The sequence below is a fragment of the Budorcas taxicolor genome, chromosome 8 (genome assembly GCF_023091745.1).
Source record: "Budorcas taxicolor isolate Tak-1 chromosome 8, Takin1.1, whole genome shotgun sequence".
NCBI classification, from domain to species: domain Eukaryota; kingdom Metazoa; phylum Chordata; class Mammalia; order Artiodactyla; family Bovidae; genus Budorcas; species Budorcas taxicolor.
In genome coordinates this window covers 104,596,112-104,668,200 of record NC_068917.1, presented here as the reverse complement: position 1 = coordinate 104,668,200, position 72,089 = coordinate 104,596,112, and the positions used below count along the sequence as shown (strand labels likewise).

The 72,089-nt window shown below is 40.3% G+C and overlaps 2 protein-coding genes across 2 annotated transcripts; one reads left to right on the top strand and one right to left on the bottom strand.

Moving 5' to 3' along the window:
• Window positions 1–22,100: 22,100 nt before the first annotated feature.
• Window positions 22,101–59,371, bottom strand: UGCG (UDP-glucose ceramide glucosyltransferase). The gene is made up of 9 exons (XM_052644787.1): window positions 59,213–59,371; window positions 39,769–39,910; window positions 31,894–31,996; window positions 31,092–31,193; window positions 29,467–29,579; window positions 26,253–26,431; window positions 23,784–23,870; window positions 23,103–23,292; window positions 22,101–22,271 (listed from the first exon to the last, which is right to left on the bottom strand). Exons 1-9 carry the CDS (start codon window positions 59,308–59,310, stop codon window positions 22,101–22,103), a joined length of 1,185 nt encoding a protein of 394 aa, XP_052500747.1. The 5' UTR covers window positions 59,311–59,371.
• On the top strand, window positions 42,863–44,296 carry LOC128052285 (actin-related protein 2/3 complex subunit 1A-like). Its single transcript, XM_052644788.1, has one exon. The coding sequence runs from the start codon at window positions 42,984–42,986 to the stop codon at window positions 44,094–44,096; it is 1,113 nt and encodes a 370-aa protein (XP_052500748.1). The 5' UTR covers window positions 42,863–42,983; the 3' UTR covers window positions 44,097–44,296.
• Window positions 59,372–72,089: the final 12,718 nt, after the last annotated feature.

The following is a 72,089-nucleotide window of genomic DNA, read 5'->3' as shown; positions in this document are numbered from 1 at the left end:
TGGTGACTTAGCAGCAACAACTACAGATAGGTACTAGTCAAAGTATCTAAAGCATCTGCTACATCCTGGCTTCCAAGTCCTGTTAGTTTGATGTCATCAACATAAGAAGTCAACATCATGTCATGTGAAATAGGGAGTAAGTCAAGCATGGACTAAATTGTGGCCCAGATGCAGAGTACACATAATCCCAAGGCAAGACAGTGGAGACGGACAGCTCTTCCTGCCATGTGAAAACAAATTGCAGCTAACACTTTCTTCCTGTTTGAATAGACAGAATAGTTACTACGTCCAGTGTTGAAAGTGAAAGTCTCTCAGTTGTGTCCGACTCTTTGAGACCCCATGGACTGTCCATGGAATTCTCTAGGCCAGAATACTAGAGAGGGTGGCCTTTCCCTTCTCCAGGGGATTTTCCCAACACAGGGATCAAACCCAGGTCTCCCGCATTGCAGGTGGATTCTTTACCAGCTGAGCCACAAGAGAAGCCCAAGAATACTGGAGTGGGTAGCTTATCCCATCTCCAGGGGATCTTCCTGGAATCAAACTGGGGTCTCCTATATTGCAGGCAGATTCTTTACCAACTGAGCTATCAGGGAAGTCCCAAAGTTGCATACCAGATGTTAGGAACTATACTGGTTTACTCTAGTAAAGAGGCCACATCTGGGACAGCAGATGCAATTTGAGTCACTAGCTAATTAAGGTTTTAATAATCCTCTGTCACCAAGGTTATTTTGTAACAGTTGTACTGCTGGAGAAGACTCTTGAGAGTCCCTTGGACAACAAGGAGATCAAACCAGTCAATTCTAAAGGAAATCAACCCTGAAGATTCACTGGAAGAACTGGGGCTGAAGCTGAAGCTCCAGTACTTTGGCTAACTGATGTGAAGAACCAACTCATTGGAAAAGACCCTGATGCTGGAAAAGATTGAGGGCAGAAGAAAAGGGTGACAGAGGATGAGAGGGTTGGGTAGCATCAATGACTTAATGGATATGAGTTTGAGCAAACTCTGGGAGATAGTGAAGGACAGGGAAGCCTGGTGTGCTGTAGTCCATGGGGCAAAGAGTTGCACACAACCGAGCGACTGAATAAGAGGAAAGAAACTGAAAAAACTAGATATTTATGTATTCCCTGATAGCTCAATCAGCAAAGAACCTGCCTGCAATGCAGGAGACCCTGGTTCAATTCCTGGGTCAGGAAGATCTGCTAGAGAAGGGATAGGCTACCCACTTCAGTATTCTTGGGCTTCCCTTGTGGCTCAGCTGGTAAAGAATCCACCTGCAATGCGGGAGACCGGGGTTCGATCCCTGGGTTGGGAAGATCCCCTGGAGAAGGGAAAGGCTACCCACTCCAGTATTCTGGCCTGGAGAATTCCATGGACTCTATAGTCCATAGCATCACAAAGAGTTGGACACGACTGAGCAACTTGCACTTGCATAATTGAGTCACTTTGCTGTGCACCTGAAACTCACACATTTTAAATCAACTAGACTTCAATTTTAAACAAGTCACAATAAAAAAAAATCCTCTGTATTTCTTCAAGATCTATCTGATATTTGCATAGACAAAATAGATATGTTAAAAGGGATATGATAAAAACCATAATCCCCACAACTCTAAGTCCTTTTTTGATTTCATTGTACATGCATTTCTGAGACTCTTCCAGGAATGAGGCACTGTTTTGGGGTTATTCTTGCCGTGGGGAGGGGAAGTTCTGAAGCTGTGCTAACACCATAGCTACTAGCCACATGAGCACTTGAAATGTGGTTAGTCTGTAATGAAGTATTCTGTAAGCGTAAAAAAATATATACATCACATTTTGAAGACTGGTTGAGGTCCTTTAATGGACCGGAACCTGGTGGTCCAGAGTCGACCAATAAGAAAGTAAAGGAGAGAGAAAGAGGCTGATATTCCTTGGTTTATGCAGAAAACCAATAAAGCCCCTGGCACAGGGCTTGCTCTGTTCATGGAGGCCTCAGGCGCCCACTCGATGGGGTGAAAGTGCTGAGCGCCTTCTCGAGAGGGTCTTAGAAGCCCAGGCAGGAAAGTGAACTCAGAGAGCCTCTGCGCTCCAGGGGATCAGCCTGAAAAAGAGAGAGAGAGAGAGAGAAAGAAAGCAAGATAGGGGGACCAAAGCTCTGATGGAGCAAAGGTGTTTTATTCAACATTGTGTAGGTATTTATACTGTCTTACAAGATAGCTATTTTCAGCAGAGATAAAATCAAAACTTACAAGGAAACATGAGGTCATCCATGAAAGAGAGAGGGTGGTAAATAATCACTTTTACCATATGGTTTATAAAAAGGATGAAGGTACTTATCACCATATTGAAAAACTAATGAAGAAAATGCCTGGATTCCTGCCTCCAGGAGAGGCTTGCCTCTCCTCTTAATTCCTGAATATTCATAAGGAACAGAAAATTTCTGACAGATCCAAAACAGCACACAGGACACCTCCTGTTAAATGCTTCCTGACAAAGACTTAGTACAAAAACAGGTATATTAAGGAGTTTTGTATTAATTGTATATTGCAATGATAGTATTTTGGATATATCATGTGAAATAAAATATCCTATTAAAGTTAATGTCATGTCATTCATTTCTTCTTGTCTTTTAAAAATATGGCCACTAGAAAAGTAAAAATTAGATTTATGTCTCACTTTATATGTCCATGTAGCAACTACCTGAAGGCTTCAGTTGCTTTTCTTACCATAATAGCTTTCATGACAGAGGAAATTGGAAATTAGGCCAGTGATCGAATTTATCTGTTCCAGCTACATGTATAACCTCAGGATGAGTTTGGGATCTCATAGTGTCCATGGTAAGACTGATTAAAACTAATGCATTTATAATTCAAACACCATAGCCTGCAACTGACTTGTAAGCCATAGTGACATTCTAGTTTACCTTTATTTCAAAGCTGAAGGTTGAGGTTTTTTTCCCTAAATGTACATTTACCCTGATAAATAGCTGTCTCTTTGGAGAAGGGGAAGAGTAAGAGGCACAGTACAAACTTGTCATGTTATCAGAGTCTTTTGTCAGGGGTATGCAACCTTCCTTTCATTTAAGGGGTTCAGAGTTTCTGAAATAAATCAGGCTTGGGGATTGAGGAAGGAAGTGGCATTCTGTATAGTAGTAGCCCAAGTAAGGTCTCTTTTCCAGCAGACTGCTTTTTTTCTTTCCCCAGGGACTTGTGATGGTGGTGGTTCATAAATCAAGTAAAACCTTGTGGTTGGCTATCTTTCTTTCACTTCTGGATCTTCTGTTTAGATAATTGGATACAATCCAAAAGTCAGACCATTCAGATTACCACCATAGTACCTTTGCCAATTATGATAATTATCCGTACCATAACTTAGAGGGTTAAGTCTGATGCTTGGCCTTGCTTAAGTGTCCTGCCCTTATCTTATTATCATTGTTGGAAATCAAGAAGATGAATTCAGGACAGCTAGTTCCTCCCATCTGCATTCCTGGCCTGAATGTGCTTTTCAAAGTTTCTAGCTCTTCTAAACTGATGTATTTTTGAATGGTATTGTGATATGAGCACAGTGGGCTACATATATGGGTTCAGCATCCAGGGATACAGAGGGCCAACAGTGTTCTATGCCATTTTATATAAGAAATTTGAGCATCTGTGGATTTTGGTATCACCAAGGCCTGGGGAGTGAGGATGGGGGTGTCCTGGAACCAGTTCCCTGCAGATCCTGAGGAATGGCTATATCCTTGATCTCTACTGGGAAGGAGACTGAATCACCTATGATAAAGCCACTCCTAAATCCCTACCTTCCTAAGTTTTTCTATTTGTTCCTCTCTATTAAACCCTGGAATTTCTGACTTCTTGGCTTATTTGATGTGGTCCATCTTTGAGTCAATTCACAGTCTGCCAGCTGAGAAAAACAATTAGATTCACTCCAGCTGCTGGAACTATCTTTTCATCCAACATCTCTGGAAAGAATACCAGATTGAAAAATAGAGTCTAATCTTTATTTATGTCTTTCTTTCCTTAGCCAAGCCCTTAATCTCACATATATTCTCCAAGGTTTTGCTGATAAATTAGGAAAGACTTAAAGTCTTTTTATATCTTAAACTTATTCCTGGTTCTGGGTCCCTGGGGACATGCTAGGCTATAATTCTCATTATAAGTCTGAAGTCAATCAGAGATGATAAGGATCTGGAGAGAACTGGCTCCCTCTTGCAAAGTAAGTATCTATAGCAAGATCACTGTGGGTTCCCAGACAGGAGAGGAGGAGAAAGAGGAGAGGGAGGAGGGAGAAGGGAGGGGAAGGTATTAGGGGAAAGGAGGAGCTGAATCTGCTGCCAAGAGAGGCTCAGTGGGGATTTGGGATACTCTGAGTCACATGAATTCCCCCAAGTCAGTTCTTGGCACCCGCTTCTTTCTGGTCAATGCCATAACTTTTGCAATAGACTTGATGAAGCTCTGAATTTAACTAAGGTTTGAATTTAATATGCTGCAGAATCAAACTTTGAATGTTAGGAAGCATCAGGGAATGCAAGCTGGCCATCACATGCAAGAGTGTGAAAGAGACCAGACAGGAAGATAAAGTCAGTAGCGCTGAGAGCAGCCAGTCATACAATGGAAGCAACTAGAGAGTGATGCCCTGGATTGCTCTGGTAAAGCTGGGGAATCAGATGAAGTGGCTGTGATCCTGATATGGACTTTTCTTGGGTGTCAGCCTTCTGGGATCTTAGGGGGTCAGTCCCTCTAAAGGCAGACTTGGGGGGACTTCCCTGGTGGTCCAGTGGTTAAGCATCTGCTTTGCAATGCAGGGGACACAAGTTCAATCCCTGAATGGGGGACTAAGACCCCACATGCTGGGGTCTATGGAGCCCAAGCACCACTACGAAAGATACCACCTCACACAAGGAAGAGCTCACGTGACACAACCAGGACCCAATGCAGCCAAAGAAGTGAAATAAAGGGCCAAAAAAAAAAAAAAAAAGGGGGGGCAGACTGGGTTTTTATGACACAAAAAAGCATTCTCGTTGTAGAAAGTTAGCAGCTCATAAGTGATACATTCCCATCTGACCCGTACAAAAGGAAAAAAAGAAAAGCTTCTATCCACACTTGGGTCACAGGGCTGTATAGAGTTTCTGTAAATAAACAGAATTCCTCACTGGGATTAGAGAAGCAACTTCCCTGCTGGCTTCTCTGCCTTCAAGTTCATCCTGTCTACAAGCTCATTCATCTCCAGACAGCAGCCAGGGATATCCTTCAAACACATGAAACCTATTAGCTCCCCATCGCCTTCAGAATAAAGCCCAAACTCTTTAACCAGCCTCTCAAACCTCTGCACACTCCACTCTGCCAACATCTCCAGCCTCATCTCATTGTCCCCACCTCCATGCTTATCCCTGTTCTCAACCCTACAGCTTTTCACTGAAAGATGCACAGGTCTTTTTTTTTTTTTTTAATAATTAATTAATTAATTTGGGGGTCTTTGTTGCTGTGTGCAGGCTTTCTCTAGCTGCAAAGAGATGGGGCTACTCTTCATTGCGGTGCACAGGCTTCTCATTGCAGTGACTGCTCTTGTGGATCACAGACTCTATTAGGTCCACGGGCTTCGGTAGTTGTGGTGCACTGGCTTGGTTGCCTGTTGACGTGTGGAATCTTCCCCAACCAGGGATCAAACCCATGTCCCCTACAGTGGCAGGTGGATGCTTATCCACTGTACAACCAGGGAAGTCCCTGATACAATTTCTTACAGGACTCTGGAGCAGATGGGGAGAAATGTTCTTGAAAGAGGCACGGCCTTCTAATGAGGGTGGATGCTGTCCAAAGGAAGACCATAATCACAAATTTTCTGCTAGTCTTTTTTATGACTAAAGGATAAATTGTTCCTTTTGTTCAGCTGAACATCCTGGTGGACTTTGGCTGGGCAGAGGTGAGTGTGGAGCTAAGTTTGAAATCTATATTTAATTTGGCTTATGTAAAGACCAGGATGAAGATGGGAAGGGACAAAAAATGATGAGGAGCTCAGAAGGTAAAGAAAAGAGACAGCTAGGTTAAAGAGAGAAAATAGAGAGAGAGAGAGAGAGAGTGAGACTAGTGCCAGTAAGAAATCCTCTGTGAAAGAACAAAGGACTTTTCATGTCTAAGGAGCAAGTTCAGGTTATTTTTTTGTCACTGCAGCCCCTCCTTCAAGACTCAAAAATCTCATCAAAGCTTGGAAAAGCTTTTACATCCCCAATTTCTTCTTTCACGCCCCTACTACTAGGTTTTGAGATAACTTAGAATTTTAGCTAAGGCTATTGAAATTTCTCCTAAAGTAGGTCTTATCTGATTAAAAAATTCTTAGTATTCCACATCAGGCTAGCAATGTCCATTCTGATTATAACCAATACAAGGTTCATTAATCACCATTTTTTTTTTTTTCAGTATTGTTTGTCATTTTCCATGCAGAGATTTTTGTTTGGGATTGTTTTCTTTAGAACTTTGTTAACTACTTTCCTCAGGGTACATGGGTGCAGAATTTCTAAGCCACTATGTGTTTCCAAAATGCCTTTTTTGTGTGTGTCCTTATATAACAATATTTTGACTGGATATAAGATTTTCAGATCATAATCCATTATCCCCTCAATAGCCTATTGATATCATCCTTCTGTCTCTCAAGAGCCTCCAGTATTGGTGATAGTCCAATGATGTCCTCTGTCTCTCTCTTTTTTTTCTAATAACTTGCTCTTTCCAGTTGATCAGAGTTAAAATAATCTTTGGCGCTGAGAACATTCACCAGGATACCCATGACACACTGGAGTGTGTTGTTTCATTAAACATTAAACAATGTTTCATTTCATTGTTATATCGAAACAAGCATTCTTGAAAAACAAATATTATATATTAATGCATATATGTGCAACCTAGAAAAATGGTATTGTTGTTGTTCAGTTGCTAAGTCGTGTCTGACTGTTTGTGACCCCATGGACTGTAGCATACCAGGCTTTGCTGTCCTTCATTGTCTCCCAGAGTTTGCTCAAGTTCATGTCCATTGAGTCGGTGATGCCACCAACTCATCCTCTCTCGCCCTCTTCTCCTTTTTGCCTTCAGTCTTTCCCAGCATCAGGGCCTTTTTCAGTGAGCTGTTTCTTGATATAGATGATCTTACATGCAAAGCAGAAATAGAGACACAGACATAGAGAACAAATGCATGGATATCGAGGGGGAAGAGGTGGTGGGATGAACTGGGAGACGGGGATTGACATATATACCCTATTGATACTATGTATAAAACAGTTAAATAATGAGAGCATGCTGCATAGCACAGGGAACTCTACTCAATTCCCTGTAGTGACCTAAAAGGGAAGGAAATCCACAAAAGAGGGAATATATGTAAACACATAGCAGATTCATTTTTTTGTACAACAGAAAGTAATACAAAATTGTAAAGCAACTATACTCCAATAGAAATAAATCAATAAATAAAATCAAGTTTTCCCTTAATTTTCTTCTCTCTTCTCCTTCTGGAATTCCTGTTATTAGACTACTAAGTCTCCACCTAAGTGGTCCTTTATGTCTTGTATCTGTGCATTTTTCTTAGTAGTTAGTATGCTTTATTTTCTTTTGTATTGGGTTACTGGGACAACCCCTCCCCATCCCCCCACACCAAATACTAATTTAGTTTTCATAAGTTATCATTCTCTTTAACATCTACATGGAAGTTCTCAATTTGGCAATCATGCTGTTTAGTTGCATAATTTCATTTTTTTATGCTCTAATTCTATCTTCTTAAAAGTTCTCATTATGATTCTTCGCTCATTATGTTCTAAATGAATTTGCTTCTGTGTCGCCCGTGAATTTTGCCTCTACTTGTCCCCATCTCCTGGCCGTTCAGTTTGGACTCTTTCCTAAAAATGACATGTTCCCTTTGTCTGTAATCTCCCTCGCTTGATAATTTGGCGACTCAGCTGTTGGAATCTCTCAAGCAGAGTGGATTGATTGCCACTGTAACATGGGCCAGCGTACTGGGACAGGAAGTTGGAAGTCTTCCGTTGAGTAGGTTGTGGCTTGATGTGAGATCATTGTTCTCAGACACAAAAAGCTAGACCTGCTTTCTCGTGTCCTTGGTCTCAGTTTTCCCCAGAGATGATCACAGCAGGGAAGAGGAGGTAAGGCAGACAGATCTGGATCCTTACCCCTAGATGTTGAATAAGGAGCTTTTAGCTCTTTCTGATAGCTCTGGGCTTCCCTGATGGCTCCATTGGTAAAGAATCCTCCTGCAATGCAGGAGTCCTGGGTTCGATCCCTAGGTTGGGAAAATCCTCTGGAGAAAGGAAAGGCTACCCACTCCAGTATTCTGGCCTGGAGAATTCCGTGGACCGTTTAAGTCCATAGGGTCGCAAAGAATTGGACACAACTGAGCGGTTTTCACTTTCACTTTCTTTCTAGCTTTCTCTGGAGGCTTCCCTGGTAGCTCAGCTGGTAAAGAATCCGCCTGAAATGCAGGAGACCCCAGTTCAATTCCTGGGTCAAGAAGATCCCCTGGAGAAGGGATGGGCTATCCGCTTCTGAATTCTTGGGCTTCCCTGGTGGCTCAGACTGTGAAGAATCTGCCTTCAATGTGAGAGACCTAGGTTCAATCCCTGGGTTGGGAAGATTCCCCCAGGAGGAGGGCATGGCAACCCACTCCAGTATTCTTGCCTGAAAAACCCATGGACAGAGAAGCCTGGTGGGCCACAGTCCATGCGGTTGCAAAAAGTTGGGCACCATTTAGCAACTAAACAGCAACAATGGAGCGCCCATGCCCTCTCAGAGCCTGCTGTTCTCCCCAGATCTCTGTGTGTTCATCAACCAGGAAGGCCTTTGAACTCTGTCCCTTTGGCTTTTTATGGAGGCTTCAATACAAAGATACAATCGATTACATCATCATCTATTGGTAACTGATTCAACTTCCAGCCTCTCTCCCTTTCCCTGAAGTCATGGGGGTGGGCCTACAAGTGCCAGCTCTCTCATCACCAGGTTCTCCTGACAACCAGCCCCTAGTATAGCAGTGGTCCAAAAGTCACCTCATTCATATAACAAAAGACACTTTCATGACTCTCATCCTTTAAGGAATGCTTTAGGAGCTCTGTGCCAGGGATGAAGACTGAATATATGGTTTTCATTATCATATTCTTATTATAAATCACAATATCATGGCCACTTCACCTAGAGATCAACAAAATGATGTCCTAAGAGTGGAGTCTCAACCCTCCTGGGCCCAAGGCCACCACCTCTGCTCCAACGTCCTTGACTTCCTTAAAGTACATCCCTCGGTGATAGACCTCCACTGAAATGCCCCTCAAAGTGTACTGGAAGTTGCCTGCATCAGAATCTCAGGAGAGCTTATTGAAGCTGAGCACTCTCAACTTGTGGTTGGCATTTAAAATGAGTCTTACTCATATGACAGTTTGGGAACCATGGAAGCTAGAAGGCCTTGCAGAAGAAAGCTCTTGGTTCTAGAAAGATCTTCATTCCCCACACCCACTCCCACCCCATCCCCCGACCCCTTGCCACACACACACACACACACACACACTCACTGCTCTCAGTGCCCCAAGTCTGAGAATACCTGGGAAACTGCCTTTGAATTATGCAAAATCAGTTGCCTTTTTAAAGAATGATAGCTGGGAACATTCCAGTCAGATAAAATTCCTTGAGTGCTGCCCATCTCAGGGTGCATCTCGTTTCACAGAGCATGTGCAACGCCCTACCATAAACACCAGGTTCTCTCAGCTTTGTGGCTTCATGGGATTATTTTCACAAGAATGCAGGCCTATGTCCTAAGCTCTTGTAACTGCCTGCCGTGCCTTGCAGCTCAGTCCATTGGTGTTCACATTCTGGACAGTACTGTATAGGCTTACAGTAGCACTGTTTATAATAATTCTAGTTAATCTGATAGATTTTTCTCTAGAATATCGACTCTGAACCAGCAAGTGCTGAGGGCATATTGTATAGAGAAGATCATGCTACCCGCCTCCATTGGATTCAGAACCATTCTTTTCCGCAAGCCTTGAAGGAAAGAAGAGCTACTTTGTGGACTTGAGTAACCAAGTTTTCATTCTCACTTAGTGACCACAGCCTGGCACTGGAGATCCTTATCACAGCAACACAACGCTTTTATTGAGAATGTGGCTTTGCCTATGCATTATCTCTAATTGTCAGATCCATCTGAAAAGGAAGTAACACTGGTTTCCGCTGGAGGCACAGAGGTACACAGAGCAAGTGGTGACGCTGGCAAGTGAACCCAAGAAGGCTGGCTCCACAGTCTGCATTCCTAGCTATTGAGTGATTAGCTATAGGCAAAAGAGTCATGATCAAGACTTGCTTATCTGGATTTGTTCATTAATTCCTTCAATACCATGGACTTTGTGTCAGGTCCTAACCTAGGTTCTTAGGACAAAAGTTGGGTACTACTGACTCTTTCTGCCCATGACATTTCCAATCTAAGGATGAACATAAACAGCTAAACAGGCAATTAAAATAATGAATGTTAAGTGAGGGGTGAAGTTATAAAGGTACATGCATGGGGGCACATAACCCATAGTTACATAAAACTTGGAGGAGCTGGCTTCTGAGTAGAGTCCCAGGGTCAAGGTGGGGGTTACTTAGAGGAATTGGGGGACCCAATTAGAGGAAGCAAAGCAGAATGAAGGCTCAGAGGAGGAAAGGGCACATGTCAGGGGAGCTGCAGGGAGTTTACTACCAGGAGAGTTTCTCTGGGTGGGTTAGGGCAAGTGGCAGGGGACAAGGTTGGAGAGGTTGCTGTCACTCAGCTGTATCCAGCTGTTTTGTGACCCCATGAACTATGGCCCACCAGGCTCCTCTGTCCATGGGATTTCCCAGGCAAGAATACTGGACTGGGTTGTCATTTCCTCCTCCAAGGGATCTTCCCAACTCAGGGATCAAACCCAAGTCTCCTGTATTGCAGGAGAATTGTTTATCAGTGAGCCACTGGTGAAGCCCCTGGAGGGATTGGCAGGAGCTTAAATGGCCTCTGAATGAGAAAAGCTGGGCTTTAACCCAAGGTAATGTGAAGCCATTCAAGTATCATAAGAGTAAGGGGGTCAACTTTTCTGTATATTAAGAGGATACTGGTGCCACAGGAAGGGCAGCCTCACATGTCACTCACCTCTAGATCCCAGAGGCCCAAGTTAAATCAGCACAGGGGCTGCAAAGTTCCTGGACAACAGCATATTTGACCAGAGTTTGTAAAGAATTATGAAAATGCTATGTGCACCCCTATGGTGTAAATGACTAAAACTGACTTTTTAAAATAATGTAAAAAATATGAACTGATTATTATCAATGAAATAAACTCAAAATGTCACTCAAGTGCCACATCCCTGAAGTTTTATGGGTAAACTGTTTTAAGCTTTCAAGCAACAGATAATTCCTAGCTAAATAAAAATTTTTTTCTAGAGCATAGATTTTGTTTCCCTATCACTTCATGGAAATAAATGGGGAAACAATGGAAACAGTGACAGACTATTTTCTTGGGCTCCAAAATCACTGCAGATGGTGACTGCAGCCATGAAATTAAGATGATTGCTCCTTGGAAGAAAGCTATAACCAACCTAGACAGTGTATTAAAAGGCAGAGACATTATTTTGCTGACAAAGGCCCATCTAGTCAAAGCTATGGTTTCTCCAGTTGTCATGTATGCATGTGAGAGTTGGACCATAAGGAAAGCTAAGTGTAAAGAATTGATGATTTTGAACTGTGGTACTGGAGAAGACTCTTTCTTGAGAGCCCCTTGGACAGCAAGGAGATCAAACCAATCAATCCTAAAGGAAATCAATCCTGAATATTCATTGGAAGGACTGATGCTGAAGCTCCAATACTTTGGCCACCTGATGTGAAAGCGGACTCATTAGAAAAGACGCTGTTGCTGGGAAAGATTGAAGGCGGAAGGAGAAGGGGATGACAGAGAATGAAATGGCTGGATGGCATCACTGACTCAATGGACGTGAGTTTGAGTAAGCTCCGGGAGATGGTGAAGGACAGGGAAGCCTGGTGTGCTGCAGTTCAAGGGGTCACAAAGAGTCAGATACGACTGAGGGACTGAACGACCAAACAACAAATTGACTCTGTAGCCAGCATAACCTCACTCTATAGCCTTGATAATATGTCAATAAAATATGCGTGTATGCTCAGTCACTCAGTCGTGTCGGACTCTTTGAGACCCCATGGACTGTAGCCCACCAGGCTCCTCTGTTCATGGGATTTTCCCAGCAAGAATACTGGGAATACAAGAATACAAGCAAGAATACATTTCCTCCTCCAGGGTATCTTCCTGATGCAGGGATCAAACCCATATCTCCTGTGTCTCCTGCACTGGCAGGCAGATCCTTTGCCACTGTGCCACTTAGGAAGCCCATTTCATAAAATACGAGCAAATAAAGTTCAGAAATGTATTGAAAAGACAGTACCCCAAAGCTCTAAGTAAACTTTATTTCAGAAATGTGAATATATGTAGACTCTGAAGATAATGTTACTTCAGAGTCAAAAATGGTTTTCTTTTAAAAGAAGAAGAGAAACAATGTTTGGGAAAAATCAAACTTTGATCTGGACACCTGTGCGGCTGACAAATGGATAAACAAAATTTAGTATAGCCATACCATGGAATAGTATTCAGCCCCCAAAAGGAATGAAGTATTGATACATGCTACAACACAACCTTGGAAACATTATGCTACATAAAACAAGTTAGATACAAAAGGCTACATAGTATACGATTCCATCTGTGTGAAATGTCTAGAGTCAGCAAATCTGTGGGGATAGGAAGTAGATCAGCAGTTGCCAGGGGTTGGAGGATGGTAGAAAAAAGGAATGTTAGTTACACATATGCTAATCAATTATTTCCATGCTTACCCCATCTTGACTTGGGGAAATATCCTAAAGGCAAAGATTTTAACAGTGTGTTCCGGTTGGCCTTGCAAATTATTTTATATGGTTTAAAAGGTTAAAAAAAAAAAGAGGTGTGCAATAAACAATAAGAAAGCCTTAAGACTCTCATGTAAGTAAGACTAAGAAATGGAAGAGGGGCTTCCCTGGTGGCTCAGTGGTAAAGAGTCCACATGCTAATGCAGGAGACACAGGTTCAGTCCCTGGTCTGGGAAGATCGTACATATTGTGAAGCAACTAAGCTCGTGTGCCACGACTATCGATCCTGTGCTCTGTGCTCTAGTATCTGGAGCCGCAATTACTGAAGCCCAGGCATCCTAGAGCCTGTGCTCCACAACGAGAAAAACAACCACAACGAGAAGCCCTCACACCACAACTACAGGAAAGCCCGTGCAGCAACAAAGACCCAGCACAGCCAAAAAAAAAAAAAAAAAAGAAATGGAAGAAACTTCAGTGGCTAAAAACCATACATACAAAAATACTCAACCTCAATCAGTCATTTAAAAATCTATAAGCAATATTTTCATCTGTCAAATTTAAAACGACTTAGAAAAAGGCAATTCTGAGTTCTAGCAACCATGCCAAGTAATGAGCAGTTACAAACCTCCCCTCTTGAAACATTTCAGCAATATGTGTCAGAAAGAAACTGGAAAGAAATTATGCATTAACATTTTATTTTCTCTTTATTTAAAAAACTGAGATATAATTCCCATACCATAAAGTCTGCCTTTTGAAGCATGCCATTCAGAGGTGTTGTGTGTGTGTGTATGTTTTAAGTATATTCACAATGTTGTGCGACTGATTACCACTAATTGCAAAGCATTTTCATCATTTCAAAAAGAAAGCCTGTATCTGCCGGAGTTACTCCTCTTTCCTACCATCCTCCAGCCCCTGGCAGCTACTGATCTACTTCCTGTCCCCACAGATTTGCTGACTGTGGACGTTTCATACAGATGGAGTCATATACTGTGTAGCCTTTTGTATCTAACTTGTTTTATGTAGCATAATATTCCCAAGGTTGTGTTGTGGCATGAATCAGTACTTCTTTCCCTTTTGGGACTGAATACTATTCCATGGTATGGATTTACTAAATTTTGTTTATCCATGTGTCAGGTGATGGACATTTGGGTTGTTGTCCACTTTTTGGTTATTATGAACAATGTTGCTATGACCATTCATGTTCAAGTTTTTTGTGGGCACATAGACTCCTTGTTTTCAATTCCCTTGGGTGTATGTCTAGGAGAGCTTTTATTTACGTATGCGTCCGTTCTTCTATAGTAAACGTGTACTGTTTTTTATCACTTGAAAAGCAATATGTTACCTTAAAAAAACTAAAAACACAAGAACCAATAGGCTTATGGGGTGTTGGTGATGCGGTCACCTCTGATTCCTTCCAATAACCACTGGCTTCTCAAATTTAAAACCAAATAACAATAAAACAGAACTAGACAATTCCAGAAGAATGAAACAAAATTTCGGTGTTTTCCTCACATGCAGAGAAATCCTTTTGTCAAGCAGAAGGGGGGTAAGGAAACAGCAAATGCACTGCTAACACAAGCAGGTGAAAAGATGTTAAGTGATATTTGAATTAGTATTAAGGAGTTTCTCCTCGATTACCAATGAAAGCCATTTGTGAAAGTACTGGAGGGAAGAGAAGGTGAGAGAGAAATGGACACAAAAATGACTAGGAAGACATGCCAAGTTCAGGCCATTAAAAAGCTGGAAATAACTCAAGGACACAAAATGAAATGTCTGACAAAACAGATAATAATGTGAGTACTCAGCGCTCTGGAGAGGTCGTGGACTGAATATGAGTTGAGGGTTAAAGGGCAGAGGATCCTAATAGAGAAAATGAAGTTGGAGGGAGAGAGAGGAACTTTCAGACCATGGAAACAGCATGAGAAAAAGGAAGTACTGGCTCAGTTTGAAGAACAGGCGGTGGAGGCGGGGTGCTGGGAGAGAAGGTGGAATGAAGTGAAAAAAGGAAGGACCCTTGAGTGATGCTGAGGAACATGCTGAGGGTCAGAAAGAGAAGCCAGAGTCAATGAGAGGTGAAGCTCTAGGTTAATACAGAAACAGAGCAGGAAGTAAAACAAGCAGAAAAATAAAAAGCAAAATAAGAGCAAAATTAGAAGGTGCAGACTGTGGGCAGATGAGCAGGGCTGGGAAGTCAAAAATGTTTGTTGGATGCTGATCATGGTATAGACAGCATCTGTACTGTCTCAAATTAAGTGAACCGTCTCAAATAGTCACCGGGCTGGAAGACTGGAAGGGACTCTTCATTGCTTGTGTAAGGAATTCAAGTCAGAATTCTTTTTAGCCTAGGATTACTGGGACCTTGGATGAAAAATGCATCACTGTTGCAATTTCCAAGTATCTGTACTCAAAACTTTCATTAATTCCTGGCAAGCTCCTTAAGTCCTAATAATCTGATTTTGGTTCTTTCCACTCTACTGAATGTGAGGAGCAGCCAGCCACTTGTTTTGTGGGGTGTTTTGGCCCTGCTGTGTAGCTTGTGGAACCTTAGTTCCCCAACCCAACCGGAGATTGAACCTGGTCCCACAACAATGAAAGCAGAGAGTTCTAACCACTGGACAACTAGAGAATTCCCAGAGCAGCCTTTCTTAAAACTTTTTTTGGCACAAGAGTCAGATGGTTACTCTCAGGGTCAGAAGCCATTTCTAGCTCTATCAGAACACCTCTCCCTTTTGTCTTTTCCTGAAGAAAATACAATGTAAAACAAGACAGACCATCCATAAAGAAGCTAAGTTCTCATGTTGTTGTTCAGTTGCTAAGTCCTGTCTGACTCTTTGCGACCCCATGGACTGCAGCACGCCAGGCTCCTCTGTCCTTCACTATCTCCCGGAGTTTGCTCAAACTCATGTCCGCTGAGTTGGTAATGCCATACAACCATTTCATCCTGTCACCCGCTTCTCCTCCTGCCTTCAATCTTCCCCGGCATCAGGGGCAATGAGTTGACTCTTCACATCAGGTGGCCAATGTATTGGAGCTTCAGCTTCAGCATCAGTCCGTCCAGTGAATATCCAGGGTTGATTTCCTTTAGGATGGACTGGTTTGATCTCCTTGCTGTTCTCACATGCTGACACTGCAGGACGTATGTCTGCTCCTGAACTCACCAGCCTTCATTCCTTTTTGTCCATGACTCCACTATTTTCTTCTTGAAATCTAAGGCACCTGTGATAGTCCTTGCACTACTTTTCTTCTTGGCAAGGAGAGAGGAACTAGCCATCACCGTATGTGTGTGTATGTGTATATATATATATATATATATATATATATATATATGGAGAAGGCGATGGCACCCCACTCCAGTACTCTTGCCTGGAAAATCCCATGGGCGGAGGAGCCTGGTGGGCTGCAGTCCATGGGGTCACTAAGAGTCAGACACGACTGAGCAGCTTCACTTTCACTTTTCACTTTCATGCATTGGAGAAGGAAATGGCAACCCACTCCAGTGTTCTTGCCTGGAGAATCCCAGGGATGGGGGAGCCTGGTGGGCTGCCGTCTTTGGATCGCACAGAGTCGGACACAACTGAAGCAACTTCAGTTCAGTTCAGTTCAGTCGCTCAGTCGTGTCCGACTCTTTGCAACCCCATGAATCACAGCACGCCAGGCCTCCCTGTTCATCACCATCTCCCAGAGTTCACTCAGACTCACGTCCATCGAGTCTGTGATGCCATCCAGCCATCTCATCCTCTGTCATCCCCTTCTCCTCCTGCCCCCAATCCCTCCCAGCATCAGAGTCTTTTCCAATGAGTCAACTCTTCGCAGGAGGTGGCCAAAGTACTGGAGTTTCATCTTCAGCATCATTCCTTCCAAAGAAATCCCAGGGCAGATCTCCTTCAGAATGGACTGGTTGGATCTCCTTGCAGTCCAAGGGACTCTCAAGAGTCTTCCCAACACCACAGTTCAAACACATCAATTCTTCGGCACTCAGCCTTCTTCACAGTCCAACTCTCACATCCATACATGACCACAGGAAAAACCATAGCCTTGACTAGACAGACCTTAGTCGGCAAAGTAATGTCTCTGCTTTTGAATATACTATCTAGGTTGGTCATAACTTTTCTTCCAAGGAGTAAGTGTCTTTTAATTTCATGGCTGCAGTCACCATCTGCAGTGATTTTGGAATATGTGTGTGTATATATATACATATACATACATATATATATATAAACTACATTCCCATTCCCACATGGTTAAAAAACATAGGGTCAGAAAGATTAAGTGAACTGCCTCAAGCTCCATAGTTACCAAAAGGCTGTCTGCCACACTGGCAACCTCTCTTCCTGGGTGCTTTTCTCCCAGTGAATGTCTAAATAGGCAACCAGGACCCTGTCCTTAGTTCTTGTCCATTGACACTGTTTCTGGTTATTGCTTTCAGTGGTTCTCAGCTATCATCTCTATGGAAATGACCCCAAGTCTCCACTTCCAAACTCACTCCTTGCCCTGCTTTGCAACCCCCTGGAATGTAGCCTGCCAGGCTCCTCTGTCCATGCAAATTTTCCCAGTAAGAATACTGGAGTAGGTTGCCATTTCCTACTCTAGGAGATTTTCCTGACCCAGGGATCGACCCCATGTCGCTTGCATTGGCAGGCGGATTCTTTACTGCTGTGCCACCTGGGAAGCCTCCACGCTCCACAGCAGCCCATCAGTGGTCTGTGGAATTCTCTAACCTCCTGCCCGTGTTCCTTCCACTGGCCTGGTGTTGGTCAGGTGTTGGAAGATGACACAAGTTCCAGGGTTGAAGGGTAAGGAAACAGCAAAAACAAGGTGAAAATGGGAGCTGTGGAGGCAGCAGGGGAGGGCATAACAGATACTTTCAGTCCTGGTATAAAGAAATGATATCCTTATGGTGTTTAATTACAAGTCCATGGTGTTAGCACAGATGTCTTCATGACTAATAGACTAAACAACGAAGCACATGAAACCACCCAGAGTCTCTGCCAATCTCTCCCAGGACAGGGCAGGGGTTGTGCAAAGTGTTTAGCACATTCTGGTTCTTAGGCAACTAGCTGCTTAAGAAACAAAGTTATATACGGGCTTCTCAGGGGGCACTAGTGGTAAAGAACCCACCTGCCAATGCAGTAGATGTAAGAGACATGAGTTCCATCCCTGGGTCAGGAAGATTCCCTGGAGGAGAGCATGGCAACCCATGGGATGCCTGAATGCCATGGACAGAGGAGCCTGGTGGGCTACAGTTCATAGGGTCACAAAAAGTTGGACATGACAAGCAATTTAGCACACAGTTACATATTTTTATTTGCTTTTTAAAAAAATGTGGAGTTAATGATTCTAAGCTATCTCACAGAGGTTCTTATTTTTAAGACAAATTACTCAAATGCATTCCCTGCAGTTCTGCACAGATAACTGCTCACCATTTTGTAATGTTTGCCTCCCTTCCAACCAAAAGTTTAGTCATAAACTATAACTTGAATAAATAATCCAAACATTATACCCTAATAAACATGAGAGGGAAATGTCTAAACTATTTTCATGTACATGAACATAGTTCTGTGGTATGTAGTAATCTCATCTATCAAATGATACATGTAAAGCATTTAAACTAGCTTTATAATTATATTCTTGTTTGGCAGGTTTGAGTTTCGTTCTCTAGAACAACTTAAGAGTTGGAATATGGATGGTTATTGAAGTTACAGATTTTTTTAAAAATTTTAAGGTTTCTACAATGAGTTTTAAAGCTTTGTAGGCAGAACTTTAAACAACAGGATCTAGTAAAGGGACCTGAAAGACGCAGGTGGGGGCCATTCCCAGTTCTGCCAACAACTGTATATCTAACCCCCTGTGATCATAGCTTTCACAGTGGACGTCTCAGCTTTTTACTCTAAAATAAGGGCAAGGGCTCTTCAAAGTTTGCCTAGCTATAAAAACTCTAAGACCTACACACAAATTTTGTTGATCATTTCTGAAACATTAGAATTAGAAGTCTACTTTACAGACCAAGAGGAATGAGCTTGTTTAGTAGGTCAAGGTGCTAGGTGTGGGGCCTCTGGCAGGTCACAGCCAAACCCCTTCTACAGTCTTTCTCCCTTGGGATTGGCTCTCCAGTTAAAAGCATTCTTCTCTGAGGGCTGGTGGTAAAACAGGCCTGGGGATGCCTCCAAGCTTGGGAGGAGCCTGGTCGTGGCTAGTGTGCGGGGTGGCACGTAGTCTATTTCTCTCTGAGGTCTCCAGCAGTGAGGCCACTCCATTCGTCTGCTTGGATCTACCTTTCCTAGCCATTGGGTGGTAAGATCTCAGAGGCTGAGATCAGGTTGTAAGTGCAGGTGAGAGGAGACTAGAGGACCACTGAGTATTTTCTAAATGGTTTAATGGGCCAGGAATTTTCAAATCTGCCTGCACAGAGCAAGGAGCAGTGCTCAGGCTTCACCCAGAATAATTAAAACCAGATTTCAGAGGCAGGGCCCAGGCATCTGTAGTCTTTAAAAAAGATTCTTCAGGTGATTTTAACATTAGGCCAATACAGAAAAGCCTGACTGCCTGATAGCTCAGTTGGTAAAGAATCCACCTGCAACGCAGGAGACCCCAGTTAAAATCCTGGGTCGGGAAGATCCCCTGGAGAAGGGAAAGGCTACCCACTCCGGTATTCTGGCCTGGACATTTCCATGGACAGTACAGTCTATGGGGTCCAAAGAGTCGGACACTACTGAGCAACTTTCACTCATTCCCTCTCATCTCATCTGTAGCACAGGTAAATTTTCTTTGAATAATTCTGCTGTGAATGGTAGAACATGTTATTTATAAAAATATAAAAGACATGAAATAAAAATACATTATTGCTAATGTTTTGATTGTATTCAAATTTTTTATTTTTTGAAAAACTTAAGACAGTGATTTTAAATAATAAACATGGTATATTATAGACACTTTTTTTTTAGACAGTTTATTAAATTTGGACTCCTACAGTTCTGCTGTGATGCTTTCTTCAACATGTATATAATTTCTTATTATTTTTTATCATCACTTCAAACTTGCTAATAAACAAACAATCGCTCTGTCTGCTTACGTGAAACTTCATTGGAAGGAAATACTCCACTATCACATAAAAAACACATATACAGAACAGTCATTTATTTTAATATTTACAAACACAAGAAGTTTGTCCAGCCATTTTGGTTCTGCTGTTACACTGCCCATACTGAGATCAGCAAAAAACTAAGGAATAAGCAAGATTTCATTTCAGCAGTGCAAAAGATGGCATCAACCAAACTTCATTAAACAAAACCAACAAATCACAAACATGGTCAGCAAAATTCAGCTTGTATGACAATGACAAATAAATAGAGTGGGTCACAACTAGACTGGTTTGCACTGTGCAACTTTCCTCAGGGAACAATACTACCCCCCATTTCACATAGAAAGGAATATGCATCAAAGCCTTTGTTCATGAAGAAAATGCCCTTCAAACAAATTCATCATAAGGCAAAAAAAAAAAAAAGAATGAAGCAGTTTGGCCCAGAGAAAGCTTGCATATAATGTGTACACACAGTATATACAGGTTTACCGATACACTGCCATTTAAACCATGTATATACTCATTACACAATTAAATGAAACTGGCTCAGTGAAGTGAAAAAGTATTCATATAAATATGTAGTTATTGCTAATAAGTGACACATTATGCTTTGACATGGAAACTGCAGAAACAAAAAAAAAAGTTTGAAGCTGCCATATTGCCAATGTCAGCCCTGCAGCAGGCATTCATAGGGACAACATGCCATCCGTTCCTGAAGCAAAAGCAAAAAAATTCCACTACAATAAAAAAAGAGAGAAAAGCTTACGCACTGTCCCTTACATTTTCGCCTTTTTTTTTTAAAAAAAAACAAAAACAAGTCCAGTTCACCACAAGCTAAGCACAACCTGACAAGCGGGTTTAGCGGCATGATGGGGAGAGAATAGTGAAACAGAGCATGCATTTACAACCGGAACTGTTCTAGTCTATTTTGTCATACAAACTGGAATACAAAAATCCAATTTAAATAAGACTAGACTAACAGGAATTAAAAAAAAAAAACACACACAGTAGACTTAGTTTGATACTGATTAATTTTAAGAGTAAAACTCATTCTGTCCCCTCTTAATACTCTACTGCAATTTATTTCTTGATGGCTAGAATATTTATTTACTTAAAAAAGATATTAAATACCTGTATCATGAAATTACATTCTTAACAATAAGACAGACTGTGTAAGAAAATAGCTCATGTGTGAAATGTGTCTGAAATGCATTTTTCCTCACAACTATCAAAACATTCACTCACACTAAGACAAACCCCCCTCCCCCCAGCCCCTGACAAAAAGTTAAGGAAACATGGGGTGGGTCAGGTGAGGGGCAGGGAAGGAAAGATTCACCAGCACAGTGATTAACAATGGTTCAAGACAGAACCAACAAGAGTTGGTCAAAAAGATGCCTTCGAGACATGGCTACAATTAAAAACCAAACTCAACCACTTTTGGTTCATTGCGGTGAGACCGAAAAAATATTTCTCACAGATTCATATAAATACTAGACTCCAGCTCTCTTGTTATTATTACTTTTAAAGTTTTTTCCGTTTGTTTTTTGCAAGGCCTAGCTATCGTATTACAATTTATATTTGCTCTGCAACGACTACAAGAGGTAGGCATGAAGCATGAAAAAGTTTCTCAGTTAGTACCTCATTGTGGGCGCTCCACTGCATAATAGCTTTCACTTTAGACATGAAAAGGGATTACACCTTTTAGTCTCTTACCACCCCAACAAAGCTGCTGCCATCTCATACATGTTCTAAAAGAGTGTACTCACCAGTAAGAAACTTTCTCTACTGAAGGATACTGTCATCGTGTTTGTTGCAGAACATTCATTTATATATAGATTTATTTATATACTTTTAAAAAACAAATGACAACAACAAAAACCAAACCCAGGTTCCTAGAACCAATTCTCTTGATTCTCTACTTCCACAAAATAAAATATAACCGTTTGGCCAAGACTACAGATGTGTTTTTTTTTTTTTTCTTCCTTTTTTTTTTTCACAGATGCAAGCGCCATGCAAAAATAAATTAAAGAACAGATACCAAAACATTTTACATGTGATAAAACTACTGAAGGTAGATTTTTTAAAAGTACTTATATAAAGATAATTTATAATACTTCTCTTTTTTCCTTTATGTACAGTCACAAAGCTGTAGTTATACATCTAGGATTTCTTCAGCTGTGCCTCCACAGCGCAGTCTGTAGCGACCAGTTCTCCAGCTTATCGTTGGGTCCCATAATGCAGACAAAAAAATGTATATTGTCATGGATTCACGGATGAACCAGGCTACTGCATAGTCAAGCTTTGAAAAACACAGCGTGCCACCCTAGGAAGTAGGAACATAAGTAATTCACTGACTGATTACAGACCCGGTTAAAAAGTGAGGTACTTCGTCTAACTCTGTAAAGACATCACATAAAATCAAGTTTGGGGCTTCCCTGGTGGCTCAGTGGTAAAGAATCTGCCTGCCAATGCAGGAGACGTGGGTTCGATTCCTGATTCCGGGAAGATCCCACATGCTGTGGAGCGATTAAGCCCATGCGCCACAACTACTGAGCCTGTGCTCCAGAGCCTGGGAACCGCAACTACTGAAGCCTGTAAACCCGTGTTCCACAACAAGAGATGGTACTGCAATGAGAAACCCGTGCACCACCCAGCACAGCCAAATGTAAAATGCATACATAGAAACTATGTCTGTATAACCAGCTGAAAGTTGAAAATCAAGTTCCATTTTGTGTCCACATTCCACTAAGGAAACTAATGCTTAATTTGATTTTAATCTTCACGGGGGGGCTAAAAAATGGCTTTAGACAATATAACAGTCATGTTATATTGGTTAAGAAAAATGTTCATTAGGAACAGAAGCAGTATTAACATAAACTGCTATCCTAACATATTTTAAGTTTGAAGACTTGTCAGTTTGCTTCAACATCATTTTTTTTGGATTCTTAATAAAAGTGACTATATAACCAGCTGAAAGTTGAAAGTCAAGTTCCATTTTGTGTCCATATTCCACTAAGGAAACTAATGCTTAATTTGATTTTAATCTTCACTGGGGGGCTAAAAAATGGCTCAGACATATTTTCAACTTTTTCTAAATCAAAACTATTTTAGTTCCACCAAATGATCTCCAACCTTTGCACACCTATCCACATACCTGGACACCCCTGAGTTGAATGTAGTCAAATATAAACCATGCCAGGCAATGACACATGAAAAATACCATAATATCCCATCTGAATACATGGTGGGCTGCCCATCCAATAATTAAACTGGCAACAAAGCATTCTGAAATTGGCTCGCAAATTATTGTAGCAGGAAGCATGTTAATTCGCAGTTTGGTCCACCTTGAAAAACAAAAAAAAGGATTTTCTTTAAACAACAGCCTGATTACAAGACTAATCAATTTTTCTCAAAATGATCAACATTACATCCCATTAAAGGCCTTTTACATAAGCTTTAAAGAGTATTTAATGAATCACTTTTCTATATTTATTTAGTGTCTCAAAGAAAAATGTCTATAAATTTATTTGCATGGCCTATACTCTGATGAGTTAAGATCATAAAATTCCAGGGGTAAAAATGTTAGAAAATAGAGGTCAGCATAAAAAATCGCAAAGTCTCAACATCTGTTTTTTGAAAGCTTACAATGGAAAGAAAATATACTGAGACATTAACTTTATTTTAATGAAGAAGTTAACTTCTCTTTTCTGGAACAAAACAAAATCTGACTTTTCTTTTTTTTTTTTTTTTAAACCAAGTTAAGACCATGTAAAAATACTCCTCATTCCCTTTTTCTTTTAATAAAGTATAAAAAGAAGAAAGCCAGCTGACTTACCTGATCATTCTGGACTGAAATTGAGAAATTGAGTATGAGCCAGAGTTTTGCATTGCAACTTGAGTGGACATTGCAAACCTCCAACCTCTGAAAATTAAGACAGTTATAAAATGAGCTATGATCATGAACACATACATGCAAGGATGACAGGTTATGTATTTATTCACTACTATAAAGGGTGAGCAGCGTTATTTACAGTAGCCAAGATATGGAAGCAACCTGTCAATCAACAGATGAATGGATAAAGAAGATGTTGTCCATACATACAATGGAATGTTGCTTAGCCATGAAAAAGAATGAAATCCTGTCATTTACAACAATGTGGATGGACACAGAGGGTATTATGTTCAGTGAAATAAGTGAGACATAGAAAGATAAATATTCTGTAATCACTTATATGTGGAATTTAAAAAATAAATGAATGACTAAACAAAAAAGAGACTCACAGAGTTAGAGAACTACTGGTTACCAGTGGGGAGAGGGAAGGAGGGAGGGACAAGATAGAGGAAAAGGATGAAGATATACAGACTACTATGTATAAAATAAATAGGCAACAAGGGTATATTGAATAGAACAGGGAAATACAGTCATAATTTTGCTATAACTTTAAATGGAGTATAATATATAAAAATACTGAATCACTATGTTGTACACCTAAAACTTTATAATACTGTAAATCAGCTATTCTTTTTTTTTTTTCTTTTAAAGTGAGCAACTGCTAGTGTTTAGGGTGAGCCTCGTCCTAGGATAGCACCCTACATAGGGTGTATCATACTTAAACACATTTCAGTCATTACAGAAGCCCATGACAGTACCACTTAAGAACCGGAAGGAACTACAACCCCTCAGTTCACAGCTTAATAAACTTAAAATACAGACATTCTGAAAGTACTAAATGGAGTGGGGCCTGTATTTAAGTCTCTGAACACTACTAACCAAAAAAGGAGTAGTGGGGGATATGTATGTGAATATTCAAGAAGAAATATAAACCAAAAGTGGCATTCCATATCTCACGAGAAACAATATGAAACCATGGACCACTAACACCACCAGATGATAAGTTTGAAAACATACTTCAACTTTTAAGATCACACCTTCAGTAAATTATCACACAAGGAAACAACCCCCTTTAAAAAAGCAAATGAGTGTTATTTTGTGATAGAAAAGTGTGATTAAGCCAATCATGAATCATTAGGCAGCTTCTTAGCAAAGTATCAAATAATCTACTGAGAAATTTCAAAATTTGAAATCTCATTCTTTAAATTTTCACCTACTGGCTTTATGACTGCACTGATACTTTTAATTCTTGTAAAACACATAAACATTTACATTCATAATAATGAAAATTTACAGTCACAGAGAAGCTTCAATTTAACCACTTCAAATCACATACATTTTTTAAGAGTTTAAATGTATTTATTTTATTTTTTAAATTGAAGTACAGTTAATTTACAATTATAGTTTTCAAGTGCACAACAAAGTGATTCAGTATTTACTGGGTTGGCCAAAAAGTTCATTTGGGGTTTTCCCATAATATCTTACTATATATGTGTGTGCTAAACAGTAGGCCCTTGTTTACTTGTTTTATAAATGATGGTGGTGGTTTAGGTCGAACCAGGTCGTGTTCGATTCTTGTGGTTCCATGGATTGTAGTCCACCAGTTTTCTCTGTCCATGGGATTTCCCAGGCAAGAATATTGGAAGGGGTTGCCATTTCCTTCTCCAGTGGATCTTTCCTACCAGGGATCATACCTGCATTGCAGGCAGATTCTTTACCACTGAGCCACCAGGGAAGTCCCCTATTTTACATACAGTAGTGTATATATGTTAACCCCAAACTCCTAATTTATCTCCTTCTCCTGACCTCCACTATCCCCTTTGGTAAACATTAAGTTTGTTTTCTACATCTGTGAGTTTGATATTTGTCTTTCTCTGTCTGACTTACTTCACTCAATATGATAACCTTTAGGTCCGTCCATGTTGCTGCAAAAGACAGTATTTCATTCTTTTTTATGACTGAGTAACATTCCATTACATATTCAGATCACATCTTCATCCATTCATCTGTCGATAGGCATGTGAGTTGCTTCCATGTCTTGACTATTGCAAATAGTGCTGCTATGAACACTGGGGTAAATGTATCTTCAGATTAAGACTTTTCTTCAGAAATATGCCCAGGAGTGAGACTGCAGGATCATATAATAACTCTATTTTTAGTTTTTCAAGTAAATTCCATATTGTTTTTGAAATCGCATTAATTTGAAGAATGTAGAGAAATTAGAACATTTATTTGCTTCATTAGTGTGTACCTGAATAATTAGCAGGAATTACATTCTAAAAGTATTAAACTATTCTGTACTTACTAGCAAAAAATAAAATAGCGCTTAATCCACGGGTTTAAGAAACAGAAAAAGCCAACATAAGTTCGAAATAAAAAATACAACAACCTAATTTAATTTAGTTTTCTTACCGGTCAGCTATTGCTTTGGCCATAAAGTAATCTTCAGCAATATACTGAGCAAAAGCTATAAGCCCTCCTGCTTGATCTAATACATCCTTTCTCATTAAACAAGACATTCCTGTCACACATTTGAAACCAGTGACATTGGCAGAGATATAGGACCTTGGATGAGAGGTTCCAAAATACACCTGCCAAGACAAAACCGGAAACATACGTGTACAATTAGAACTTTACGTTAGAAGTATGATGTTTATAAATTCCTTTTCCTAATGAACTTAAGAATGATTGGGTGAACAGTCTATTATTCTTACATAAACTACCTGAATAAACAGCGGTACAAAATAATGTTTACATATAGCAAGCAGTCAGTAATTTCTAATTTGATTGACTACTCTTGTTATTATCACTTTTACAAAGAAGTAGTATGTACTTCGTGGAGTAAAAAGTATATTTTATTCTCAAATAAATACTGTCTTTCCTAAAACTCCAAGATTTAAAGATTTATTGAAGTAAAACAATTTGAATTTAAATAACAGAGGTGAAAATATCACTAACTGATATACGACATTCATGTTCAATGTATCCTCTTTTCATACTCTTCACATAAATGTACACACATCTATACACACAGGTCTATGTACATATGTGTATGTGTACATGCATGCACGTGGCTATACACACACAACACTCACAGGCACGTCAACCAAAAGAACAACCCTATTTCTTAATTTCTTTTCCTGTATATTTTTGTAGTTAGCTGTTTCCTGCCCGTCACTAAGCTCAAATTCCCTATTTTTCAGTGTGTTTTTCATAAACAGGGTGAACACTAATAGTCTCCCATTTTACTGCCCCTTTCATAACGTGCTTTGGAGTCATCAAAAGTGCAAACTGCTAAACTAACGGTAGGATAAAATGGTCATCCAAACTTACCCAACTTCTCAGATATAAACCCTATTTATTATTTATGTCTTAAATATGTTGCCTTTCTACTTAGTCATCTCTGTATCCTAGGGGGATTGGTTCTAGAAGCCCTGGACCAAAAATCCACCAATATACTTTTTGTGTATTATCTGTATCTGTCAGATTACTTACCACACCTAATACAATGTAAATACTACGTAAATAGTTGCTGGCTCAAGGCAAATTCACATTTTGCTTTTGCAACTTTTTTTTTCAAATACTTCGAGTCTATAGCTGGTTGAAGCCACAGATGTAGAACTCACAGATATGGAGGGCAATAGCACCTCGAAATGGAGAGAAGTGATCTTTCTTAACGGCAGAAATCACATCCATGGCATAGAATAAGCTAATAATCACAGACGATTCAGAACGTGATTTTTCCTACCTAACCTATGCCCAGACTGGAATGAAGCCCTAGTATTTGTGGGATAGAACTGAACCAAACTTCTAAAACTAAAAGCACCTATCTTAATTCCTTAAGCAGTTATTAAGTGAGGTTTTAGGAATGAGGTAGGACTGGGCACTGTGATGAAGGCTCCCATGATTTCTTTATAGACTGGAATAATTCCTCGGGCCTATCTCCATTCACTTTAAGTAATGATGACTTTCAGGGATTAAACCTAAACTGAGGGAGGAGGGCATGGTAACCCATCCCAGTATTCTTGCCAGGAAAATCCCATGGACAGAGGAGCCTGGCAGGCTATAGTCCATGGGGTCACAAAAGAATGGGATAGAATGGAAGCAACTAAGCATGCATACATGTATGATTCACACTGCCAAAGGCTGAATGCAAGTTTCTACACTGTACCCTTTACCCTCAAATGATTGCAATTCAAAAGAATATAAATACAGATATGCTTCAGGTTGGTATATTTGGAGATTGAAACTGTATACCCTTCTGTTATAACATTAAGACAAGTCTTTTCTCCTAATGTTTAACAGTACAGGAATGGTGAAGTATAGGATACACTTATATAACAAACTATGATCAAGCCAATAAAAATTGCTTTTATAAAATAATACTAATGATATGGGGAACAGTTTATGAAGTAACTAAAATAAGATACAAATTACTTTTGGTATAATCTCAACTTTGCTTTTTAGAAAGTAAACAGAGGGGGAAAAGTCTTAATGCTAAAATAAACTAATTTTTTAAAATAGAAACTTCCTCTAACTGGTAGGGTTCTGGGAGTGGTTTGTGTTTTGATTTATTCTGCTCATTATACTTCCTCCTAACTTATAGTTTCCTACACGTAAGTCTGTATATTGTTAAGCTGTGGAGTAAAAATGGAAAACACGAGTTGTTCAGATAATTTTAGAAATCTGTTGTAGAAGGAAATCAAGTGGATTTTACAGTGATTCATATGAGCAATTTTCCTTTTTTTTGTATGTACTGAAATACTTCATGATACTTAAGATGTATAATTTGCAGACTGCATCTTTGAAAGAACTATATAACACATACTTTTATGTAAGTCAGTAATCCGGAACTGAACTCAAGAATTGAAAGTAAGGACCACACGGAAAAAGAATATACTGTGCTAAGCTGGTAATAAGACCACAAGGCATTTCCTGGGCACATCTGTTCCTTGCCAGAGCACAGGAAGTTCAGTTGGGAGGGATTCCGGGGCCCTAAGCATTTCTTCACTAATGAAAACAGCTGCTCTCAACTTGAGGCTGCCAGTACTCAGCAGGTTGTGTGTGTGCTAAGTCACTTCCGTCGTGTCCAACTTTTTGTGACCCTATAGACTGTAACCTGCCAGGCTCCTCTGTTCATGGGATTCTCCAAGTAAGAATACTGGAGCGGGCGGCCATGCCCTTCTCCAGGGGATCTTTCCGACCCAGGAATTGAACCTGCATCCCTTACGTCTCCTGCACTGGCAGGTGGGTTCTTTACCACTAGCACCACCTGGGACGCTCACTCAGCAGGTTAAAGCAGACTTAATATAGTTAACTTCAGGACTTCCCTGGTGGCTCAGAGTTTAAGTGTCTGCCTGGAATGCAGGAGACCAGGGTTCGATCCCTGGGTCGGGAAGATCCCCTGGAGAAGGAAATGGCAACCCACTCCAGTACTCTTGCCTGGAGAATCCCATGGAGGGACGAGCCTGGTAGGCTACAGTCCATGGGGTCACAAAGAGTTGGACACTGAGCAACTTCACTTTCACTTTCAGGCACCTCAGCCCAACTCTCAGCATAGCCTCAAGCTTCTGGGAGATTAGGGATCTGATTATACAAGCATATTATCTATAAGCATTGTACTTACCTGTTCTAAAGTAGCAGCAAAGCCCTGTCTGTCTGCTACATATGGCAGCCCGTGAACCAGCCCTACTTTTTCTGTCATTTGGTTAACCATGTCCGTGAGTGTGTCTGGAATCACTATGATGCAAAAGAAAAAGGTACAGAGGGAGAGGGGAAAAAAATTTCCTTTTAGTAAAATGCCCATGAATGTAATATATTCTGTGAGTTACTAAATTCTTAATAAATGTTTTCTTTGAATATAGGTCTAATAAAATGAATCTCAATCACTTTTCCGAGTAGAATAGAAAATTTCAAAAAGGGTAATATATGGTAGGGAATTTATTCTGGACCTTTGCAGGCTGTTAAATACCTAATATGTACCAGAGGTGGGATGTATCTTGAAAATGTTAGCAGTCCTTGTTTCTGAACCTCCAGTCTGGAGTAATGGACAATGTGTCCTAGTGGAAAAGGTACAGGAGCGGAACTCCAAGGACCTCAGTGTTCATTCTGGCTCCTGCATTGCAATCACAGGAAATGAGCCTCCTCTTTCTGAGAGTAGGAGATGTTCTTTCTCTTAAAACTGCTAATTAGAACTGAATGAGAATATACCTGATGGAGGTTTGTACACTGAAAACATAACAAATATATGACAGTAAACAATTTAAGACAGCAAATGTGAAAAACGAACCTAACCTCTGACCAAGAACTGTTAGTCCTGTAATGATCTAATTAAGTCGAAGTGCCACATTTACTACTAATTTTCAAATTTTAAGCTGATAAAATTTAAATCATTGTCCCATTTTTAAAGAGAAAAAAAATCTCATATGATTTTACATGTCTTCATTTTTATTTCCTTCAAGTGTTTAAGAACTCAATCTACTGTATAAAAGTGCTTTTGGACCTTATTTATACAAGTCGTCTGGGAAGTGCTTCTCAACTGCTGCCCTGCAGGTGACAGGTGGCGTGTCCAGAGACAGTCCTGATCGTCACAACCAGCAGATATGTGCTACTGGTAGGGGCCAGGGATGCTGCTAAACATCTGCAGGACGGCTCTGACTACAAAGAAGTACCCAGACCCAAGGTGGTGAGGTTGAGAAAACTGAGGTATTAGAATATAATGGAATCATATGGAACACTGAAATTATAAGTATAAATGTTTTTAAAATCCAAATATACAAATTATAATTTCAATATATAAAAGGTGTCCTGCAAAAATCTGCTAAGTAAAAAGCCATGAATGTGTTCTAAAAATGCATGTAATTCCAGTAAAATATGTACCAATTAACTTCTGTCCCTTTGCATGAGATAGTATATTGCATATGAATATCACTTGAATAAGAGAAAACTTAGACCCATGAAAAAGCTGATTATACCACAGTTGTGGTATAATGTACCACAACTGTTTTTTTTTTTAATGTTTGGAATTTTCTCTTCAAAATGAAAGCATTTTCATATGTGTAACATTCTAGTTTAGCATAAAAAAACTTCAAAATTTTAGTAAGTATAATTTGACATACTACCATGAAATAATGATAAAATCACTTACTTTATTAGGTAAACTAATATGATTGATAAATGTATTTTCAGGTTGCTCTTGGCATTTTATTATTGAATGAATAATTTTATAAAATAAGTAAGAAAAAACCTTACCTCTTATTCCACTATCACAAATCCATATAAGATCGTACTTCGCAACTTCATATCCTGGCATTAAATTATTAATCTTAGGATTAATGCCAACCTTTTTGCCACCTAAAATTTTAAAAGTATAGCAGTGAACAATTCATGCCATATTGAAAATATTTTCTATTATACATATACTTAGTAGAGAGAAGTGAAAAGTACTTGCATATTTAATAATTAAAACAAATATACTTTAACATCATGCTTATTATTCATAACAACATATTTAGAAAAAAGTTATTCATTCTCAAAAAGAAAGTACATCATTTATCTTTGAAAATTCATTCGTTTCAGTTTTCTAATTCAGAGCTTGCGTTAACGGTAAACATTAATAAACATTTAATAGCAAGTATATCTCTAACAAGCGTTTAGAATAAGTCTGTAGGTTTTGGGGAAAATATTCTTTTTGCAATATTATAAGAATGAATTCTACCACTCAATCTCAATTATAATCAATGAGATATAGAAAAGGCCATAGATTGAAATTATTAAAGAAACAAAAATAACAGATTCTCATGTGTGGCTGATGAGTAAAACATAATCTGGGATAATTTTGTTAATCCCTGATATGAAAAAAAAAATTTGTATTTATAACTTGTCTTCTCTAAAGGATAGAAACACCTTTCACTATATCTAACAAATATGCATAAAGCAAATATGTTAATAACTTTAATGGTGTCTAGGACCCTAATCTATAGTTTAATGCAAGGAAGATTACTGATACTTAATATATTAAAGCAGAAAGGTTATTGTAAAATTTGTTACTTACCTATAAACAATCTAGCATCAACATTTGGATATTTCCCAAGAAGCTTCTTACACACATCAATGGCTGGATCATCATGGTCTTGGACACAGAGGAGTACTTCATACTAGTCAAAGAACATATTTTATGTAAATTAACCTCTTACAAAGATAATCACTTATTATTAGCACTTACTGGTGGATCAAAAAGCATTAAGAAAAACAAACAATTGTACACACAAAGTTTAGAAGTTAAGAGAGTATTCATAATGGATGCAAACACTTAAGGGATTATCAAGTGTTGCTTTAACTGAGAGCAACTTCTCCAGAAGTGGCCTGTTTGCCAGCCAAAGAGAGAATGAAGAGATTGGCAGGGCCCACAGCTGAAGCATGGCTGGATTCCCAGCTTCTCCATGCCATCATCACTGAAAATCTACCAAATGCTCACAGGGTGGCCAGCAGTGTAAAAGCAACACAGAAAGCCAGAGAAATGAACACACCCTTTGCTGTCTAGAAGCCTTGTCTCTGAACTTACTATTATTTTATCAAGGTGCTAAAAATTACATATCAAAGACCATTATGATACGTTTAAAGGGCTTTCCCAAACTCTCTCAAGACAAAGTGAGATTAGATTTTCTGTTGAATAATAATTTTCTGAAAATAGAATCTGACTGGATTAAAAATGCAGGGATTCCCAGGTAGCTCAGTGGTAAAGAATCTACCTGCCAAAGCAAGAGACACAGGGGACACAGGTTCCATCCCTGATTTGGGAAGATCCTCTGGAGGAGGAAGTGGTGACCCACTCCAGTATTCTTGCCTGGGAAATCCCCAAAACAGAGGAGCCTGAGGGGGTTGCAGAGTTGGAAGCGACTGAAAGCACACACGTGTGCACACACACACACACACAGGTATGCACGCATCCTCCTAAGAACATGCTTAGCCTTTTAACTATGAAAACACCCAGGATTTAATTTTGCTCAGAGCTATGTTTACTCTGACAGTAAATTACGGAAGTCATTCCTTAGCACTTGGCTGGCTGTGTCAAAACCATCCTGGGACAGTTTTTTTCCAGAAAGAGAATACTGGGCCCCATCCTTAAAGTTCTGAATCAGAATCTCTGAGGTGATTCTGACACATAACCAGGTTTATAAAATCCTGAGCTCTAAGTTACGATTTTTTGTAAACTACTAAATTTTTTCAAAAGTGTTTGCTTTCATACATAAAGATGTTCCTGTATTAGTGTGTGGGCTATGTATTCTAAGCAGTAACTTTTTTCAAAAGTGGTGATAAATTCACACTGACTCTAAAGCAAATTTCCTACCAAACTCTCTTTCTAAGATAGACTGAACATTTTTAAGCAGAGGAGGAAAGTTAATTATGTCCACGAAAAAAGATAACAAAGTTATATGATCTAAAAAATGCAAAGGTGGCTCAGCGGTAAAGAATCCATTTGCAATGCAAGAGATGCAGGTTCAGCCCCTGTGTGGGTAAGATCCCCTGGAGAAGGAAATGGTAACCCACTCCGGTCTTCTTGCCTGGGAAATCCATGGACAGGGGAGCCTGGTAGGCTACAGTCCGTGGGGTCACAAAGAGTCGGACACAACTAAATAACTAAATAAACAATAGCATACAAGGCAGAAGGTAATGGGAAGGCTTGTTTGCTTTAGTTCCATTGATAAGCATACACAAGTAAAAAGTGTGGAAAAAATGCATACAGTGCCTTGAGTGCAATAATTAGTTACTGTTCACCTAATATACAGTATCTCAGCAAAAAGTGGCAGCATAGAATTTAATAGTTGAGCACTTAAGGACCAGGACTAAGGTAAATGAAAGTTTAGCTAACAAGGTAAGATTTTTTTTCAAGTGAAAAAAAAAAGTTTTCTTAATAATTTAAGTAGAGGGGCAAGCAATATACACTTTCCTCATACTTCCTATCTGTAGTTATTACACATTCCATCCAATATCTACCTTCATGATGACTGACCAAAATTACCACCTGAGAGGTACTGAAATAACTAAGCAATTTTACAGCCACTGGTCTCCAGAAATCAGATAAAAATCTGAGAACAGGATGAGCATCATTCCTGCCACACCCTAAAATTTCTTCAAAGGTTGACTCTAAGTCCCATAATACGTCAGCCACCTTCCCAACCAAAATTTTTGCTTGAACCTCCAAGAGGCAGTGACCTTAATGATGAAGATTAGAAAGGTTAAGTGGCTTCCCGGATGGCTCAAAAGGTAAAGAATCCACCTGCAACGCAGGAGACAAAGGAGATTCGAGTTCGATCCCTGGGTCAGGAAGATCCCTCAGAGGAGAAAATGGCCTGGGAAATCCCACGGACAGAGGAGCCTGGCGGGTTACAGTCCAAAAGGTCACAAAGAATTAAACACGACTGACCACACATGCACACACGCAAGTGACTTTTCAAAGAGTGTAAATAACAATTCGCTTTCCTACTACAGTGAGCCTCTCAGTCACACTTGCTGTAAAGAGTTCATTGTTTTTTCAAACATTGCATAGTTTTATGCTTTTAGAGTTTATGCTGTTATACAGGTGTTTTAAGTGAATATAGTGAAAGAAAATGTTTACAAGTAATACAACTCCATAAAATAGTATTAAAAAAGCTACTTTCAGCTATTTCCCCAGCAAAAGAAAACACTGTAATATAGCACTAGATATCTACTTGATGGAAAGATAAGGGCTATAGCAGGCTGCAGCACAACTTTTTCAGAAGTATATAGTGTGAGTATAAGTAAGGGAGGTGCGTGTGTCTATCAGCCATTCAGTCAGGTCCAACTCTTTGCTACCCTATGGACTGCAGCCCACTAGGCTCCTCTGTCCTTGGAATTCTCCAGGCAAGAATACTGGAGCGAGTAGCTATTTCCTTCTCCAGGGAATCTTCCCAAATTCAAATACAAGATGAAGAATTTTTGAAAAATTGATTATACATCTTAAACTTCACTTCAAATGAAAAATAAATACCTCCTTATTAGCCAAAAAAGGCAAATGAAATTCAATTTACATCATCTGAAAAATGTTCAGACTCTTATTAAATAACTTTTGCTTTGTTGTTTCTGATATCAAAACTTAAACCAAATTGGAGGTAGGATTTCAAGTTTTCTCTGAAGTGTCAAGACTTTAACCAGGAACCTTCACTTTCAGCTCTGTGTTTGAGCTCTGGGTTTGACACAGCCCAAACATGTAATTTGCTAGGAATCTCTGTATTTGAATAGTTAAATCATGCCAACTATACTGCAACTGGTAAACACAAGATAGTAAGTTGGTTAAAAGTTTTCTTAGCTAACACAAGAATAATTTTTCAGATATGTTTATACTATCGAAAGAACATAAACGCATGGTCAAAAGTAAAGCATTTATTAAAAATATTATACTTTAAAAATATTTTAAGAAAACATTTATTTTATAAATCTGAAAGAAATACAAGGCATAGTAAATTCCACTATAAATGGGCACAGTAATAAATATATAAAATCTAGAAATAATCCCAGAATATTGTAGATGAGGTTAGCCTCATCCTAGTAAGCTTTCTATACATATAGCTAAACTAAATTTCCCTTTTGCTTTTCAAACAGTGAAATGACTGAAAGGCTAAGTCCAAGAGAGGTATAGACAATCTGTAAACTGCAATTTGGTCCTTTGATATTTAAGAATGAACTATCTGAAACTGCAATAATCATAAATGTTACTCCCATGAATAAATTTAGATGCATAAATGATACTCAATTTAGATATATAAATTAATATTAGAAAAGTCTCCTCACTGATTCAGTCCTGTAGATATTAGGACTAAAAACTCTGTACTGTAGTAAACCACGTAAAATATTCTCTTAAAGTAGAAAAATATTAACACATATTAATCAATTATATTGCATATAAAGTAGGAATATCTTGAACCACTTATAAATAACTACACATGCTTAAAGAAAAATGTTATGATGATATTTAGATTACAGCAGAATATAGTAAGTTCTGTTACAGGATGGACTTAGACCCCAAATATCTAGAACAGTCTCTGCCACTGAGTAAATAATGAACTATTTGTTAATACATCTGTCCTAGGGTAACTTTTGAGTGAAAGATAGATGCTTCCTTTGAGTGAAGGGAAGATACCTTGTAAGAAAATTGCTCTGAATTCAAAGTTGTGACAAGTTATTATTACAACTTACTTACTTTCAAGAACTATATAGTTTATATAATTTTTCAAATTTATCTGGTAAAATTCTAGTCTTTCAAACTTAATAGTTTTATTACATGTATTATGCTGATCTTTCAATAATTGAACCTATTCTCAATCTTTAAAAATTTTTTATTGTCATCATTGACAATAAGGAATCCAAGTATGGCACCAGACTTTCAACACTGTAAACCCATCTCCTATTTGCAAAAAAGAAAAGAAAATCACAATTACCATAACCTCAATCTGTTAATAACTCTGATCATTGCCGGGAGCCAGCACGAGGAATCCCGCCCGTGGCAAAGGTCATGAGGTTAAGGGGCCCGACAGGCAAAGGTGAGTCGGGCCTTCAGGGAGCCTCGCTGGATCTGCTCGTGCATCTGCCCCCAAACCAGAGTCTGCCTGCCTTACTGCGTTATGCTTTCACCTACTCTTCTGACATTAACAGGGGCTATCCCCGACCACCTTTCTCTGGAAAATTAACTTAGAGCTCCAGGTAATAGTCTCCTACATATAAAAGGAGTGTCTCAGGTCAAACCTCTCTGCTGGCAGACTAGCTTGTGTGACAGGATTATCCACACTCTTGCTACTACGTACATGATTGTTTACAACCTCTCAACCATAAACAGCACAGAGAGTCTGGAGTATTTTGAAAGTCTTAGTTAGCATAGGGTTTTTCTAAAGATAAAAATTATGTTGGTGAAGGGTTTCATTGCTGAGTTAATGATTGCCGCCAGGCCTCCATATCTTTAGGCACCTGGGAGTATATTAATCGATGTAATTGGAATGTAGAAAAAGAAATATAGTAGTTTTGATGTTAGCAATACTAGAATTTTGAGTTAATGAATTTTCTCTTTTGTTATAGATCACTGTACTGCTCTTTCTTTGTTATAAATCATTGTGTCCTTCCTGTGTAAGAATGTAACTTTATCACTATTTTAAGACTAAATAGATCTTAAGGGGAAACAAGTTTTCTGATTGATTAACCTTTATCAATAGAAAGGTGGGGCCATAAAATGTTAATCGGTCTCCAGACCAGAAGATATTGTGAACAAACGTAAGACCCTTGTAAAAACAAAGATATGCTGAGAACACATTTATCTCTATGTACAACTAAAAGTATAAAAATGGACCTGGAAAATAAAGAAACGGACCAGTTCCTGGAAAGACTGGTTTCCCCCGTGTGGTCTTCTCTCATTCTCTTCTTTTCCGGCTGAATTCTCATCTGGAGCGCGGAGGCTCGCCAAGCCTACTAATTTTGCCTGGGCTTCTAAGATCTGAATGGGGGGGCACTTTGTGTCCCCACTCCTTCAGGAGACCGGGAAGACGCCTGTGGCCTACGTAGGTGGTGCAAACTCCTTGTCTCGCACTTTTATTGGTTTTCTGTGTAAACCAAGTTATTCATCCTCTTTTCTCCACTAATTTTTCTACTACACTATTCTTTCCTAATCTCTCTTTATATTTCTAATTAAATAGTTCTTTCTTAGGATGCTGACTTCGTCCCTGCTTCGAATTCCCTGGATCCACTGGGGCTGGACCCCGGCAGATCATTAATTTTAAAATTTTTCATATGGCTGGAATTTACTAAAGTAAAGCCATCAGGCCACTTGAGATGCAGATTACTGCATCTTCCTGATATGGCTGAACTTCCCTCTAAATGCCTTCTTTTATACTGATGCCAAATAAATAATTGATTTTGTGAAAAATGAGTTTTATTTTTTATTATTATATTTTTCTAAGAAAAATTTTCCCAAGGAATAAATATCAATATAAGGTAGATTTATAAGATATTTAAAGCACAAATATCTTTTAGGGCACTTAGTATAATAACAGTCTCACCAAACTTTAAACCTAGAAATTCAGAACAAGTATCAGTAATAAACCTTTTTGCATATGTCTAAAACTAAACAAAATTTTAGAATTTCATGTTTACATATATATTGTGTGTGTGTGTGTCTGTGTGTGTATGCATGTGTGTGTGTGTGTGTGTGTGTGTGTGCATGTGTGCTCAGTGGCTTCAGTCATGTCTGACTCTTTGTGATTCCATGGACAGTAGCCCACCAGGCTCTTTTGTCCATGGAATTCTCCAGGCAAGAATACTAGACTGGGTGGCCATGCCCTCCTCCAGGGGATCTTCCCCACCCAGGAATCAAACCTGCATTTCTTGCTCTCCTGCATTGTCAGGTGGGTTTTTTTTTATCACTAGCACCACCTGGGAAGCCACATATATATTTCCAAATGGCCTATGAGGTTCCACATCAAATTAAGAGAGAAAAAGAGTTATATCTAGAACAAAAATATTTCTGTACTTTTGGAAAACAATGTTTACATTTGACAAATAGAGAATATTAAAGTCTGCTGGGGTTGGCAGTTATACAAATGTTCATTTCATGACTACATGCCTCCTTGATGACACAAACAACTCATGCTTCACACTCAGATTTGTGCAATTTCAGTGGTTTAATTTGTCGCTGGTAGAATATTTGCCACTGCACTCGGTCTTTTAAAAGCAAGTAAAATGCTGTGAGACCAACATTTTCCTTTAGAGTGCAGGTACTCTGCACTTTTGCTGTTTTCTAAATGTTCTATTTACACAACTAACAATTCTTTTATAATTAGAAAATAAAACTGTGAACTAAAAAAGAATAAAAACGATCTCTTGCATATAATATTATGCATTTTTGTAATGTGTCCAAACAAGTTTCTCCTTAACCACATAAATACCTTAATGACATAATTAAGTGGAAAAGAACTAAGTGACAAAAATCTAAGTGAAAAACTTGAGCTCTGGAGAGCAATACAACTCAATACAATACAATACAACTCCAAATTGTATTTTAAAAAAAAACCTCATTCAGAAGAATAAATTGATTATTGATTCATCCCACATGTTCATAATTAATGGATACATATGTTCCTGGGGTTATTTTAAGAAACTCTTTAAACCCACAGCTAACTTCAGAAACTATTTAAATGTCGTGACTATTATCCTACAAGAATGGCGAGATAAAAATTTCTTAACTAAGTTTCAAGAGTGGCTGAATACAGACAAGGGAAAGGGTTGGATGACAGTTAAAAAATTGAAATGTGAGATTAAGTTCCACAAGGATAAATGCATATCCTTTTTCATTTTCACTGCAACTCTCATGAAGTAAGATTTTTACACTCAAACCAACAATGCCTGAGTTCCAGGAGCTTTACTCGGGGATTTCAAATTCATTCAGATCAGGGGGATTCCCTGTGGCTCAGATGGAAAAGAATCTGCCTGCAACGCAGAAAACCCAGGTTTGATCCTTGGGTTGGGAAGGTCTCCTGGAGAAGGGAATAGCAACCCACCCCAGCATTCTTGCCTGGAGAATTCCATGGATAGAGAAGCCTGGTAGGCTACAGCCCATGAGGTCGCCAAGGGTCCGACAAGATTGAGCAACTAACACTTTCACTTTCAATTCAGATCGACATACGGGTAGTTAGAAAAGGAATTAATACCCCTTCCTCAATCCCACGTCTGTCCTGTGACAACTACTACTATTATTACTATTGCCACTACTATTAATACTGCTAAAGCATAAATTTGATGAAGCCAACACCATTATAAATTTTTAATAACTTCACCTGATGCCGTGTCAAAATTCCTCTGTGTTTACTATAAGTAAAAAAAGAAAAAAAAGCTATGGTTCAGTGCATGAGTACAACAGTGCACTTACCTTGGGATAATCCAATTCAAAGAATGTTTCCAAGTTGTTGATTAGGTTAGGGTCTACTCCTTTCAGCGGTTTCAGAAGAGACACCCCTGGCAGCTTGCTATATGGCTGTTTGTCTGTTGCCTTCTTGTTGAGGTGTAATCGGCTAAAAAGCAAATGATACATATATTAACATACATTTCTAGAGAATGTCTTAGTGCCAAATCTATATAAAGTATGTATCAAGCTACCAATAAATTACTGAATTCTAAATTAAAAACAAAATTAATTGGCAGCTTTTTAAAGGGGTCCCTGGAAAGGAAAGAAAGTATCAATAGCACAAGGTTAAGGTTCCAGTGAGGAAAACCTGAAGGAAGCAGAGTGAATGTTCCAATGAAGGCTGGAGCTTAAGACTGTTGCTTTTTGCTGTATTCTCAGATGCCAGAACTATGCCAGCCCCGGAGCAAGCATTCAATAAATACTTGGTGAAGGAATGGATGACAGTGTTATTAGCCCACACATTAACTGCCTTTCCTCCCAAATCACCATCAAGGTGGCCAAAGAACTATAAAAAGAGCAGAAGGAAAATCCCTATCTTCACCAGAAAAATACAGAAGTGTAACCAGAAAAAGTTGAGAAATTTCTGTAACAGTCCACACAACAACTAATTGAAAGAACTACCAAGCCAGCCTGCATGGCAAACAAGGAAATGGGATACCTAGCAGAACTCCCAATGTTCACAAGCTCAGAATGGCAGTGATGGAATGGAGGGAAGCTGAAGGTAAGGGAAAAAAAAAACCTCAATGATGAGAGAAATCTCTATTAAGACACTGAAAGATAAACCAGGGCCACTGATTCCCAGATAAGCTGGCCAAGGTTCTCAGAGCTGCTCCAGCCCAAAGGGTGGTGTAGCACAGCGCTCCTAAGAGGGAAGCTTTACCAATTAGGGAAGAGAGAATGTGTCCCAGCTCAGGTCAGGTGCGTCACAATAAAGAGTGTTTCAGCAGAATGCTGAAGTTTCTAAAGGAAGCCACTAAAGGTGTCTTCCCTCCTTCTCCTATGCAAGTCTCCAAGCACTTCACAGTAATTAGACACTGGAACGATCACAGGGCCATCTGCAGGGTATTTTAAGACACATTCTTCCACATTTTAACATCTCTGAAATCAACAGCATCTTACAATCGCTGGCAGCCAGATGGCAGCCCAGACTTAGCAGCATGGAAACCATCCCTTCTGGAAGATCAAGAAGATGCCCGTATCAATGCATCTTAGGTTAGATGAAATATACTATTCATCTATGGGTGATTTCTGGAAGTTCACTAGTACCAATTGTCTATAGCAGTTAGTCACAGGCTCACTCCCCCAATTAAGGCAGAAGGGTGTTGCAGCAAATATCTCGGGTTTCAGATTAGACCATAATGTATCTTTGTGGAAAGAAAAGCAGGCTACTACCTACAATGGAAAAAAATAAAGCAACACAAAGAATTTTAAAGAGCAGCGTGGTCTTGGTCTCTGATCCACAACCCTGAACGCCAGAAAGTAACGAGAACCATCTACAGCACGCTGCTCTGTGTGGCAGCAGTCCACAAGTTGCTTTCTACTGGCTGGTGATGAAATGGAGAGAAAGTATTTAGAAACTTTTCTAGCAGTTTGGCATTGCCATGCCATCCAAGCGTATGATCAGTCATTTATTTTTACTGTAGTTTACCAAAGTGTCAGTCCATGACAGATGGGAAAACTTGAAAAGAACTGATTCTTTGCCACAGACCAGTTTGGCAAATATTGATCTATAGGGTTCAGCCAGAGGGCTGGATGATCTAAAATTTATATAACCACAAATATGATCACTATTCCGTTGCTAACAAAATAGTAGACTAGATGTCTGGAGAAACCCACCCTGTAGAGAATATCTAGATGGCCAGCGGGGGCAAGTTTATATTTAATTGGTTGAAACAGTAATATATCCACATGGTTCAAATCACTAAAAATATTAAGACGTTCATATAAAGAAGTCTCCTTGCCATCTCTGTTCCCCATCAGTCTTGTTCCCGTCACTACCTTCCCAGCATTATTAGTTTCTTACTTATCTTTTCAGAGATTTTTCAAAAATACATACTAAGCCAAAACATACACAGATGGAATTCTTATATAATATTTATAATTTTCTCTACTCTTTCTTAAAACAAGCACCCTGAAAGCATGTTTTAGGGGCTTCTCAGGTGGTGCTAGTGGTAAAGAAGCCCCCTGCCAACGCAGGAGATGTAAGAGATGCCAGTTAGATCCCTGGGTCAGGAAGATGCCCTGGAGGAGGGCATGGCAACCCACCCCAGTATTCTTGACTGGAAAACCCCATGTCAGGCTACGTATGGTCTCTAGCGTCGCAGAGTCAGGCACAGCTGAAGCAACTTAGCATGACTTAGCACACATGCAGAAGCATGTTTTTAGATATGTGACTAAACTGTTATGATAAAAAGGAAAACGTCCCAGGTCAGAAATGAAGAGAAACCTCTGAGTAAATGAGTGCTGGATATAATATTTACACTGGGACCATCTGCTGGTCTCTAGTTACCTAGAGATGATAACAAGCCTGAAACAGGAATGACTGAAATCTGTTCCAAGAATCTTGTAGAAATATGGAATCTTTGAAACACAAAGTAGAAAACTCCTGGGCCACAGAGGAAAGACGGGGATGCTGCCTAAACTGGATTCAGTCCAAAATAAAATGGAATAAAAGCAAAAAGTCTTCCTGGAAAAACCTAACTATGTGGGTTTTGGGACCCAGAACTCAGAATACAAACTGCAGGTGTTGCCTGAATAAAACCCAAGAGACGGAATGAGAGACCATCATATGTGACCATGAATACATGAAAAGAACCACATAACATCTAGAAATGAAAATGGTGGTCACTGACATCAAAAACTCAATAGATAGGTCATAGGTCATATGCACAGTTTAAAAAACAACCGGAGAACTGGAGCCAGATTTGAAGAAATTATCCAGATTACCGCATAGAGAGAGTAAGAGGCCAAGACAATGAAATCATGAAAGGGTTTGAGACATGGATGATAGAGTGAGAAGTCTAAAATCCCAGTAGCGGCTCCCTCTGGGCCTCCGGTCCTCCGCCCGCGCCCGCCGGAGCCTGTTCGCGTCGACTGACCAGAGTCTGCGAATTCAACGCTCCGAGCCCGTCCGGACGGCCCCGATCCCAGCTTTCTATCCTTTGAAAACACTAAGAATAATGTCCCTGCATCAGTTTCTACTGGAGCCAATCACCTGTCATGCCTGGAACAGGGATCGTACCCAGATCGCCCTTAGCCCCAATAATCACGAGGTCCACATCTATAAGAAGAACAGGGGCCAGTGGGTGAAAGCCCATGAACTCAAGGAACACAATGGACACATCACAGGTATCGACTGGGCTCCCAAGAGTGACCGCATCGTCACTTGCGGGGCCGACCGCAACGCTTACGTGTGGAGTCAGAAGGATGGTGTCTGGAAGCCAACCCTGGTGATCCTGAGAATTAACCGGGCGGCCACTTTCGTCAAGTGGTCCCCGCTAGAGAACGAGTTTGCTGTGGGCAGTGGAGCACGACTCATCTCTGTCTGTTACTTCGAGTCTGAAAATGACTGGTGGGTGAGCAAGCACATTAAAAAACCCATCCGCTCCACGGTCCTCAGCTTGGATTGGCATCCCAACAACGTCTTGCTGGCCGCGGGATCCTGCGACTTCAAATGCAGAGTGTTTTCTGCTTACATTAAAGAAGTGGATGAGAAGCCAGCCAGCACGCCCTGGGGCAGCAAGATGCCTTTCGGTCAGCTGATGTCCGAGTTTGGGGGCAGCGGCACCGGCGGCTGGGTGCATGGGGTCAGCTTCTCGGCCAGCGGCAGCCGACTGGCCTGGGTCAGCCATGACAGCACCGTGTCCGTTGCTGACGCCTCAAAAAGCGTTCAGGTCTCAACTCTGAAGACAGAGTTCCTGCCCCTCCTGAGTGTGTCGTTCGTCTCAGAGAACAGCGTCGTGGCTGCTGGCCACGATTGCTGCCCCATGCTCTTTAACTACGACGACCGCGGCTGCTTGACCTTCGTCTCCAAGCTGGACATCCCCAAACAGAGCATCCAGTGCAACATGTCGGCCACGGAGCACTTCGGCAACGTGGACAAGCCGGCCACGACCGAGGACCACAACACGGCCCTGGAGACGCTGCACCAGAACAGCATTACTCAAGTGTCTATTTACGAGGTGGACAAGCAAGATTGTCGCAAGTTCTGCACTACCGGCATCGACGGGGCCATGACCATTTGGGATTTCAAGACCTTAGAGTCTTCCATCCAGGGTCTTCGGATAATGTGAAGCTGAGCGAGCCTCCAGACCCAGCATGAGGACGGACCGGCTGCGCCAGGGCAGCGCTGCCATGTCACAGGGAGGGGAGCCCGCCGCCAGGAAACACTGAAGATGCACATGGCACAAACCTCGTTGTGTGTTTTGTTTGAATATAATTGGTGAAAGTGTTGGGTTTTTTTTTAAAGCAGCAGTGATTTGGGTTTTGTTTGGGGGGTTGTTTTGTTTTGTTTTGCAGTTTCATTCCATTCTTGACCAAAGCTTCTCTTTAAGTAGTTTATTATGGAACGTTGTCAACACTAACTTAAAGGAAGGGGTGGGGAGGTATGTAAATTGTCTGCTAAAAAAAAAATTAAATAAAAACACTGAATATGTTTAAAAAAAATAAATAAATAAAATCCCAGTAGCTGTTATCTATTAATTCTACTGTATGATCATTGAAAGTGAAAGTGAAGTCACTCAGTCGTGCTGACTCTTGGCGACCCCATGGACTGTAGCCCACCACACTCCTCTGTCCATGGGATTTTCCAGGCAAGAGTACTGGAGTGGATTGCCATTTCCTTCTCCAGAGGATCTTCCCAACCCAGGGACTGAACCTGGGTCTCCTGCATTGTAGGTAGACACTTTACCGTCCGAGCCACCAGGAAAGTATGATCATTAAGTGCTATTAAACTAACAAAACATCCATATAGGTTGATGGCCAATTACAGAGAAACCTAGCCCACTAACACACTGCATTTGGGGAGGCTTTAGATTAAAAACAACAATAATTTAAACTGCTACAGTCTAGTATTGACTCTATTTTTCCCTTTTTCCTCTTTGTCTTCATTAAGACATCTTACTAATGCTAATATATTTACATAATGCTAATATAGATATACATCCTATCCTTTCATATCAAGAATGCTGCATTTTATCAAAGATAGACTGACCTGCCAGATTACCATGAAGCTTTCTCTAGGTTTATGGTTAAGTGAATTACTGATAAGTACCATGTCTGAAATTTCTACTCAAGGTTATTGTAAGTCCAACTATATTACAGGGCCTTTAAAAAATTCTAATTTGTGCCTCCTGCCAATATCTATGTATGTATCTAGCCCTCTCCCTCCCTCCTCCCCTCCTCACAATTTTCTTTCCACACCCCAACGGATCATCTTGCAGTATGCCAGCTAGGATACCAAAGTACTACTCTGGAGAGCATTGTTTTGACTTAGGTAATAAACACACACATGCAATCATATAGGACTCTGCTGTGCACACAGTGGTGCTCTGTGATTACTAAGCATTCCCTTACTGAATAATCTCTTTCGACTCCAAATGTGTATCAGGCATTATCCTATGCACTGGTAATATAACATGATGAGAAAAGAAGTGTTCGTCACCGAGTTGTGTCTGACTCTTTGAGACCCCATGGACTGTAGCCCACCAGGCTCCTCTGTCCATGGAGTTCTCCAGGCAAGAACACTGGAGTGGGTAGCCATTCCCTTCTCCGGGGGATCTTCCTGACCCAGGGATCAAACCCAGGTATCCTGCACTGCAGGCGGATTCTTAACCCTCTGATCTACCAGGGAAGCCCAAGGCACACTCCATACTGTCAAGGAACTGGGGTTTAATGGGGGCGCTGCCCACATACAGAAGCCGCTTCTACTCACAGAAATGAGGCTGATGGTACCCTGGCCTTGGCCATGGCCGGTGTGTTGGAAGTCAGTCTGTGCTTTTCAAATGATAAACAGCAGCCCATTTACCCGGAGTCTCAAAAGTGGCCTGAATGGTGGAATCCCCAAAGGGGGCCAGTTTCACGAGTGGCTTTGACAGAGCCCTGCAAGGTTTCCTGGTTTCAAAGCAGTTTTTAAGGATCTCAGGTCAGGGTTTCTGCGTTACACAGCATGAACGTGAGTTTACAGCCCCCACACCCTGCACAAGACTTCCTGTGGGTGCTGGTTTCCACCCTTAGCCTGATCAAGTGATTTGCTTCCTTCCAGGATCCTGGGATCCCTTTTCAGCTTCAGCTGCCATCCTGGGAATCCACTTCTACCTTGCCCTCACGCATTTGGCTTGCAACCTTGATGTTTTTGTAGGGGAAGCAGGGAGTACTTTTTTTGGGCTACATAACACATAAAGTTACATGAAAGTACACAGCTCACTGAATTTTCTCAAAGTGAAACACCCATGGAAACAGTAGCCAGATCAAGAAGCAGAGTCTTACCAGAACCCCAGAAGCCTGTGTGTGTCCCCTTCTACTAACTACCCTCTCCTCAAGGGAACCACTATTCTGACTTCAAGTACCACAGACTAATTTTGCTGGCTTCAAAATCTATCTAAATGGAGTCCCGTAGGATGCATTCTTCTGAATCTGGCACCTGAAGACACACTATAGTAGGCTGTTAAGTCTCCAGGGTCCAACAAAACAATGATACATAGCGTGTTCTCAAATTTTTCAATTTTATTTTTCAACTGAAGTATAGTTGATTTACAATGTTGTACCAATCTCTGCTTTATAGCAAAGTGACTCAGTTATAGACAAATTGACATTCTATGCTTTTTAAGTTAAATAAATGAAGAGTAAAAAGTGGTTGGCTAAATACAGTTGGAAGAAATGGTTAGTCTAGAGAGAGAAACATACGAGCCATCCACAGTTTAGTACATACATATTCTCTCCTAGGTGGGGCATGCCACTGGCAGTTGGTTACAAGTCAATATAATTAATATTTACATAACTGGTAATGCATGAAGAAGATCAAGAGTGGAAAGAGCCACAAAGAAAGTAAAGCCACAGAGGGCTTTGTTAGGCTGGGCTGTTTTCTTTTTGAATGGGTTCAAGAAAGAATAACATTGGATGGGGCCAAGAGGACAAGGTAAGAACTGAAATGTCCACTAGAATGTGTGAACACTGGTGACCTCAGAGTCCTCTGGGCAAGGGGCAGATCAATAAAAACGGTGGAGAAGCAAATGAATGAGAGGTGAGTGGTGATAACGGTGAATAAACACTAGTTTCTCCTGAAATCTGACAGTGAAAAAAGGCCAAAGTTAGTAACCAGGTGGAGGAGAGTTTTTCAGTTTAATTTTTACTTCTTTCTCATTTTTAAAACTTGAGTATAAACGGTTAGCGGAAAGAGCTAGTCAAAAGGTAAACAGAGAAGAAATAAAAATTAAGGAATGGCCTGAGAAGATCCGCAGTGTGAGGCAGGAGTCGAGGTAATGTGGCAAGGATGAGGGGTAAGATGGTGAAGATTTAGAAGAGCTGCTGCCAGTCAGGGGTGTCAAAGCTAAAAATGGAAACAAAGTACTGCCAGAGGCCAGCAGCGGCTCAGGGGTGAGACCTGAGCCCGTGACTGTGTAGCAGTTCAGTCCACGTGACGGCACGATAATCTCCACTTTCAGGATTCTGAACACAGAGAAGCTATAAATTATGAGATAGATTCAGGATAACTGGGCAGACTGATCCAGGGGGAGGCAAGGGCAAGATGAGGAAGTGAATTGTAGTGGAGAATTCAGTGAAGCCAAGTAGCACAAGGGTAAACAGCCTAGGGCAACTGTTCTCAGCCAAGAAAACCACCTGGGGGTGTGTGTGTGTGTGTGTGCGTGTGTGTCTGTGTGTGCGTGTCTGTGTGTATGTGTCTCTGTCTGTGTGTGTGTGTCTGTCTGTGTGTGTCTGTGTGTGTGTGTCTGTCTGTGTGTCTCTGTGTGTCTCTGTGTGTGTGTGTGTCTCTGTCTGTGTGTCTGTGTGTGTGTGTCTCTGTCTGTGTCTCTGTGTGTGTGTGTGTGTGTGTATGTCTCTGTGTGTCTCTGTGTGTGTGTGTGTCTCTGTCTGTGTGTGTGTGTATCTGTGTCTGTGTGTAAATTCCTTACTGAATCTCTTGAGTTGAGGCCCAGGCAGCAGCATGCTTTTTTTGTTTTTTTTTTTAAATCTTCCCCTGTGACTCCAATATGCAAAGTTGAGACCCATGGGGCTAGGAAGTCTGATTATTGTAAGAACAGAAGATGGCAGAGATGGAAACTCTCAGAAAGATCAGCTGTTACAGGACGCACGGAAAACAAGAAGGCTCCAAGGAGCCGTACAAGTTGGGGAAGGGTCGGAGAAGAGAGAAAGAATGGGGCTGTCTCCATAATGATCTAAATGTTGCCAGTTATCAAAAACTTAAGATTCAGAGCAACTGGAGACATTTCCATACAGACATTCTATCCCTATGGATTACTTCCAGGGTTACCTTTTAGGTTACCACCCGCAGTATATACAGCATATTGGTTTAAGTAGTGAGTGCGTGTGTGCTTAATCGGGTCTGCCCCTTTGTGACCCCATGGACTGTAGCCCACCAGGCTTCTCCCTCCATGGAATTTTCCAGGCAAGAATACTGGAATGGTGGCCATTCCCTTCTCCAGGGGATCTTCCCCTGACCCACGGATCAAACCTGCATCTCCTGCATTGGCAGGCAGATTCTTTACAACTGAGTCCACTAGGAAGGTCACAGTGAAGTTTAAGAGCCATGGCTGGAGGGAGACTGCCTAGATTTCTGTACCAGGTTCACAGTTAACTAACTGTGTATCCTGGGCAAGGCACTTCTTTATCTCAATTTGCTCTTGTTTTTTAAAGTGTGGGTAAGAGTACTCACTTCATAAAGCAGTTGTGAGAAATAGATGAGATTAAGCCACAGAGTAAACATTCAGTGGTAGCTTTACTAGTAATTTTTCAAAAAGAACATTTTTCCACTAAATGTAACTCCTCTGAAATATCATAGTACTGATTAGAGATTTTGAGAGATCAAACACTAATGCAATGTATATAACCAAAAAGGAAGGACTGGAAATTCATATACTTAAAAGTTATTTCATATATGTTTAAAGAGTAATCCATTATGTTGGTTTTTCTTTTTAAAGATAAAGTCAACTCTTATGTATTAAGGAAAATTAAAAGGTGGGGGCGCGGGGGCTTCCCTGGCTGCTCAATGGTAAAAAATCCACCTGCCAATGTAGGAGACATGGGTTTGATCCTTGATCTGGGAAGATCCCATATGCTACGGAGCAGCTAAGTCCATGCACGCACCACAACTATTGAGCCTGTGCTCTAGAGCCTGGGACTGCGGCTACTGAAGCCCGCACACTCTAGAGCCCACGCTCTGCAACAAGAGACACCACCACCACAAGAAGCCCAGACTCCACAGCTGGAGGGCAGCCCCCACTCGTGACAACTAGAGAAAACCCTGTGTAGGAATGAAGACCTAGCACAGCTAAAAATAAATGAATCATTTTTTTTAAGTGTAAAAATATTTTTTAAAATGAGAAGAAAAAAAAAGACTAAACAGGGAAAGTGAAGTCGCTCAGTCGTGTCTGACTCTTCGCGACCTCATGGACTGTAGCCTACCAGGCTCCTCAGTCCATGGAATTTTCCAAGCAAGAGTACTGGAATGGGTTGCCATTTCCTTCTCCAGGGGATCTTCCCAACCCAGGGATCGAACCCGGGTCTCCCACACTGCACGCAGACGCTTTACCATCTGAGCCACCAGGGAATCACTAAAAGGGGGAAAGGGAATCACTAAAAGTCTCAAATCATGGTTAAAACAGAATAAATCAAAACATGGGATAAAACATGTAGTGCAAAGTATTAATACATACTGTATTTACATTAAAATTATATTCAAGGTTAAAATTACACTCAAAATTTAGGAACTAATTTAAAGTTCTATAGGTATAATCCAGAAGTGTAGAAACAATCCAAGTGTGAGATTGAGAGACTTTAAATGACACAAATTATTATCGCCTAAAAAGGACCTGTTACTGTTTTCTTAGGTGAGCTCCCCTTTAAGACTATTAAAAGGGTTCTCAGCTGGGCAGAGGTGCTGGCTTTTCGAAATTTATCCACGCTCAGAGCCTGGCTCAGAATTTGGATTCTGCAGTCACAAGAATCCCCCTTCCCTCGGCTCTGCTGGAGGAAGAGACTGTCACCCTCAGAACTGAGAGGCAGAGGCATGATAATTTTTCCACAATGCAGCAGGTACAAGGCACAAAGTGACTACTGGTTACTATGTAATCCAATCAATACCGCCTTCTATCATGGAGATATTTTGAGGCATTCCAAAGGAGTCTATTCTGTTTGGCTGGCCATTCAATCACTACACCTAACACAGTCCCCAAAACAAAGACGACAATGCAGCCTTCCTCCTGGGGAGAAAACGCCCCTCCCCACTGCTTCTAATACCTGGAAAGTTCTCATCAGTGGCAGCAGATCCTAGGCACCAGATCCAGAGTCTGGGATTTTAATACTAGTCTTAAATTCTCCTGAAACAGAGACAGTTTCAAGAGAAACTCTCTCCTAACGCCCCTCCTAACTCCCCTCCTAACACCTGTCCACTTAATTGTTAGACATCTGATTTTATTACATTTTCAGGAACACGTTAAGTAAGAAAGAGAAAGGGATAGACCATGTATATGCTAGTCAATGGTTTGATTGGCTTCGTTTTTGAAGAACAAAATAATCTTGAAACTAAGGGAGCAACTGGGAAAAACAGGAAAGTATGGTAAATTTTCAATACGTGTCATTTTCCCAAGGCATTATTTCTAAGTGACATTTTAAATTGAGAGCTGGAGTCACTCCTCCATCAAAAAGGAAAAAAAAAAAATCGAATTCATGTAATGAAGGCCTGTCACTGTCAAGGACAGGGAGTGGGGTACTCACAGCAAGCTGCTGCAGGGCAGCAGCTGCAAGGCCAGGGAACAGAAGGGCAGGTACCATCTGGGGTGCCTCTCACAGTACCAGTTACTTCAGTCTAAAAGGTCAGGGGAGATGAATCACAGGCAGAGAGAGGCCCCCAGGGTCTTGCTTTCTATTGTGAGCTAAAAGGACATCTCTTCAGAGAACATTTCAAAGAACTCCAACGGATGGTAAGGAGTATTCGGGAACGTTCTTCTGGACTTCATGGATGCTTTGGCTTGATGAATCTTAATTGGCTCTCTGCACAAGGGTTTTTTGACTTGTGAACTGACGGGATGGCCGTGCTTTTTCTCGCTGATTTTCATTCCCTAACATCTCAGTCTCTAAAACTGTTACTGTCCTTTCCATCATTTTAGCTTACTGCCTTTGAATCTTTTAGTCCCCTTTCGGCCCCTCCTCAACAGTTTGTTTAATGGTTGGTATCATTTAAAAATAATTTATTTTATGGTTTTGTATTCAAGTTGAGTTTTGAGCAGGAGAGGGGAATGAAGGGAGGGCCTGGAATGAAGGGAGGTTTCTGGGAGAGAGGGTGGGCTGTGCTCCTCCCCTTTATCAGCCCCTGGCTGCTGCTTCCCATGGGATTTCCCAGGCAAGAATACTGGAGTGGGTTGCCATTTCCTCCTCCAGGGAATCTTCCCCACCAAGGGACAGAACCTGCTTCTCCTGTGCAGCAACCTCAAGACAGCGCTACATCTACCAGAAGTGAGGCACAAGAATTTCCCTCAAAGCTTCTAAGGGGAAGATAGATTCCTTGAGGGCAAAGTTCACCTTGCTTAACAGCCCCAGACTGTGCTGTTTTTATAGCTCTGCTGTGCAAATCAGTTGAAGCGATTTATTTGACACTGGGAATTTTCTCCTTTGTTCCATGCCATCAAGCTTGTTAATATTTCATGTAAAATTAAGCTGATTGCTTGATCAGCAGATCCCATACTTCATATAGTCCATCCCAGCAATTCCAAATGATAAAAGGCTTCTTTTGTTGCTGTTTTTAGCTATGAATGTGCTCCAGAAGGTTGTTACCGTGTCTATGATCAGTAAGTGTCATGATTCATGTTACCTCCATATAGCATTTATCTTCAAAAATGGTACTGCAGCAAAATGGGCTTCATTAGCAAAGCACACCACATCACAAAACACGCCTTCTGGTGCAACATTAATTCTGTAGACTGAAGTTCCCCCAGAGAACACAGAACAACCCATCAGTGAGTTACCTTTATAGGAAAACACAAACTATTTCCATTGGACAACAGACTTGTACACTACAGAACACAAAAGATTCCGTCACCTTTGTTAATTCTGTTCCCTCGCCCTCCCCTCCAGAACAACCCACTAACCCTTTGGTAACAAAAGAGCTAGCCAGAGTGTGTGGGAAATAGAGCAATGTATTTTGCTAACAGCAACAAGTAGCTTTGCATTTCCCGAAGGGTAGATCCAAGTATACAGATCATTGAAGGCATGACAGGTATTCCCTTTGGAAAACCCTGGGGGGATATTCAGATCTAACAAGTAATTTGTAGGTAAACATGTGATTGGGCTTCCCTGGTGACTCAGAGGGTAAAGAATCAGCCTGCAATGCAAGAGACCTGGGTTTGATCCCTGGGTTGAGAGGATCTCCTGGAGAAGGGAATGGCAACCCACTCTGGTCTTCTTGCCTGGGGAATCCCATGGACAGAGGGAACTGGTGCGCTAGAGTCCACGGGGTCCCAAAGATTTGGATACGACTGAGCACAATCAGGATCATGTGACTGATACGGCATTGTTTCTATTTTAACCCACAATCAGAAATAGTGAGACAAAGATTTCATTTGGTCCAACTCATTTCATGAAAAGCCATGGCCACTGAATCCATCCCAAGTTCTGTCCATCTACCTGAAATCACAATAGCCAAATAACACTAAGTTAATGAGTGATCAAAAATCCCACCATTACTACTGGGAAAAAAAATCAAAGATTATTCATTCGACATGCAATGATCAGCTGCCGAGTAGCACTGAAGATACAATAGTAAATAAGACACCTCCCCACTCCCCAAAGTTTATAGTCTTAAGCAGGGAAAGAGACAAGAGAACACATAGTTTTTTAGACAGGTAAATTCAAGATACAATGGAAGGACATAAGAGGGGGTGCCTAACCCAGTAAGGAGCTAAAGCTGAACGAGGAGGAGTTAGTAAAACAAAAAGGAAGGGAGGGAAGGAAGAAGGGAGAGAAATGGAAAAAAGGAAAGAAACAATTCTAAAAAATTACACTGCACATTCAGAGGAATGCCAGTAATTGAATGTGGCTGGAGAAACAGGCACAGGAGATGGCTCACCTCCTCAAGAATTACGTCTTATTAAGGAGTTTGAATTTCAACCTGAAGGCAGTGGGGGAACCTTGGTAAGATTTTAAGCACGTGATCCAAGATTGCTGCTCCAGAAAGATTAGGCCACAATAAGAAAAACAAACTAGATAAAGAGCAGCAGCTGCTGCTGCTGCTGCTAAGTCGCTTCAGTCGTGTCCAACTGTGTGTGACCCCATAGACGGCAGCCCACAAGGCTCCCCCGTCCCTGGGATTCTCCAGGCAAGAACACTGGAGTGGGTTGCCATTTCCTTCTCCAATGCGTGAAAGTGAAAAGTGAAAGTGAAGTCGCTCAGTTGTATCCGTCTCTTCGAGACCCCATGGTCTGCAGCCCACCAGGCTCCTCCATCCATGGGATTTTCCAGGCAAGAGTACTGGAGTGGGGTGCCATTGCCTTCTCCGATAAAGAGCAGAGCTGTAGGTAAAAATACCAGCAAGTAGAGATAGTTCAATAATCTAGGGTAGAGATAATATATACTGAACTAACGATGTAGGTAGGAAAAGGGAGGAATGATGAATTAAGAGAACCACCACTAAACAGTAAATTTCCATTTTGCCTTTTTTTTTAATGTCCATTTTGCTTTTTAAAGCTATCACAATATTATCCAATTCCATATCTCCCCAAGGCTCAGGTTCAAGGGGCTGAACTACCTGATTCATGTACCCCAAAGTGGTTTGGGCAACAATGGCCCTGACTGAGCAAAATCTGTTCAAAGTCCAACTGCATCCTCAGGACTAAACCCAGAAAATAAGCTCTCCTCGATTTACACTCTACTCAGAGGTTAAAGCGTCTGCCGGCAATGCAGGAGACCTGGGTTCAATCCCTGGGTCGGGAAGATCCCCTGGAGAAGGGAATGGCAACTCACTCCAGTATTCTTGCCTGGAGAATCCCATGGACGGAGGAGCCTGGTGGGCTACAGTCTATGGGGTTGCAAAGAGTCGGACACGACTGAGCAACTTCACTTTCACTTTCAAAGGCTGAGAACACCATACATTTAAGGCCAAATTTTTTAAAAAAAAATCATATTATCTAAAAATAATATCTGAAATGCTAAAATTTTCATTAAAAACATAATTACTTTCTGACACGCAGTTTAGCACAGTTATCCCAATACAGTGAGTACTTAAACTCTACTCAAAAATTGTGCAGCAGGTTTAAAAGTTGTTATACTAGAAAAATTAGGAAAGGCAGAATTAACTTGAGAAAAAAAAATCTTCAAGAAAAGAACGTTTAGTAGAGGGCAGTTAATATTGGATGGATATAGGAGTATTGCCACTGTAGTACCGTGGCACCTCCAGTCAATTAATGGAAAACAAAAAGGCTATCACTAAACATTAGGATACCACACATAAAGGGGAAAAAATGATTAAGTCCAAGGAGCAAGAAGGATGGGGAGCTGAGAGGAGAAAAAAGCAAGGTATCTTGCTTAGAAATTCTTATCTAGCAGAATGGTCCCTAAATAGCTAAAGAGGGAAGAAAAAAAAATTGGTTCCAGACTTTTGTGTGAATTAGCCACAGTCCCCCAGCTATCAAACCATACAAGCTCTCAACAAAAGAGAAAAAGTTCCATAAAAAAATCACTTAACTAACTATGCCTACAGAGGATATAATCATTAGTTTCTTTTTTTTTTTAAGGAAACAATCTTCAAAATAAGAATTTTGAATTTTTGAATTTCAAATGCTCTAATCTAAAAGTTATATTTAACCTTATAAGGGGAATTCCCTGGTGGTCCAGCGCCTTTACTGTCATGGGCCTGGGGTTCAATCCCTAGTCAGGAAACTAAGATCCCACAAGCTATGTGTGTGTTGGGGTGGGGGGGCGGTGGGCAGGGGGAATGGGAGTGAGTGCAGAGACATTTTAGGCAAAATTCCGCAAATGTCTGCCATCTAACATATGTTATGAAATGATGAGGCATCAGTCAATATTAATTCTGGAAAAAAGGAAAGCAGTAGGTAAAGATACCAGTGAGCAGGGAAAGTTTCAAAATATTGAAAATAATGGTTCTCTAGTTATAAACCACTTCAATTTTTAAAACTATAAGCTTATACAACTTATAAGATATTTATGAAATCAGAGCAAAAAAAGTCACTGAACAATTGTTCACTGTATTAATTACATTCTGCTCCATTTTAAAAATACAGGCCAATACTTAGCTTTTTAATCTCATTTTAAGAAGCTATAATACAATAGAACATTGGATCCAAATTAACTAGATACCATTACACACTGTATTTAATTGTAAAAAAATAACCATGGTTTTTTTTTAAATGTTCATTGTTTTGTTTTTTAGCAATTTCACTGCAATGCTTGTATCACTTAAATATTTTTAAACATTAGTAGCTCACAGATTACACTCCTTAATCTGACAACCAGATATGGAACTACATAAGGTTTGATAATAGGCTCCATTTCCACCAGTTTCAGGCACAAGGTTTTAGGAGGGGCATTGATTAAATCTGGCTATTTTAATTTATTTATACTTTATCATATTAAAGAAGGATTTGAGAGGATACAGACACATGTTCAGGAAACATATTCTTCAATAAAATATAGAATGCTTAGCATAAAATTTTAACCAAAATATCACTATCAATATTCTTTAGCCTTCCTTGTCAAAATGTTAAGAATATCAAAATGTTGAGATTATCAAACCTGCAAATTTACTAAATACAGTAGAAAGAGAGGACAAACCCTTAGTGCTCTGCTTGAAAACAACTCAAACTGGGAAGCATCTTCACTTCAGTAAGAAACAATCAAATCAAACAGGAAATAATTTTGAAGGTGGGATGAGATGAAAGGAACCTAAGTTTTTAAAAGGCAGCATATAATTTATACATAAATTAAGCTGTTGGTTATTTACTTCATGTTCTTTTACCTAGTTCAGAAAACTATTCTGAAGATTCCTACTAAACTATTATAAACTAATTGCATTTTCTTTGTTCTATTTTCATTTAACTTTTCTGGATCCTGTTACTGTCAATATAAAAGGTAACTTCGTGGAGCATTAAAAAAGAAATAGAAAGACTCTACCGTATCTTAACTAAAGTTTGTGCTACTCTCAAAAACTGAAAGTATTTTAAACAAAAAGGTATTAAATTTTTTTTTTCAGTTTATTATTAAATACAAAATAATTTAAAAAAATTCTGGAGTTGTCACAGTCTAAGAGTATAAACACTCTCAGATGGTTACTTGAAGTATTCAGCTACTTTACTAGCGTTAAATAAGTGTGACTTTTAGGTGGTGCAGTGGTAAAGAATCCGCCTGTCAATGCAGGAGATGCAAGAGACACGGGTTCGATCCCTGGGTCAGGAAGTTCCCCTCGAGTAGGAACTGGCAACCCACTCCAGTATTCTCATCTGGAAAATCCCATGGACAGAGGAGCCTGGTGGGCTATAGTCTGCAACTGTCACAAACAGCTGGACAGGACTGAGCATGCACAAACACACACACACATCACAGAGGGAAGGTGTTCCATCACAGTCCTATGTTGAAAGATGGCAACTTTCTTCAAATTGGGCTGTGAATTTAACAATTCCAATTTGAATACAAGATTACTTAGAGGTTCTAAAGTTCAAGTAAAAATGTATAAAAAGTCATAAAAATTTACAAAAGAATAAGGAGGGGCCTGCCTCTAAGTAACACTGTAATAAAGGTAATAATACTTCACTAAAACAGTGGATACTGGTACACTTTATAAGGGGTCAAGTGTTAAAAAGAAAAAAAAAAGAAAACTCAAAATACTAAAAGAGATATTATATAACAGTTAGGAGAAATGGAAAAGATAAAAAATTTTACCAGTTGGGGCAGGGGTGGGGAGGGCGGTGGGAAAGACAAGGCTATCTAAAACACAAAGGCACACACACACTTTTCTACATCTGAAATATATGTACAAAGTTGAAAGACAAAAAACAAGTTGGGAAAAAACTGCAGCATATCACAGAACAATCTTCCTATGAAAAGGCAATAGACTGCACAAGCAAAAGATTTATGAATATGAAATTTACAACTAGCTGTAACTGGCATTAAATAGATGAAAAACATTTGATGAAACCAATAATTAAAGGAATGAAAATAAAAAACAGAACAGTAAAAACCCTAATACTTAGTAAGGGGAAATGGGGACCATCATACAATGTTACCAGGACTATGAATAGATACAACATTTCTGTAGGATAATATGTATCCAAGTTTAAAATGTGTACCACTTCTGGTCCAATAATTCCTCTTTCAAAATGTAAACTTAGGAGATCATCTCTTAAAGATGGAAGCCATTCATCACAGTGTTGTTCGTAATGGTGACAAACTGAAAATAGCCTAAATGCCTACCAATAATAATAATGAACACATATTAGTGCCTCATAAACAAAAATGTCATGCATCTATTAAAAATGACGGAGAGATCATACATTTACTGACATGAAAAAATTACTCATGACATTTTACATGGAAGCTCCATGAGAGCAGGGGCCTTGGATATATTGTTCTTCAATCTTATTTCCAGCACTTAGAACAGTGCCTTGTACAAAAGAGCTTCCTAGAAAGTATTTATTAAATACATGAATTTTAAAGCTGGTTACAGAAAAATCATGGTATGGTCCCTTCCTCGTTCCTTCCTGACCTCCCTCTCTTCCTTTCCCTCCCCCTACAGAAATATAATTGGAAGGATAGTACAAAAGGTTGACAGGCAATGGAGTTTTGGTGTGTGTGTTTAACTTTCTTCTTTCTTCTTCTCTGTAGTCTAATTCCCTATACAGTAAGCCTGTTTTATTTCTATGATCAGATAAAGAAACAAAATTGCTTTTTAATAACTCATATATTTAAAATGAACTCCAGAATGTTCACTGCCTACAGCTCACAAACTCCAAAACCTAAAAACAGTATCCAAGAAGCATTTTTCCTTCATCTTCAAAGAAATACCATCATGCCTTTACAATGTATCAGTAGCATCTTTCTCCACTACCAGGAAATGCTACACTACACTAATAAAATGCAGCATTTCTAAAAGGAAGTACACTTTTTCTGCAGTGAAAAGGGAAAGAAAAACTGTAAGTAATTTCTTAAAGTCTTCTCTCTACTAACATATACCCTATTCTAAATGGTGGTAAAGATAACTATGCACAATCTTTTTTTTTTTCCAGCTAAAAGTCTAATGAATCCAAGAGTAATGGGCTGTGTCAATTCTTTCATTTCCTTACAAAGACTTTTTCCATTTTAAAGACAGTCAAACAATTAAAATATCAAAAGTAGTTACACACCCTATGTCATACTCATCCCATTACCCGATTTTATTTCATAGTCTTTATCACTATCTGAAATAACCTTATTCGGATTTTAATTATGTCTCTCCCTTCTGGAATGTAAGCTCTATGAGGACAGGAATTCTGTCGTGCTTGATACTGTGTCTTCAGTGAATGGTATCTAATGAAAAGGTATGTGCCTGGGGGGCGGGGCGGACCCAATCTAAAGAAGACAAAATATAAGGAATTGGGGGGTGGGGGGTAGCCACACTGAAATGTACAAGCTGACATGACTTAAGGTTACAACACCAGTTCAGAGGTTTGGTGGACGTTTTTCAAGATGGACAGGTGCTTCACATCTAAGGACAGAAAGCTTATCCAGGAAGAAGAAAATCCACAGGGAGGTCTCCAGGTGGCTGCGTGCAGCTCCCAGAAGAGTGGAAATGATCATCATCATAATAGAAACGTGGCCCAGGTCGAGAGAGGGGGAAAAAACCCCACAATACACCATACATCTTGGCCCAGATGAAAAACCACACGAATCCATAGCACAATCAAACCAAGCAAGCAACCCTCCGCCCTACACAGAAAAAGAGTACAGTCTCTTTCCCCTGGCTGTGAAGTCGCCTGCCGCCCAGCCACCCCCTCACTGGTCACTTCTCTCTTCCAATGAACCCCCCGGCCCAGCTGATCCAAGGCTAGAGAGACTGGGAGGAAGAGTCTGAAAATTGGCTGTCTCCACCCCCATCCGAGCCCAATCTCCTCCAAAGCGAAATCCCTCCTACCCTCGCCTGTCCCCGAGGCCTGGACCCCGCCGCGGGCTCCTCCAGCTGCCCCTCACTCACGTGTAGATGATGGCCATGAAATGCATCAGCCACAGCACCAAGAAGAGGACGAACCCGAAGACGGCCATTCCCTCCAGGGCCAGGTCCAGCAGCGCCATCCCCCGGCCCGGCCCGATCCGGCCGCCGCAGCGGACAGCGCTCCCGCAGGAGGAGGACTGGGTGGGCGCCCGGCGCGGGGGCGCAGAAGAGGAGAGAAAGGTGGGGAGAGGAAGGGGCGGAGGGGGTGGGGGCGGAAGGGGCGGGCAGGGCCTGCGCGCCCCCGCCCGCGCGCTCTCCCGCGCGCGCGGGCCCGGGCGCGCTCGCGGATGCCGGCGCTGCGGTGGCCGGGCTCAGTGGTCGGGTCGGCCGTGGCCCCGCGCTCCTGCGCGCCTCTCCACCCCTTCGCGGCCGCCTGCCGGACCCCCGCGCGCCTGCGCCGCCGCCCCGCCGCCTTCCCGCAGCCTTGGCGCCGGGCTCCGGGCAGCGCAGCTCCGCGCCTTGCTCCGCCGTCGCAGCTCCGCGCACTAACCGAAACCGCCCGCTGGCGCCCCGACTCCCCGGCGCACCCCGCCCCGCCCCGGCCCTCCGAAACCGCGGTCCCGCCCTCCGAGGGGCGGTGCGCGCCGCTCCTCTCCGCCCACCCTGCCGCCCTCGCGCTGGTGGCGTCACTGTCGAGAGCGCGCCCCTGGGAGGGTTAGTCTGGGTGTTCCTCTCCAGCCTCCGGCCGCCGCCCACCTCTCGACCGGCGAATGCGACCCGGGCAGCCGCCTCTGTCGGCGGAGCGCGACCCTGTGTCCAGCTCGGAGGACACTTTCCCTTTGTCCGGCTCTGGTGTGCCAGGGCGTCCTAGGAAAAGGCCCGGGGTTCCAGGCAGCCCCGAGTTGTCGCGCAGTGCCGCTTCCAAAGCTGTGTCCGCAGTCTCTGCGCCGGGCATTGCCCGGAGCGGCCCCGACCTTCCAAGGCACGTTCCTGGGCGTCCGGATCTGTCCCATTGCCTTTCTCCCTTGCTACTTTCAGTGCTGTCGAGCCTTGGATCACAACGTACCGAGAGTGAAGTCTTCTGCTTCACAGATCTCTAAGCACCTTAGAAGCAGCATGTAACATACAAGAAATTCTCAAACTCTGGATGTAAAGGATTAGCTGATTCTGAAGTCCTCTACGACTCCTGCCCAATATGATAGCCATAGGGGCTATTGCGCGCTTGAAATGTGGATAGTAGGAACTAAATGAGTTGTGTTACGAATGTAAGTCATACACCTAATATGAAGTGATACACTTGTTATCATTAATTTTATATTGGTTACAGATTTTAAGAATATTTTTGATACATTGAGTTAATTTATTAAAATTGTTTCGCTGTCTTTGCTGCTGTTTTTTAAATTCTGCTAGCTACTAGAAATTTTAAGTTACCCAGGAGGATAGCACTCTAAAATGGAAAGATATGGCATTTTGGATAGTAAGGTAACCTAGTGTTTATCTTAATTTTAAATCAGTCCAGGGAGATGTTTTAATCTAGTACTAAACGTTTCTGTTTCTTTAGCCTAGATGAGTTTATATAGATTCTTCATTGTTTTATGTTTAGACAGTGTTTATTATTTCAAATGATTTCCTTTTACATAATCCATGACTCCCTAGAGAGATTTCAGAATAGATTTCAATTTTGGAAAGAAGTTGTTTATCATTGATATTTATATAGTTGATATTGATCGAATGAACTACCTCAATCTACAATTAAATGATAAACTACAATCAGAAAGGGGCTTCCCAGGTGGCTCAGTTAGAAAGAATCCACTTGCATGCAGAACACAGGGGTTACCCTGTGTCAGAAAGATCTCCTGGAAAAGGAAATGGCAACCTACTCCAGTATTCTTACCTGGAAAACCTCATGGACAGAGGATTTTGGCAGGCTACAATCCATGGGATAGAAAAGATGTATAGACTTAGCGATTGAGTGTACGCACAACTTTAGAAGAGTTTGAATTAACGTCTATGTTGAGAACCAATCCTGGATTTGCTGTATCCTTTGTTTTACCTGGGTAAAGTCAGTAAGAAAGAACAAGACTTAGAAACCAGACTTCATTTTTGAGAGTTACTGGTTGATAAAGTTATAGCCGGATAGTGTACTAGCATGGAAATAACACTACAAGTGAAAATTTTAAAATGTCACTATTTTAGTTAATTCTGACTTAAAAAGAAACATTTGAATACATTTTAACATTTCTGAAATGGAAATGGATCTCACAGTCAATGGCATTTTACAATTAATTGGCATTTTTTTCTTAGTTGTACGTAAAATAATGCTGCATCTTACCATTAATGTACTGTTAAGATATGATGAACTACATCAATTGGTCAGTTTAAGCATTTTGTGTTATTCTGCATTTATCTAAATTGTTTTTGGAACCTTACAATGAAGGATTTTAAAATCAATGACATGGAAAATGAAGCCAAAGAAAAGTGAAAGAATCAAATATTCTTAAGAGTTAACAGAACGCCTCTAATTGGATATAACTAGTAGATAGAAGATTTGCTGTGTTGTACTTTAGCTTATTTAAATTTAGTCTGTCCAAGCCTGGTTGATGATTTTAAAGGAGTAGTGTTAGAATGTGTAATCCTAAGGTTATATAGGTTTCCCAGGTGGTGCTAGTGGTAAAGAACCCACCTGCCAACGCAGGAGACATGAGACCCGTGTTCAGTCCCTAAGTGGGGAAGACCCTCTGGAGAAGGGCATGGCAACCCACTCCAGTATTCTTGCCTTGAGAATTCCAGGGACAGAGGAACCTGGCTGGCTACAGTCAATGGGGTCACAAAGAGTTGGACAAAAATGAGTGACTAACACTTTTATTTCACTTTCAACATTCTTTATATATGGTAAAAGTATAAATTTCTTCCATGTAGCATAGCAGCATAGAAGTTTAGTAAAAACCCTGTCCACTGATCTTACTTTTGGCAGTTTACATTGTTTTGGTTGCTTGTCTAAAGGGCTCTCCTGTCTCTTTGAACACCAATTCTACCAAGTTCAGGGCCTCTGATTTTTTTCAGTGGCAATTTAGTAGCATTAGTGATTTAAATATGTACATTTTTAAGGAGCAGTGTTTTTAGAGATAAACAAAACCCAAATTTGACTGTCATTGAATGGCCATGGATAGTTTAGTTTTAAAACCTTAACAAGAAAAGGATTTAAAATGTCTAGTTCAACCACGTAGTTGGAACACATTTTTGGTTTGAACCAAATCCAGACCAAAATAACTGTAGCTGATTCCAACTGAAATGAAATTATATTGGTTCTAGTTCTATGTCCCAGAAAAGACAAGAACAGAGGCTGGGAGAACATAGGTACTGAAGTTAACTTATGAAACAAACTTCGGCAAGTTGATTGTTACACTGTGCCCCAAATGCCTATATTTAAAAGTGCATTTACATTTTTAAAAGTTGTAACATTTTCAATAATCAGGATTCTTAATTTGGATTGTGTCTAAGAAAAAATTCATATTTACTGAGATTTCCAAAATAAAAATCATATTTAAAATATGACACAAAAGCTCTGCCTACAGAAAAAGACTAAAAGATAGTGCATCAGACAATCAGTTATAACTACTTGTCTTTGAGAAATGAAATGCATTGATTTTTTAAAATCTACCTTTTTATATTGTTGACTTTCTATATTGAGCATTATTATTTCCACAGAGAAAAATTACCATTTTGTATCTTATAAATGAGTTAATCAATGATGAAAAAATCACATAAAATTTGAAAATTTTTAAAATAAAAATTATGACTGATACAATCACGTTGGAAGATAGTTTGACATTTACTTGCAAAAGTAAACATACTCTTAACCATACAATCCAGCAATCACACTCCTTGTTGTTTAATCAAATGAACTGAAAACATATTCATACAAAAACCTGCACACAGATGTTCATAGCAGCTTTATTCCTAATTGCCAAAACTTCTCAGGTAAAGAACCCACCTGCCAATGCAGGAGACATAAGAGATGTGGGTTTGATCTCTGGGTTGGGAAAATCCCCTGGAGAAGAGCATGGCAACCCACTCAAGTATTCTTGCCTGGAGAATCCCATTGACAGAGGAGCCTGGTGGGCTACAGTCCATAGGGTTGCAAAGAACTGGACATGACTGAGGTGACTTAGCACAAATGCATGCACACCAAAAGTTGGAAGCAACCAAGATGTCCATCTGTAGATGAATGGATAAATCTAATGTCTGGTCCATCCATATAGTGGAATATTTTTACATGCTAAGAAGAAATTAATTATCAAGTCATGAAAATACATGGAGAAATTTAAATGCATTTTATTAAGTATAATAAAATAAGCCAGTCTTAAAAGGCTACATACTGTAGAATTGCAACTATATAACATTCTGGAAAAAGCAAAATTATGGAGACAGTAAAAATGTCAGTGATTGCCAGAAGGGAGTGAGTCGGGTGGCGGGGGGGTTCCCCCTTCCTGCAACAGAGGCAGGTCACAGAGGATTTTTATGGCAGTGAAACTATTTTGTATAATGGTAGATACATGTATTACACATTTGTAAAAAAAACCATAGAATGTACAACACCAAGAGTGAACCCTAATGTAAACCATGGACTTTGGGTGACTGTGATGTGTCAGTATAGGTTCATCAGCTACAACAAATACACCAGTCTGGGGCAAGGTGTTGACAGTGGGGAACTGTGCATGTGTTGGGCAGGAAGTAAAAGGGAACTCTGTATTTTCTGCTCAGTTTTACTGTGTACCTAAAACTGCTTTTAAAAATAAAGTCTATTTTAAAAAAAATTAGTGAGTGCTACACACAGACACACACACAAAAGTATTGGAAACATTCCAGGTGTCTGAATTCATGAAATAAACTAGTTTGTCATCACATCCCAGGGCTTCCCATCTTCTAGGCAGTCAAATATTTGTTGAACAAGTAAAGTAGTTTATTTAAATGGATCTGCATTGAGAGAAATCACTAGAAATGTTGCTCAACTTTCTCCTTTGTTTGCAAATGCTTTAAACATTTTTTTTTTCCTTTGTGGAAAAGAAATACATATCAACTGCCCATGCTTTTTCTTCAGATTGCAAAGTTAGAGCACAGAATTAGAGTGAGAGTAACTACATATTAGTTCACCTAATCGCAATCTGAAGACCTGCCCCAAAGCCCATGCTCTACTTGGCAGAGTCAACAGCATCATTTTTATGTCAATATTGGACATTCAATATTGAACAACAGGGGTCCACTTAGACACAGATTTCTTTTTTCAGTAAATACTACTATAGTGCTACATGATCTGATGTTGTTTGAATGTGGTTAATGTGTTATTTTTAAAAGTTGGGTTTACTGTAAATCTTCAGCCGTATAAAAAAAAAAAACTTCTTTAAAAAGTAAAAAGTGATCCTCCAAAAATTGGGTAAATTTGAAGTTTCAAAAACAAAGTTAGAATCAATTGATTCTACAAATTTGTGGTGCTAATGCCCAAAGAAACAATTTAATTCTTGGCCTTCCCCCTATCCCCTAAGCCTGTTTGAAATTAGTAGAAAAAATGCCTTATCTACTTATCAGCTCAGGTGCTTAACCTACAGTCATTTTGTTACCCATTAAATGGTAACTTCAGAAAGGCCTTCACATCCTAAGATACTGTATCACTATGAATAGACTTCAAATGTACAAAGGTTCTAGGCAGATTGTCAGTTTAGGGCCTCATCTTGATAAACGACTGGTATAGTGTGTTTGTATGTTACAGGTGTGGTCCAGGGTAGAGCCAAGAGTTTACTAGAGTTCATTTCATTCTCAGCTGTTTTGCTAACTGGTACCCAAGTGACTAATTAAAATGTTAATTATACTCATTTCCTTTCAAATACCATACTTGATTTTGTTTTAATCCATAGTATGCTAAGTTGAAGCACCAATGTTCATTCCTGCTGTTGCTGCTGCTGCTGCTGCTGCTGCTGCTAAGTCACTTCAGTCGTGTCTGACTCTGTGTGACCCCTTTGACAAGGAAGCTAAATTCTAAAGATTTCCAAATGTATCCCATGTAAATATTAATTATTTTTTCAAAATGTTTTTAAATTTGCTTTTTTTAGATCGAGATTCATGACTCCATTAAATTATTTATTTAAATGTACAATGTCAAAAACCTTCACCTAGGCTTCATGTGTGTGCATCTGTGTGTGTATGTAAATCAACTTGGTAGATTTATTGGAGAATGAGAGAGAGACGGAGACTGAGGCTGAAATCGACTCCTCCCTTGGTATCAGTGGATGATTATTTCTAGGACCACCCCCAGACGCCAAAATCCACAAATGCTCAAGTCCCTTCTATAAAATGACATAATGTTTGCATATAACCAAAGCACTACAGGTATGTATTATATAAGCATATACTCTTGTATCAGAGAAGGCAATGGCACCCGACTCCAGTACTCTTGCCTGGAAAATCCCATGGATGGAGGAGCCTGGTAGGCTGCAGTCCATGGGGTTGCTAAGAGTCGGGCACGACTGAGCGACTTCACTTTCAGTTTTCACTTTCATGCATTGGAGAAGGAAATGGCAACCCACTCCAGTGTTCTTGCCTGGAGAATCCCAGGGACGGGGGAGCCTGGTGGGCTGCCGTCTATGGGGTCGCACAGAGTCGGACACGACCGAAGTGACTTAGCAGCAGCAGCGGCATACTCTTGTATGGGCTTCCCAGGTGGCTCAGTTGGTAAAGAATCTGACTGCAGTGCAAGAGATTCATTGACCAGAGGTTCAATCCTCTGGTCAGGAAGATCCTTTGGAGGAGGACATGCAACCCGCTCCTGTATTCTTGCCTGGAGAATCCCATGGACAGAGGAGCCTGGCAGGTTACACTCCATAGGGTTGCAAAGAGTCGGACATGACTGAAGGGGCTGAGTAGCAGCAGCATACTCTGTCTACTTTAAATCATCTGTTACTTATGCTACCTAATGCAGTGTAAGTTCAGTTCAGTTCAGTTCAGTTGCTCAGTCGTGTTCGACTCTTTGCGACCCCATGAATCGCAGCACGCCAGGCCTCCCTGTCCATCACCAACTCCCGGAGTTCACTCAGAGTTGCGTCCATCGAGTCAGTAAAATGCTCTGTAAATAGTGGCCAGAACATACAGCAAATTCATTTTGCTTTTTGAAACTTTCTGGAATTTTTTCCCAAATATCTTCTATTCTAGGTTTGAATTCCAGTTGGTTGAATCCATGAATTCAGAACCTATGGGTACGGAAGGCAACTGTATTTATTGAACACAAAAACATAAGTTATGTGCCAGGCAAATTTGAAAATATTAACTTGATTTTCACAAATGTCATGAAATTGGAAGCCAAAAAGATAAAGGTAACTACTGAGTGACATTTGCTAAGTGAGGGAGCTGGAGTTCGGACCCAAGTCTGTCAGACTTCAAAGCCAATGCTCTTTATATATATATTTTTTTAAGTGCAATATTAATTTAAACAAAGTATAGTAAATGATCAGTCCTCAAGTTTAGATAGCAAAGTATTGATAGATTTTGGTTTAACATTATTTAGTTTGCTAACCAATATTCTGTCACTTTCAACATCTGAGACCTGGGAAAGTGTATTAAGAATAGATCATATATTTCATGCTAAACTGCACTGGCACTTTAAACATCTTACTCTTTTACTACATCTTTTTCTTTGGTTAAGAGGAATTTCATAAGTACATTGTCATTTCAGAACAATTCATCTAAGAGAGTAAACAACAAGTAGATGAATTTAAAAGCTCAGGAAAAGGCCAATAAAACATGTTTCTTGTTTTATTATTTCATAGTATTAATGGCAATAGAACTTTAGTGTGAGTTTAACTTTTACTAAGGAATAAAGGCTGTCAAGATAACCTACATCTGTTGAGTTCAGAATCTCTACAAAAGACTTTGTTTGAGGATACAGTGAAGACTATTGGTTAAGCACATACATATGTACATTGTGAATGTCAAATTGGCTGGGTTTAAATTCCAGTTCTACCATTTACCAGCTACATGACCTGAGTTGTGAGGGCTGAAAGTAACATATACAAAATATTCAGAATGGTTGCAGGTGCATGTACATTTCATGGAAGTTTTATTATTATTCCTTAATAGAAACCATTCATTCATTCTAACTTCATCTAGATCACTAATTTTTTATTTTCTCAATTTCTTCCTTTATGATTTTTACCCATGAAAAGTAAAATTAACAACACTTAAAAGGATTTTCTTTTTAAAGCAAATTGGTCTCTCTGTAAGCAGAAGTATTCAACAACCCCCAATTTTTGCTTATTACACAAACCAGGATGTTCTAGAGATCTCATATTTTTCCTAACATTACTGACTTGGTCAATCAGAAACAAATGCAAATAGATAATTGTATAGAATAGGAATAATATTACATAGTAGAGAGCAAACAAAGGTACTTTTATTCCATGAGAAAAATAATTCTCAGGCCTTGAAATATTCTTACAGGCAAAGAACAAGATTTAAAAGGTATTTAGATACACATGGGGTCTTCTAACATGTATGAAATGATATTGAATAAGTGTTAATATTATTTTCACTAATAAATACCTTTAAAATAGTTAGAATAAAATGCATCAGGATATCAGGATTAACAGAAGGCAGTTTTCAGAGTCTAGTTTACATGACAATTTTTTTAAAGCTCTAAATTTTTTTTTTAAGTAACATTCTGTATGAATGAGACCAAATTAACATGAATTTGTGAAGAAGATGAGCCTTCCACTCATTTTGGTAATTTAATTGTTCAGAAATCATATCAGATTATTTTTAAGGTTTATTTCATTGTGGATATATTTGAAGTATTATCTCAAATACGAGAACCATGAAACAGTTCATTGTGCAATTCAAAGAAACAGAAACAACTTCTGGGGCTCCTATTATATTAAGCTCATCCCTAAATTCAATTACCCAGTTTAATTATTTTGAGATCATTTGGGCTTGGGAGACATTGTTAATGGTTATTCGCTATACAGTGGAAAATATTAAGCAAAATGATTTGAAAAATGTCAAACAAATGAATGGCTTTCCTTCCATTTATTCAGCTGCTGCTGCTGCTGCTAAGTCACTTCAGTCGTGTCCGACTCTGCGCGACCCCATAGGGTCCCACCAGGCTCCCCCGTCCCTGGGATTCTCCAGGCAAGAACACTGGAGTAGGTTGCCATTTCCTTCTCCAATGCATGAAAGTGAAAAGTGAAAGTGAAGTTGCTCAGTTGTGTCCGACTCTTCGTGACCCCATGGACTGTAGCCTACCAGGCTCCTCTGTCCATGGGATTTTCCAGGCAAGAGTACTGGAGTGGAGTGCCATTGCCTTCTCCGCCCATTTGTTCAGCAGCAAACATCAAAAGAAACTATGTTCCACTGAGTACCTTGTTCTCATGCTTTGGATACAAAGTTAAAAATGATACAATCCTTTTTTAAGGGGACTTTCACAGTTGGTTATGGAAGATAAACACAAGAACAGATCATGGTAATGCAATGTTACAAGTGTGGATAAGACGGACAAGCAGAATTGTGTGGGAGTTGGGAATAATTACTTTTATTTAGAAAAGCCTAGCAAGACTGCATGGAGAATTTCTGGGTCCTGAAGAAAGAGTAAGAAGAAAGCAGACTGTCTCATGTGGTTACTTTTTAAAATCTAGACAACTGAACAGCCTCTGGGAGGATGCTGGGAGTCAGTCAGAAAACAGTCCAAACGAACACAACTTGAAAAACAGTTCACCTTGGTTAACTGCTATGTTAATTGATATGTGATTGAAAATCCATTTATATTGAGGGTGACCATAGAAATGACTGTCCAAACTGGGACACTTTTGAGGAAGAAAACTATCAAGCTGGAAAAACTGGTGTAAACTGAGGCTGTCACAGGCACACTGGCCCCCTGGTCACACAGAAGGTCCAGCAAGGCTCAGCCGGGGCTCTGACTCCATTGTTGTTATTATTATTATTTTTTTCTCTTTTGAGATAGTCTTGGCTCTCCTCCTCTATGTGTCGCTTCGGTCTTCAAGCTGACTTCTCTCATGGTTGGAAGATGGCTGCTAACCTGTACCTCGTGGTTTTCCCTTCACCGGCAGGAAAAGAGAAATGTGTTAGTTATTCACAAAATCTGGCTCCCCCGCCCCCTGGCCCCAACCTCCCCACAATTGGAATACCCTTGATGCCACTTGTGTACTGGCTTATATCATGGCAAGGAAGACCAGAATGGTTAAATTAGGACCCACTGAAGCTGGCAGTAATGATAGTCACACTCAGACTGCGTGGCAGCTATGTAATGGGCGGGGAAAAGTAGAACTAGAGAACTAACCCTCATCCCCATTACCCTGAGTTTTCACAAAATAATGAGAAATTTCTAGGACGTTTTAAATATGAAAGATCCTAGTTAAACTCTTTCAGTTTTTTGTTTTTAATAACAACTTTTAAAATTTTTATTTATTTGGCTGCATTGAGTCTTAGTTTGGGCGTGCAAACTCTTATATGTGGCATGTGAACTCTGAGTTGCAGCATGTGGGATCTAGTTCCTGGATCAAACCCAGGCTCCCTGCATTGGGAGTGCAGAGTCTTGGCCACTGGACCACCAGAGAAAAAGTCCCTTAATAACAGTTTTATTGAGATACAGGCATACCATAAAATTCACTCTTAAAGTATTCGATTCAGTGACCTGATGTATATTCACAAAGTTGTACAACCATCACCACCTAACTTCAGAACATTTTCATTGCTGCAGAAAGAAACCTCATACCCATTAGCAGTCATTCGCCAGTTCCCCTTCCCCCTAGCTCATTGCAACCACTCATGGAATTTCTGTCTATAGATTTGCCTACACTGACATTTAATAAAAATGGAATTATGCAATATGTAGCCTTTGGTTACTACCTTCTTTCACAGTGTAATGTTTTCAAAGTTAATTCCTGTCATAGCATGTATCAGTACCTCATCACCTTTTTATAGCTGAATGATGTTCCATTGTATGAATATACTACATTTCGTTTACCTATTCTTCAGCTGAGTTGGACATAGTTTGTTTTTATTGTTTGATTAGTATTAAATATGCTGTCATGAATAGCCAGGTACAGATTTTTGTGTTTATTGTTGTTTAGTTGCTAAGTCATGTTCAGCTCTCTGCAACCGCATGAACTATATACCCCACCAGGCTCCTCTGTCCATGGGATTTCCCAGGCAAGAATACTAGAGTGGGTTGCTATTTCCTTCTCCAAGGGATCTTCCTGACCCAGAGATCAAACCCCTTATATTTTTATTTTTATATTTTATATTTTTATTTCTCCTTATATTTTTATTTCCCTTGGCTCTAAGTCTACAGGTACTGAGTTGAATGGGAACTTTAAGCTTTTGAGGAACTAGCAGAGTGTTTTCTGAAGTGGCTGCATCATTGTACAACCCCACCAGCACTCAGTGTGGGTTCCCATTTCACCACTCCCTCACCGTAACTAGGATATTCCAGCATCTTAGCCTGTGTGAAGGGTATCTCATTATGATTTTGATAGTATTTTCTTAATGGCTAATAATGTTGCCATGGTATGAATTAACTCGCCAAACTTCATGTGTTGAAATCCTAACTCCTAAAAGTGGGTGATATTATTAAGAAGTGGGGCTTTTGAGAGGTGAGTAGGTTGTGAGGTGGAGCTCTCATAAATGCAGTTAGTGCCTTTAAAAAATAGATCCTATAGGGATTTCTCTGGCTGTCCAATGGGTAAGATTCTGTGCTTCCAATGCAGGGGGTGTGGGTTCAATCCCAGGTTGAGGAACTAAGATCCCACATGCTGTGTGGCCTGTCCACAAAAAAAAGAAAAGAGAAAGAAAGAGAGCCCACAGCGCTCTCTAGCCTCTGCTAGCAGATGTGAATGCACTCAGAAGGCACTAGTTATGAAACTTGAAGAGGGTTCTCATCAGAACACAACCATGCTGGCACCTTGATTGTGTGGCCTCCTCAGCCAGCAGAACTGTGAGAAAGAAATTTCTGTTATTTATGAGCCCCTTAGCTTATGGTATTTTGTTACAACCCAAACAGACTAAGACAGATGTTGAACACGTTTTTAAGTGCTTATTGCCCATTTGTATATATCCTCTGCTGATTTAAAAATTAGGTTTGTATCGTTTTTTTAATTTTTAAGATTTTTTATAATAAGCTTTTTAATTCTTATAATTTTCCTTATGCTTTCATTGGGTTTAACTCCCCCCTCCCCCTTTTTTTTACACTTTTTATTTTGGTCATGCTACACAGCCTGTGGGATCTCCATTCCCTGACCAGAGACTGAACCTGGGCCCTGGCACTTCTAAGCAGTTTTAAGTTCTAAGCACTGAGTCCCAACCACTGGACCACCAGGGAATTCCTTAGTTTCCTCTGGTTTTTTTTTTTTTTTTTTTCAATTTCTTAAGTTGGAAGCTTAAATGATTGATGTGTGATTTCTTTTTTAATGCAGGTATTTACAGCTATAAATTTCTCTCTGCATTGCTCTAGCTGTATCCCATAAGTTTTGGTGTGTTGTAGTTTTTTTCCACTCACTCAAGGTAAGCAAATGAAGTACATATGAAAATGTCAAAAACCTAAGTGTTTTTTACCTAGATTTTGCCATTTTTCTTAAATAGAGTCTCCTCAGATAGTTGCAGATCTTGGCGTAATTTTTAGAGGTCGTTAAATTTGGCCATTTTTGCTAGTGTTCACATTGCTTTTAGTGTTTCAAAAATATAAAATTTAATATTTTTACGTTAACTTGGAAAATTTTACTAACCAGTTAGAATATGTGGTACAATGGGGCTCAGGCTATGTCCTTACTTAATGTTGACTAGGAAAGGGAAATTTTCACAAGGACTAATAACCTCCTATGTTACAGCACCATTCTCATACCCTTCTTATATCTATGCCATC

Coding starts and splice junctions, on each gene's coding strand:
- LOC128052285 (XM_052644788.1), top strand. CDS start 42,984: ATGTCCCTGCATCAGTTTCTACTGGAGCCAATCACCTGTCATGCCTGG.
- UGCG (XM_052644787.1), bottom strand. CDS start 59,310: ATGGCGCTGCTGGACCTGGCCCTGGAGGGAATGGCCGTCTTCGGGTTC. Junction 23,871..26,252: donor GCCAAAGCAATAGCTGACCG/GTAAGAAAACTA, acceptor CTTAATTTTCAG/AGGTTGGAGGTTTGCAATGT. Junction 22,272..23,102: donor TTCAACTCAGGGGTGTCCAG/GTATGTGGATAG, acceptor CCTACTTCCTAG/GGTGGCACGCTGTGTTTTTC.